The sequence below is a fragment of the Anas platyrhynchos genome, chromosome 1 (genome assembly GCF_047663525.1).
Source record: "Anas platyrhynchos isolate ZD024472 breed Pekin duck chromosome 1, IASCAAS_PekinDuck_T2T, whole genome shotgun sequence".
In the NCBI taxonomy this organism is placed as follows: Eukaryota; Metazoa; Chordata; class Aves; order Anseriformes; family Anatidae; genus Anas; species Anas platyrhynchos.
In genome coordinates this window covers 58,461,574-58,533,662 of record NC_092587.1, presented here as the reverse complement: position 1 = coordinate 58,533,662, position 72,089 = coordinate 58,461,574, and the positions used below count along the sequence as shown (strand labels likewise).

At 39.6% G+C, this 72,089-nt stretch overlaps 1 protein-coding gene and 1 long non-coding RNA gene across 2 annotated transcripts; one reads left to right on the top strand and one right to left on the bottom strand.

The window, feature by feature from the left end:
- The first annotated feature begins 21,601 nt into the window (after nt 1-21,601).
- On the top strand, nt 21,602-29,901 carry LOC106018037 (uncharacterized). The gene is made up of 4 exons (XR_003494768.3): nt 21,602-21,721; nt 22,979-23,006; nt 24,565-24,675; nt 28,384-29,901. It is a non-coding gene; the product is annotated as an uncharacterized lncRNA (long non-coding RNA).
- A 7,924-nt stretch (nt 29,902-37,825) lies between these two features.
- On the bottom strand, nt 37,826-71,832 carry LOC101794316 (tyrosine 3-monooxygenase). The gene is made up of 12 exons (XM_005022557.6): nt 71,635-71,832; nt 70,528-70,702; nt 68,655-68,743; nt 65,253-65,320; nt 64,003-64,053; nt 59,839-59,984; nt 53,349-53,484; nt 52,590-52,659; nt 50,833-50,889; nt 48,227-48,322; nt 42,533-42,666; nt 37,826-41,022 (listed from the first exon to the last, which is right to left on the bottom strand). The coding sequence occupies exons 1-12, from the start codon at nt 71,830-71,832 to the stop codon at nt 40,863-40,865; spliced, it is 1,380 nt and encodes a 459-aa protein (XP_005022614.2). The 3' UTR covers nt 37,826-40,862.
- Nucleotides 71,833-72,089: the final 257 nt, after the last annotated feature.

Below are 72,089 nucleotides of genomic sequence, written 5' to 3'. Positions count from 1 at the left end.
TTTAGAAAATTCAACCAGAAATCAAAATTGGGTGTACTTTTTAATATTCTTTAATAATAATAATAATTTAAAAAAAAAAAAAAAAACTGAACTCCTCCTACAGAAATGCTATTGTAAAAAATAGTTTTGCCAGATCCCCAATTTTATATCACAGAATTTCAGTAACAACGGAAAAGTAAAAATCAAACAGCCCAAAGAACAAGAAAGATCAAATGAAATCTATGAAGTGAATCTTTTAAAATGGAAGAGGGAGCTGAAATTCTATGAAGAAAAAAAAAATATTAAGCTGTGTGGCACACAATGGAATATTTGGTGAGTGTACCAAGACTTGTCTATGTCTTGTTGATTTGCTCTGAAACTGCTAAACAGCTAATGAAGCAAAAGTTCAACTCCAAAAGTTTAATCTAGAGCTGACTGAAAAAAACATTTGGAGCAAAACACTTCAATATAAAATGGCTTTTTTCCAAAACCAGAACTTTCAGGAAAAGTTTTATTATTTTTTTTATTGGAAGCAAATATTTTGGTCTTCTGTTCCCCTTTTTTCTTCCTGCTTTCTCCTGCCACTGAATATAATGTAAAGACTAATGCGTAGGATTACTCACTCCCAAAATTTTCATTTTTTACTCTTTTTCATTTGTGACCTTCCAAAACATTCTCAACTATGGAAATGTTAGAGAGTAACAACAACAACAAAAAGGCTTGTAACCATGTAACTTTTCCACAAGAGAAGGCTTTGCAGATTGTAGGATAGCAAATATGCTTCCTTCTGAATAACCTTAGTGATGTTCACTGAAAATAATAGGCTTAAAAATACAAGATGCATTTAAAATCTTATAAAACCATACTTCAAGCCATATATGTAATAGCAATATCAATATCTTTTGTAAAACTTTTTCCATTTTTCCCAGCATCATACATTTTGATGTTAGGCAGTATCACCATATTATCCGGTTTTCCTGTACATGCCATTGCATGTCACCAGTTAGTCCTGTTTGAGCTTATAACTGTGCCCCATTACTGTGGGACCTTCTGGGATTGCTAGTGAACCTCTGTTTTGTTCATAACCTCTATAAGGATGCTCTTGACCAGTTCCTGAAACTTTAATAGCAATAGAATTGAATAGCAAGGTCATGCTGACAGAAACATTTGATGCAGACCCCCCAGAGAAGGACAAACTAATTGCTGCTGGAGCTTCTTGAGTGACAGGTGTCAGAGCATGAATGTGCCAAGCCAGCCTCTCACCACATCACTACAAATCTCAAAGTTTGCCAGGCTTTCTAAACTGCTGATTGGCAAATAACTACTGCACAGCACCATTGTCGTGGTCCCACCAAAGTAAAATCTACTGACACTGATGGAAGAATTCTTTGGCTTCCCTTAGCTGTGAACAACTTGTGTGTTCACCACCATTTGAGGATGGCTAGTGTCAGGTCTGGGAGAAGAGTCAAGGGGCACAAACGCAACAGACAATGGCGCGGAGCTCTGGTTTTGAAACAGGAAAGACTTTTGCAGCATTCTAGATTTTATAGAATGAGTGCAGGAAAAGTATGTCAAGAGATGGCAACAAGTAGCTGTGAAACTAGGAAGAAGTCCAAGAGTGATTCTAGATTTTAAACAATATATGATCAATATTAAAGGCTAAAGGAAGAAGACAATCTCAAAGGAGTAAAAGAACAAGAGCTTTTTGTAGTTGTGAGGAAGGAGGGGGAAAATATGTAGGAGAAGAGCATTTAAAGTAGAGAAACATAACATAGGAAAGAAAAGTAATGATTTGAGAAATGTGTGTCAAAGTTGATTCAGAAATAATAGCTTTGAGTAGGTGTGAAGGGAAGAAAAAAGATCGCAAAGGAAGTGGCAGGGAATACAGAAAACACATGGGGATGAAAAAAGTATGAAGCTCAGAGAAATATAACAAGGAATTGTAAGGAGGAATGTTTTGGGGTAAAAGGCAGGCTGATGTAGGCATGTAAAAAAGCCATTATCTTTTTTTCCCCTTTTTTCTTTGTCTCTGCAATTGTTTACATTCCACTGAGGACAGTGGGATCTTTCTATCCCTGTCATTGCTGCTGATACTACCTCTGGCTTGGTTGGTTCGATAGCCATACATGGTGGTTTTACTGTGGACAGGAATCAAGCCTACACTGACTCTAGAAAATTCAGCAATGCCAGGGAATGTTCCTGAGAACTGAAGAACACTTTTCTCTATTAAATTGTTGGCATGGATGCTGACAATATTCTGACCCAGGTCAGATAGCACTGTCCTTGACCATTCCCAAGGATGGTTCGGGAATTAGTTCATGCCAAAGGTAGTTCCCAGTAGGCAGTTTGAGGCGGGTGAGGGATATGAATGGCATTGAGGCAGCTTGCTCTCTGCCAGATGTCCTTTGGGCCAGGGAACATTTCTTAGCACATTTAGTTTATAGCATGGACACAGCCAAAGAGTGCTTTTCTTTAAATGAGAGGATGCACTCACTTCTTACCTTAAAGCAAGGTTAGAGCAAGGTTGGCTTCCTTTAGATAGGAAAAGGTAAAAAAGTTTAAAGCTACTGGAAGAGCAGCCCCAAGTCTGAGTACAAGAGGCAAGATACACCAAGCAGCAGAAGCACCTCTAGGCAATGGAAGAATGGTGAGTTGTGGAATTAGATGTGCCAGTAGAAATCTTGAGGTGAGGGGCAGAGGTGACTGAGTAGAAGATGGAGCTGTATCTGGATGCATTGAAACAATTGACTTCCATACTCAAGAGTATTAGTGCTGCGTTTGAACAGATGATACAACACATGGAGTTATGTCCATGCTCACACTCATAGGCAATCAGGCATAATATTGTGAATGAAAGTGGGTGGTGTTTCTTGCTTAGTGTCTTCTCTAGTTGCTATGTTCATGAAAATGCATGTGGTGAATTCTGGTGCCATATGCAGGACACTCAGTTTAGAAATGACTTAGTTCTACTATGAAACATGCAAAAGCTTAACTTGCAAATTGGCAAAAGATTTCATGGAGACCTGGAGATTAGGTACAACTAAACCTGAAATTACACAGTTTTCAGGTTTCTTTTCACCTACTGTTAGCATTAGTCAATGCCCATGACATGTTGAAGATGGAAGATGCTTTATAAACTTAATGCATTTACAATTTATTTAATTTTATTGGCTCATATCATTGGTTCTTTTGTATCTAGAAGCAACTAGTCAGATGAAATAAAACGTTTAATTAAAAAAAAAAAAAAAGTTTGTTAATGCAAATAGCACATCAATGAAGACAGTATCTTATTGGGCCAGAAGTGTTGTTCTTTGTAAGCAAGCAGAACCTACAGGAAGATCCTGAACTTTTGTAGAATGTCAGAGTGTTTAACAATGGAGCAATGTACTGTGATTTTTGTCAAAATCCTCTGGACTTGTGTTCTCCATCTGTTTCCATTCAGGTCAAGTGCACATGCTTCTCATTTATTACTGTCTGTCGTCTGCATGACAGGAACACCTAGAGGCCCCACCTGAGATCAGCTCCTGCCAGTCCTAGATACTGTACAGAGACTGACTCAAACAGTTTACAGTCCAAATGGCTATGACAAAAAAAAAAAAAAAAAAAAAAAAAAGTAAAATGGATTCAGGTGGAAGATCAAGAGCTGCAATGCAAGCACATTATGATGAAATCCTGTCCTTGTGTCAGTAAAAGTTTCATTTCCATATAACCTGGATTTGTACCCCAGCTGACTTGTCCAAATTGTCCAAAACTACAGAGGAAGTCTGCATCAGAGACAGGAATTGAACTCTGAGTCCTTCTCCAGTGACACCATCCTTCCTGCCAAAGGCGTAAAATGATTTAGGCATGCTCCATGCATGGCTCTCTGAATGAAATTAATGGAAGCTATATTCATGGAAGGTCTACAGTCTTGGGCCATTTATTTCTGCTGCATGCTTTCCCTTCACATCTTCGTTCTGATCACGAGATGAATAAACTGAGCAGGTTCACAAAGAAGCCATATATGAATCTTTTACAGCTGGACTGTGAGTTTAGGGTTGGAATAAGTCCAAAGCCTCAAAAGGAAATTCAGTTGAAATGACCAAGTTTTGCCTGGTTTGGGGTCAAAACCTAGTGAAAACAACACTTCAGATGGTTTCTGTATAAAAACATGAAGCCACCCAGGTTTATAGAAAACCACCTCGAATTTTCTTGCTGTGAAGCCAGGTTCAGAAAGAAGGCATGGAAAATTGAGTAATACTGCCCAAGTTCCAGGTTAATGGCAAAGGTTCAAAATATTTTAAACCTGCTCCATTCTAGATTCATTTCACTTCTAAAACTTGGCATATATCCAACAGCTACCTGAAATGGTACCAAGACACTTCCCAATTATTCATAGTCTCTTCAACCAAAGTTTAGTATTTGCTAAACTTTTTGTTCTGTTTTGTGACGTCTACGTTACAGCTCCTTCCTCAGGGACTCACGTTGATACTGTCAGAAAGCTCCTGACTTCCAGTGTCCCTTGGTGTTTTAGTTTCAATAATTTAAATTCTAGATAGGTTCAAGCAAAGGAGATAAAATACTGAGGTTTAAATTAAATACAGTCTGAGTGTTCTCCTCAATGACATACCACCACCATGTGTCAGTGAAAATACACAGTTATAAAAATACAGCAAACCAGTTACTTTGGTAAAGCTATAGCTCATGAAGTCTTGTTCTTGCAACAGTTGATAGTGGTCAAATTTAGCTTGGGTATTCTACGAGACCTTTATGTTCTCAGTGCAATGTGAGATAGCAATCCTTCCTGTGGACTGAAACTTTATGGTATTAGATAGTGAATTAAAGATATGCAAACAATGATGTACTAGCCAATTTTGTATTGCAAGAGCCCTAGAAAATAACACTTACCTCTCAAGACAGAAGGGTCCTGGTTCAAATCACACTGAAAATACATGCACTTCGGTTCTTCATCAAATGTGAGCATGTGTACACTGCTTTAGTCTGGAGTAGACAGTCACTAGCTTTTAATCAAGTCAAATGAAAAAAATGCTATGTTTTCTATAAAGTCTTTCTCTGTAGGAAACTCTGAATGATGAAACAATAATGCAGCATTCAAAAAAGAAAGAATTGGAACTCACTAAATGTGTTTAAAAGCTCTTTGAAAAAAAGAGAAGTTGTGTTCACAGACATACTTGAAGAGCTCTGGTATCCCATGGTGCCTGATATCTGTGATAACCTAAGAAAAACTACTCATCATGCTATTCCTGCAATATTCTCCTTTAAATCTTTTCCACCACAAATGTAAATCCACCACAAATGTAAATGATAGTAATGTTATTCAAGGAATAAAACACAAAAAATAACTACTACTGCATAAGGCAACACACTAGTAATTGTGTGTGTGAATTTTTAGTAGTTGCCTAGTTGTCGTTAGCCTTTTCTGAACGGAGAAGAGTTTTCATTCAAAAATAAACACTGTTTCAGTTTTATTTAAAGCCTGCTAAAGTTAGCAGTGGTTATCACATTATATGAGTACCATTCCTCTTTTATAATACTGGGAAACAAAGATGCAAGAGAAAGTAAAAAGGAGGATATATAAGTTTCAAGTCAACTATCTGATACCTAACCTTGAAAGGAGAGGCTCATCTTAGAATCAGTTTACTTATATTTGTATTATGTTTGCTGTCAGATGTACAATAGCTGGTAGGACACAGGTGACCTAGGAAGTTGCCTGGAGTTAGATCCTACAAAAATTACAAAGGAGGAATCATGTCCAATCTATGAGAGATTGATAAATGTTTTGATAAGAAAACTTTGATTTCATTTCAGTGCTACCATCTGGTGGGCAAAATGCAGACAGCAAAAATCACTTTGTTATTACACTGGAACATTCTGATACAGTGAGTTTTTGTTTTACTTTGTGAAGGAAACATAAGATATTATTAAAACAACTTGAACATCTGGTTTGGGGATAAAGTCATTTTGCAGTGCTGCTGCCAAGCCTCAGGGCCAAGCACAAAGAGAACAACCTTCCCTTCCAGCCTCTCCATAATGCTTAACACCAAACTGTAAAATTTCGTGTCCAACACAAATGAAGAACAAACTATACTGAAGCTATGGCTGTGCATGTCTAGAGAAATTCACCTGATAGCTGGAATGTCAGAGAACTATAAGAGATTAAAACTACAGAATTACAAAAGCCAACAGCAGGGAAAGAGAATCTAGTTTATTTTACTATGGGTAAGTTAAAGACTAAGTTACATCAGGCATTCTGAGAAAAAGAAGAGGAAAGGAAAGTCACTAGGAAATCTTTGTAATTATGTATTGAAAGGCTCTGCTGAGATGCCTTAATGAAGAGCAGTGCTGTTTTCTTTGGTACACTTAGAACTTGCAATGAGAAGGTGGAAACATGGGGCAGATCTGACCTTCTCCAACTACTGCCTGAACTTTGAGGATCTGGAAGAGAAGTGACTAATCGTGTGTACTCTGTTCAGCCATCTGTACACACCCAATGTGGAACTGTTGTTTAAAATGTGATTGAAATGTGATTGAAATGATTGAAATGTGATTGAAGTTGTATCATGCCATCTAGGATCATGGTAACCTTTTATCTGGTATAAATTTATGAAAATATAATCCAGTTTAGCAAAATTTAATCAATAATGCTTTTGTTGATGGTGTGTTTGTTGTTGTTTTGTTTTGTTTTGCTTTGAGCAGGTGTGAATATGCCATTGCTGCTTTCAGAGTTTGATACATGAAATTCTTTGGTTTGACTCAGCAGACTTTATATAGTAATCTTCTGTGTTTAGCTGCTGATGGTGTTATTTTTTGAGTTTTAGGTAATGTAAATCTGCTACTCCAGAAGGTCAGCCAGTAGGTGACTTAATGTCTCTAAGAACTTCCACTAATGAGTACAACAGTAATTCATGATAACTTCAAGCTTGGTAAGAAAGTTCACAGAGATCTGGTCAAGCATTCAAAAACTTCAGCTTCATCAGGAAATTTGTACTGCAGTTGAATGGGAATAAATAACCATTTTCTTAGATTTGTCTCATATATTGCTCGTCCGAGTTCCTGCCAGCTTGTCTGCTAGAACAAATATCCATTCTTCCAGTATAGATTAAAGTGAATTCTATTTCTCCTACAGTCTTGGCTCTTGACTTACAAATGATAATGATCAAATGCAAGAAAGACTGAGATCAGTTACTATATTATATGTAAAGAAATGGAAACTTTTTTTTTTGACTCTTCATAAAATATGTTTCTGAGCTTTGAGCACCTCTACACATTTCATGTTGAAAAGGAAAAAAAAATAATTAGAAATTATAAGATTTTAATGCCAGAAGGGCAGAACAGAACAGCTGCTGTCCATTTAATCTGATTTCCTATAGCAGATATTTGAAGAGAATATGGAAGTTCAATGTGGCTTTGGGTTGTTTTGTTTTGCTTTGCTTGTTAGCTTTTTTTTTTTTTTTTTTTTCCCTTAATACAAGCTTATTATCTTTATTTGTGGAAAGTTCTCCTTTTGCAGTATCCCAGAAAAGAAACTGCTCCTACTGAGACCTCCTATACATAGGAAATGACACAATTCTGTTGCTCCAAGTGCACTGCAATTTTGGGGGGCCAATGCTTTTTGGAACAACTTTTGCAAAATGCTGAACTTGAAAGGACCTCGGAGGCAACCTGGGGGATTGCTACTGTGCACTTTCCCTGGGATTAACTGTCCACTAGGCATCTACTCTTCATACTTCATCATACTCTTCTCTGGGCTAGGCAAAACTTCCCTGAGCCTGTTCAGACATTTGTGGCACTGTACAGACCCAGTTAACCTAGGAGGCAATATTTTGCTTTCCCTTATAGCAAAGCCACCTCAAAACTGTTGAGCCCAGAAAAGGAGCTACTGCAATCTAGTATGACATGATCTTCCCACTGTGGGAAGCATGGCTGCATGTCTCCCAGGACTGTGACCTCAGGGAGATCTGGGAATCTGGAGCAGCTGCCATACACCAGAGGCAGCATCCTGATTCCAATACCAGCCCTCATCTCCAGCTGAATTCAAAGCTTAGTATATGCTTTAACTCCCATACAGATGGGGTCTTTGTCAGAGAGGCAACTGATTTTGCCTCTCTTTAAACTGAATTATACTGGATTCCTATCTTTCCCCCTTTATTTCAAGTCTTTCTTGTATAACACAAGCCATAAAGTATTCCCTAGGAATTCCTTTAACATATTTCTTCCTTTTGATTGCCATGGTATCTTTTAGAAGGAGATCCAGTTCTAATTTGAAGACCTGATCTCATAAGTTTTTCTTCCCCTCCTCAACATTCAGTGACCCTGATACATATGTGTGTAAGTATTTATTTATTTCTTGGCTTAGAGATAGAATAGTGTATTGCCAGGGAAAAGACATAAATAGCATGCCCAAAAGAAAAGAATGAAAAGAAAATTGTAAGGATTCCTTACTCATATTTTAGTGCCTCTTCAAGAAAAAATGTTTTTGACACTTCTCACAGCTTTTGGCTTACTCTTGTGGCAGTTTACAATAACCATTTTGAGGTAACTGTTCTTTACAGAAAAGGACTGGATAAAGCAACTCTATCAGGATAGGATACTTGTAGTACTGTAGGATCAACATTCCTTTGAGATGACTCAGGAAAACTGCTAGGTTTTCCCTTTCAGTGTGCAATTTTTTCTGATGACCCACACAGATATGAGTACATGAAGGTTGTCCTGGGCTCTGCTCTTCCATCTGTGATCTGTTTGCCACCACTGGAATGACCTGCTCCTTCACAAAGCTATTCTGACCTTCATATTTTCTTTATCACAGACCACAGTGGTATCAGTCTTGCTTTCAGTATCAGTGTTAAGAATGCTCAGAGATATTCCCAAAAGAGGCATATGGGGCTGCTTACTTCCTCCACAGGAGATCCAAGTTAATTTTTAAACTGAAATGAGAGCAACAAAGATGGAGTCCAGTAAAGACATGTCGATATGTCTAGCAATACTGGATTTGGGAGAAGCAATTTCCTGTATTTAATGTTTTAGCATGCTGAGTGGTGAATGACTATTTTCAATAACAGCACTTTTTTTTTTCTTTCTTTTTTTTTTTTTTTTTCCTAGTGGAAGATCATTCCCTTTTCATACAGCAGCTGTTTCCTACATGATGACTTTAAGGCTGCACACATTACAGAGAGGTATTTAAAGTGACAATGGCTGGATGTGCTTCAAATATGTCAGAAAAGAACCCTACTGGCCCTCAAAGTGCCTCGAGTGGGTAGCATGGCATCAGAAGGTGTAGAATTGTATTCCTTTCAGTTAGAAACCATGAGTCCATGTAACCTGGCCTTTTTTTTATTAATCTGTGCATTAGCAATAATTTCACATGCATTCTGACAGTTCCCTAGGCTTGCCTGGTTGAAGGGTTCCTTCTGCCAGATTTTTCAGCATGTTTTCTAGAGCCCCTCTCTGAGGGATCAGTCCCACCTCTGTTATGTCAGGCACTTACCTCAGTAAGTTATCAGAGCTTATACAATATTTCCCAGCAGGCTTCACTCTGAGCAGGCTGTCTCTGGAAAACACTAAGGATTCATGTTATAGTCCTTTTAGAAGCTATGGCAATATAAGGTTTAGAGTGATAGTGGGTATTGAGAATTTGATTTCTCCAGTGTTATTGATGTATATATATCAACATATATATATATTAGTTTATTCCTCATTCATCTTTTTGTTTGTTAGTGATAGTATCCATTCATGTTATGAACTCTGAATGCTCTTATGATCCTTTTGTAGCCAGCAATGATGTTTGGCACTAGAATATTTGATTATGGACAGCAGAAGAGAAAGTGAAAATGTAACCTTCCTATAGAAATAGTAGAAATTTCATAGGAGAAGACATTGAGTATACAGATTACAGGAGAACTCTCCCATGTAACTGGCTGGCTTTCTAGACCTTTGCAATTTACAATTAATGGCACTAGGTCACCATTTACCTTCTTTTGCTGATTTTTTTTTTGAGTAGTACCACAGCATCATGAGTGAAATCCTTGAATTCCTGCACTCACTTTTCCAAGACCCAGTAGACTCTAGTGAAATCATCAACCTAGTAGAATCATAGACAGGTTTGGTTTGGAAGAAACTTAAGGATCATCTAGTTCCAAACTTTCTGCCATGGGCAGTGGACACCTTCCTCTAGACCAGGTTGCCCAAGGCCCTATCCAACCTGGCTTTAAACACTTCCAGGGATGAGCATCTACAGTGCTTCTGGGCAACCTGTTCCAGTGCCTCATCATCCTCTGAGTAAATAATTTCTTCCTTATATCTAATCTAAATCTACCTTTTTTTCTTTCTTTCTTTTTTTTTTTTTTTTTTTTTTTAAGTCTAAAGACATTACTCTTTGTCCTATCACTAGACTCCCTAACAAAGAGTTCCTCTCATGCTTTCTTGTAGGCCCCCTCTAGGTACTGGATGGCTGCAATGAGCAGCCCATTCTCCCCAGAGCCTTCCCTTCTCCAGGCTGAACAACCCCAATTCCCTCAGCCTGGCATTTCACCATACCTGTGGAACATGTTCTAAAGATTTTCATGAGTTTACCATTACAATTCATCTCTACAGATGGAAAAAAGAAAAGGCATTTTTGAAAGTTCTGTGGCCACTAATCCCTGCTTTGGGGCAGAACTGGTTATGACTTGACATTTTCAAATGTGAGGTTCCCCAGTGTCTGAAAGCTGCTCCCTGCACTGCTGTGATGGGACAAGGCAAAGCTTAGAGTTTCACTTTCTTTTCATTAGAACACCATTCCCATGAGTCCAAACTGTCAGTGGTATAATACAGGCAGAGTATATTCCTATTGAAGTAGACTATTATGTTTGCATGTTGTCAGTAAGAACTAAACCATGGCATTTTATACCCTTCTATTGAGAAGCTGGGTCCCTTTTTACAGTAACAGAAAAACCTCGTGTTTGTTGATTCATGGGAAATATAATGAATGGGTAGGGCCAAATCTTAAATGAGAGGTAATTCTGTTTTTGGAAAGACGGTTAAAAGATGATCTTCACTGGTCAAGTCTTCTGTGCTTAAGGGGTGTTATGCTACCTGATTAACCCTCTACCACATCATGATTCTCATCCAGCTGGGAGAAACCAACCTTTTCTTACTTATTTAGAAGATGCAGACAATCCCAGTAAAATCAGAGCATCTGTCTTTGCATTCTTAACCATGTTTACTGGAACTGGGCCTTGTGCATTAAAATCCTGTTGAAACACAGAAGGTTACATTAAAGGACTAAAGAAAAACAAAGGATATGTAAAAAAAAAAAAAAAAAAAAAAAAAAAAAAAAAAACGGACCTCTCACAACAGGTTTCATTAGTGTTTAAGTCAACTCTTGGCACTCAAAACTCCTGAGGTGAACATTTGCATATGTTATGTATATATGAGCTTCTATTAAGACTAAAACACACAAGCCTTCTGACACTGTACTTGCAATTCTACATGGCTTTCCCTGTGCCTTTTTGCGTTGAAATCAGTTAAAACCTGAATCCAGGACAGAAACGTTGCCTTTCTTTAAATATTAAAAGTAAGCTTGATTATTTATTTCTTACTACTAATTAATTCAAAACACTGAAGAACTCTTTTTTTTTTCTTTGGAAGTTCGTAATCCAGAGTAAAAAGAAAGAATTATGGTGCGTTGCATACAATCTGGTATATTTGGCAGAATTTTTCCTTGGTTTCAGCATCATTCTTTGCTCCCTAGGTAGCGTGTGGTCTAAATGAAGCCTTCAAAATAGAGCCTGTACACAAGCTGAACTTCTGATCTACACTTCATGCTTCAGGCTAGTTTCTTTTGGAAGGTTTAATTCAAAAGGTTTAATTCAAAAAAAGTGAATAAAAACTACTACAGACTTCACTGAACTTGGTACCAGGATAATGAGTATATAATAATTCCAGTATATATACCCACATTTGTAGATAGAGGGTTTTTGTTTGTAATACAGGAAAACTTAGCAAGTCCCAGACATCTGTAATGCAGACAGTAGACAAAACTGCAAGTAAGCAACTAAACTTAATAAATAAATAAATAAATAAATAAATAAATAAAAATTATAGACAATACATTTCCATAAAGGCAAGATAAAGTTCAAAGAGAAAGCTAGACTCAGACATTCAGTTATGAGTGATTTATGACTGTACTGGAGAAATATTTAAATATGACAGTTCCCATGCAGATAAATAAAATGCATTTCAATATCCTTATGTTAGTCTCTGTTTATGTGAGTTTATGCCAGAAGTCAGTCGAATGATAAGGATTTGCTACTGCAAATAACTAAAAATTAATCCAGATGTTGGTGTTGGTTCTTAAGGGAGTAGAAAGTAGATACATTGAAGGCAATGAAGCTGCTGTTGATGGTTTCTTATCTTTAGTATTACATTTTATAATGTGTGGTAGGGATGAAAGCAGTGTACAGAATGGATGAATGATATTTAAATACTTGGTACGGGGCAGTAAGAAGGAAACAGATTTTGTATTGGATGGTGGATAATCTTAAAGCATCCCGGCAACCTTCAGTTCTTATGCCAAATTTGGGTCCAGTCCTGTTTAACGTCTTCGTTGATGATCTGGATGAAGGGGTAGAGTGCACTCCCTCAGTAAATTCACGGATGACACAAAACTGGGGGAGTGACTGATTCACCAGCAGGCTGTGCAGCCATCCAGTGGGACCTTGGCAAGCTGGAGAGGTGGGCTAACCAGAATCTCATGAAGTTTAACAAGGAAATGCACAGAGTCCTGTGCCTGGAGAGGAACAACCCTTAGCACCAGAAGGAACAACCCTAGGCACCAGCACATGCTGAAGGTCACCCAGCTGGAGAAAAGGACCTAGGAGTCCCGGTATACACCAAGTTGAGTCAGAAATATGCCCTTGCTACTAAGAAGGCTAACACCATTCTTAGTTGAATTGCCAGCAAGTCAAGAGATGTAATCCTTCTGCTCTTCTCAGGATTGGTGAGGCCACACTTAGAATACTGTGCCCAGTTCTGTTCCTGCACACACACGCACCCCCAGTACAAAAGAGACCCAGACACACTGAAGAGACAGTCCAACAGAGGGCCACCAAGATGGTCAAAAGACTGGAGCACCTCTTCTCTGAGGAGAGGCTGAGAGAGTTGGGACTGTTCAGCCTGGAGAAGAGGAGGCTCAGGGGCAACCTTACCAATGTCTATAAACACTTGAAGGGTGGGTGCAAAGAATACAGAGCTAGGCTCTTTTTCAGTGGTGCTCAGTGCCAGCACAAGTGGCAATGGGCACAAACAAGTGGCTCCATCTGAATATCAGGAAGCTCTCCTTTACTGTGCAGGAGATGGAGCACTGGCTCTGGCTGCTGGGAGAAGTTGCGGAGTCTCCCTCATTGGAGATCTTCAAAAGCCATCTGGACATAGTCCTGGACAACCAGTTGTAGGTGGCCCTGCTTGAGCAAGGGGGTTGGACCAGAGGACTTCCAGAGGTCCCTTCCATTTTAGATCATTCTGTAATCTTTGATTATTCTGTAAGTTCACATCTTTATTTAAAAATATGATTCTGTTTAAGCCTTTTTAAGGGAAAACTGAAGTGGTTCTGCTGTTAGGGGTTGCTTTTTGGCCATATCTGGAAAAAAAAAAAAAAAAAAAAAAAAGTATTGCTTTTCTTTGTCAGCCTAAATACCATGTTGCAATATGGGATGAGATGTGATCCACTTGACTCTACTATAGATTATGGGATAGTGCAGGGCCAAAACAACTTCTCCTTCCTAGTGCACAAGAGGAAGGCTACTACTGATGGAGCATAACTTCCTGGGAACAATGCAAGCTGGGGGTACCATTCAGTCAGATAAAAGCACCAGTTAGTGCTTTTGAATCAGATTTGCTGAAGTAGAAATAGCAATATCAGCTAAAAGAGGCCACAAGGGGCAGAGAGTAGAGAACACAGGGAGATGAACACCAAAACTCCATTCATTCTTCCAAAAGTTTGAAACTTAATTCCAGCCTAAATTTAGTCCTAGCCAATCAAAAATCATTGACACAGTTACTGTGTTTAGGTTTTTGAATTTCTTCTCTGTATCTAGTTCTGCAGCTTCTCTTACGTCCGATGAACTTAGAAAATCATTGGATCATCTGAGAGCCTTTGTTTTGCTAGGTTGAACATGCTGCTGTTTCAGGTCCTCTCCTGTGAGGCAGGCTCTGATTTGGGAGACTGTTCTCTGTACCTGCTTCATTTTGAATATGTCTTTGTTGCAGATGGGTGGTCAGAATTGTATTGTGTTCATAACGGAGCTTTGCCAAAGCCTTTCACAATGGCATTAATACTTCCCTTTCTTTAGTAAGACATGCTAGATTCATAGCTGTCATCTTCTTTGTGGCAGCATCTTGTTAATGACTTGTCGTCAAACCTTTCCCTCTTCTCCTATCCTCATTAAAGTTGTAGCTGTAAACTGTAAGAAAGATTTCGTTGCAAGGTTATGCTTGAATATTGCTGTAAAAATTTCCAATGAGAAGTTCCTTCTGTTTGTATTTTTCATGTAAACTCTGACCTCAGTAGCCGAAAGATTTTAATAGGTGCGATATTTATGGGTAAACAGTCAAACAAGTAAAGTTGGTGTGTTGTTGTTGTTGTTGTTGGTTGGTTGGTTGGTTTGTTTTGTTTCCTTCCTGTTTTTCATCCTGTGAGTATCACAAAAGATGCAGGCAGTAAGAAGAGCAGAGTCAAACTATGATAGATGGTCCCACTACCTCCATTTTGGAAGCTGAAAAGGAGTCACCAGATAAGTAGCAGGACCATGTTATTTAGGTGACCCACATCTTCCTTACAACCATTTAACTCAGTGACTGGGATGACACCAGTAAACTACAGAATGCTCTGATGGAAAGTCCTTACATAGTGACAACTATGGATGAGATTGCAAGTGGTGCCTGCTCAACCCTGTGTGCCTTCCCTCTTCCAGCTACCTGTAGGAGCTAACTGGGTCAGCAGAGTTATTTCTGAACAGGTTCAGTGCCTATTCGTAAGGAATACACAAAAACTCACAGGCATGTGTAGTGGGTTTACGTGGCAAAGTTTTGGTAGCAGGGGGCCATAGGGGTGGTTTCTGTGAGAAAGATCTAGAAGCTGCCCCATGTTTGGGAAGGGCCCCATTGTTTTCCAGAGCTGAGCCAATAAACAATGTTGTTTTGCACCTCTGTGAGAGCATATTTAAGACAGGGAAAAAACGCTGCGCCACACAGCAGCTGGGAGAGTGAAGGGAGTGAGGAACGGCCTTGCAGGTGCCAAGGTCAGTGTAGAAGGAGGGGGAGAGGTGCTCCAGGCGCCGGAGCAGAAGTCCCCTGCGGCCTGTGGTGAGGACCATGGTGAAGCAGGATGTCCCCCTGCAGCCCATGGAGTACCATGGTGGAGCAGGGTTCCACACTGCAGCCCGTGGAGGAGACCACGCAGGAGCAGGTGACCTGGCAGGAGCTGCTGCCCTTGGGGGAGCCAGGTTGGAGCAGTTTTCTCCTGAGGGATGGACCCCGTGGTACGGACCCATATCTGGAGCAGCTCTGGAAGAGCTGCTGCCGGTGGGAAGCCCACGCCGGATCAGTTCATCAAGGACTGTATCCCGTGGGTGGGACCTCACAGCACAGGGGACGAGAGTGACCGAGAAGGAGCAGCAGAGAAGAAGCGCTGTAGACTGACCATAATCCCCATTCCCCCGTTCCCCTGCGCCGCTCGAGGGGAGGAGGTAGAAGAGGGTGGATGGGGGGGAAGGTGCTTTTGTTTTTTTTTTTCCTTTGTTTCTCACATCTCTCGCTTGTTAGTAATAGGCAATAAATCTTACTATCTCCTTATGCCGAGTCTGTTTTGCCCGTTACAATAATTACTGAGTGATTTTCTCATCCTTGTCTCAACCTTTGAGCCCTTTTCACATATTTTCTCCCCATTCCTCTTTGAGGAGGGGGAGTGAGAGAGCGGCTGTGGTGGAGCTCAGCTGCCCACTCAAGCGGAACCACGACAGCATGACAGTACAGAAAAGCCAAACTGCAGTGGGGGTTTCCCCATTCTCTCACTAGCATAAACCTTGATGTTCCCTGCTATCCCAAACCACCATTTCCTCCCTAATGGGCCCCAAACCCCACCTCTCAAATTTGTGATTCCAGGATGCCTATACAACTACAGAGTTGTGGGCCATATGACAATTAGTCTTATGTCTAAGAAAAATGTTTAAATTAGGTTGTGTCATTGCCTGTCCAGGGGGGTGGAACTAGGTGATCTTTACAGATCCCTTCCAACACAATCTGTTCTGTTTCTAGGCTTTTATGGAACTGGTCTGTGTTGTTCTGCACATCACAGACTTGATAATTGCCATAACCCTGAGTTTGGGACATTTGGGTAATTACTACCAACACTAGCTGATATTTCCATCAGAATGCTGCCAGGAATACCTGGTTCCTGCTTGATGTAAGGCCTGAGATGGTTTACCTGTATTTGTAGAGGATAAATGTCCATATTGCTAGCAAGGAATATAGAGACAGTTTTCCACTAACAGGAAAGGTGAGTCCCTGAAGAGACAGGCTGGAATTTTTCTTAGTCTCTAAAGACACTTTCCTCTCTCCCTTAACCACAGAATGACAGGCATTTCCCAGACTACTTCTGTGTATCCCTCTCCAATGAAAGTACAGGAAACCAAAAGGAAACAGCTACTAGGTCAGCCCTGAGGATGGCACAGGACTGGCAGCACCTACTCCCCTCTACATTTGCCTAACTCTTCACTGGTTAAGCCCACACAATCCTCTGCACATAAATTCCAGTGTTCAAGACTTAAAATCTAGATGCAATAAGCCCTAATTAAGATCCTAGGAACAGATTAGGTGGAACCATTAGTATTCACAAGAAATCCATTAGAAATTCATTAGGAATAGAGTTTATCTCCTCAAAGCCTATTGGTATATTAATGCAGTTCTTACTACTACTATAGCCACCAGTAATAACAAACATCACAGCTTATACAGTATCTGAAGGACACCTACGGCTAATATAAAATATCACATATATTTTGGATAATTTTTCAATCGGTAATTAACCTCCTGTCTGTCTGCCTCCTTTGGGCATTTGTTGTTGATGCTGGTTATCTTGCCACTGTAGCCAAAGTTGTTCTTCGAGGCATGATTCTTTGCCTTCCTCTCACGATTCATGTGGTTTGGTTTCCATTTGTTTTTTCCTGTGGGTGGAAAATTCAGCCATCAGCAACAACTTACACTTTTTTATTTAAGACACACAGCTCTGTTTTGTGGTAAGACCACTGTGTGTGTGCAAAAGTAGCTTTACTGTTATGCGCATGCTCCCATGATCCTAGAATATTTATTCAAGTCCCTCAGTAGTTTCTTTGCCACCTCAGGGTCCCTGCTTACCCTGTTTAAAGCTCCCAGAGGACTGTTTCTATGGCTGAGGAGCAGTAAGAGTATAAAGGTCTGTCCAGTTACAGTATAGTTATCTCGCTACCCTACCCAAGGCAGGCAGATGATCACAATGCTACTATATCCCCATTTGCCATCCTCTATATTACAGGAATCTTTCCAAAGGCTGTGAAGCCAGGTGTGAGATGTGTTTATGTCACTGGCCTGCAGTACAGTAGTCTTGCTGGAGCTGGCAGCCTGGCCTGGATTATGAGTGTATTCTGAGAGGCAGGCAATTCAGAAACTCAGGAGCCACTTCTCTGTGTGCTGGCCACAATTCCTGCTTCCCCTGCCAATATGCTTATGGTTTGGCATTTGTAGACACACCACAGCTGTCCAGTTGATAAACTGACACACTCTGGGTGGCCCTCATCTCCTGAGATTTTACAACTGCTGTTTGCTCCACCAGACATGAATTGAAGTCTTCCAAACTCTCCCACAGAGACTTTCCTGGTACTCTGGTGTCAAGTTCAGAACAAGAATCTGGAGCAGACATTTCATTCCTAATAGCACTTGTTTTCCTACACTGCTGCTCTCCTTGAGCTAACCGGTGCCTGTGATGACCCCACACTTTTATTCACTGATTTGGCTTGTTCAGCAGTAGTGAGGAGTATACAGTGTTCCTCCCACCCAGGAGCCCTCTACCCCTAAAGGAAAAAGGACTGTGTATGTTCTACAGTCAAATCCAGGATTACAGATCAAATGTGTTCCTGCACGTGCATATTTGTAAAATTATTGTATCAGTTTCTTGTGTTTCCTGAATGCTTGTCCAGGTGAAAGAAATAGATACCATCTACCTGTGTACAGTAAAACGCCATTGAAAAACTCAATGTGCCTAGCAGAGATCTGGAGAAATACAACTCCTGGGTTGTCTGCATTTAAGGTAAATTCTTCAGTAGTTTATCGTTATCTGTCTTGATCTTTCACGCAGTACTTGCTTTATTCACACATTATTCCTGGAATATATAACTGTTTCATCTAGTAGAAAAGGAGAATTTTTGTTTTAACAGCTTCTATACAAGTTGATGTTTCAAGCACAAGGAGCTGAAATAGTTTCATACTTTAGAGGCCACCATCAGAATCTTGTCAGCATTGTTCTTTTCTATCTCTCACATAATGAGATTCAGGTAACAGTGAAAATAGATTTATGGATAAATCTAATTGCGTGCCAAGTTGACACCACAGTAGAGCAACTGTTGGATTGCCGACAGAAGGAGAGGTATTCATTTCCGTTTGCTTCTGCAGTAGATTCATTGAAATGTGTTAGCTCAGCTGTGTGCATATATGCTGATGTAATCAAGCCAGGTGCATGCACAGGATTTTCTAATAGGAGGTGGAGATGAGTCTGGATCATGTATAGAGGAGATGGAGAGCTGTGCAGGATGTTTAAAGGTCACGAGGATGCTTAATATTTTGTACCAGACACATGAGGAGGGAAAATAGCATACGAGGGCACAGAGTCATCAATGCATTGAATGGCAAGAGGGGTATGGGTTAGACATTTAAAGGCATGGAGTTCCAGATCATGTTTGGTGCAAGGGATAGGAGAGGGAACACTCAGCCCCCTTGTGAGTTTAGGTAGGAAAGGCTAGAGGGACTCATTCTACTTAAAGATAGGGAATAGAGTAAGGATTAGCTAGGGAACATTTTACTGTGCTACTTGGACCTGACCAGACTTTTTAGTAGGCAAATGTGTTTACTGGGTCATGTTGCTTCCAGCAGAACAGACCCAGAAAGAGCTCTTGTAAAATGTATAATTTTTAATTTATTTTTTTGTCATACAAATACTGTATTCAGTCTGCTGTTTTTCAAGGGAATGTGGTTTCCCTTTGCCTTCAAAGCAAAGAGAGACAGACAGAACAAGGGTGTACAAGAGGACATGCAGATAAACAAGGCTGAGTTTGTAGAGAAATCTTTCCAGCTTGATTCTTGCCACCGGAGACTTGTATACAGTTAAACTTCCTCGATATCCTCTTAGATTGTATAAATGAAAAAGGCATTACGTAAAGTGCCAGCATTTTTCTCTTTTTCACTTTAAGAACCACCCTTGTGTGACTGTTGTAAAGAATTTAGTAGGGTTGGCTCTAATAAGTTTCTGCAGATAGTACTCTTAAAATACAGACAAGGAGGAAATGATGATCTTTTGTCTGTTTTTGTTTTTAAACAATTATCGAATTCTACAAAAGGGATAAAACTCTTTTTAAAAGCTTTAAGGGGTACTGTGGAAAATCTTTCAGTTTTCATTACATTCTATTAAGCTTTCAGTATAGAGGAGATGCTGTCAGATATTTTCAGTGGAAGCGGGTATGTGTTTTTAGGTCTTGCCAAAATCTAGTTGGATTATGTGCTTAATCCCCAACCTTCCTATGATCTGATAACTACAGACTGCTTCACTTTTGCATTCTTAATAACAGACCACTACTTTGACAGAGACTGTGACTCCATCCCTCAAAGAAATATAATTTTGCCGTGTGGCCCTGGGAAGCCTGTTTGTCTGAGTACATGCCCATTGACAGAAGAGTTGAATGAGTCATGTGCCTTCAGGCTGGTCATAAAATACACCACTTTTCCTCTGCCATCACAAATGTCCTTCGACCACCTCAAGCAATAATTCCATACATTCACTTTTACTTCTAGATCACAACTTCAGTCTCTTGATATTGTCAGGTCCTGAACGGCTTCAGTTAGGGATCCCAATGGAAGTGGTATGTAGGAAAGAAGAAATATAATTTTTCTGAGTTTAGTAAGTTTTGTGACCCATGAATATTTGCAAGAAATACAAATCTAGTCAATTAACTTCCATCTGAGATGGAGGTCAAAGATCATGTTCTCCCAAAGAAGCAAATTTTGACATACCGTGTAATGGACATGTATTTATTTATTTATTTATTTATTTATTTATTTTAATCTAGAGGCCACCACTCTAGTACTCGTCACTGATCTCCATGGAAGATGTGCATGGCCTCCTACAGTGGACCTCTGTTAGCAAGTCACATATGCAAGCCCTGTCTCTTACCTGCTCTACATCAGCTCTCTCTTGTTCTCCCATGGGATTACTCAAAATCAACTGAATTATGCAACAAAAACTGACCAACGTTTCTATTGGAAAATCCAATTATTATGCAGGCCTTTGCATAATAATTCCAGGACTAGCTTTTCCCTCCATCTTCCAAGAAATTCAATAGCTAAAGATTATTACACTTCTACACTCCGTAGACACTGACTTTTCCAGATCAGTGACCATTCCCTTGAAAGTTTTCATCTGCTACTGAATGTTTACAGTGACTTTGGAAACAGTTTATTCTATTGCTTTTTACCTATACCAATCTGGTATTACCAACGTTGCTCTCAAGATCAAATTTATAGCAGCATTTATCTTCATGAGTATCACCGATAACCTCTTAAGCAAATGTCTTCATAAATGACAATCTTTGTCACAGTTACTTGGAGGAGAGCAGTACCATAGACACATGCATACACACTCTGCAGCTGGGAAAAAAAAAAAAAAAAAAAAAAAAAGAAGCTCTTCTCAGCACTCTTCTTCATGTATTTTTTTGTAGCCAAAAACTAGAGTGGGAAAGGAAAAGATAACATCTGAGTTGGGATGACCAAAGTACATAGAGAGAACAATTTAGTCTCTTAAAACAATACAAGAAGTTAGATTCCAGTAGTAATTCAAGTGAAGGCAGGGGGTTGAGCCACATCCAAATATCTATGCAGTCCCAGTGACCCAAGCTATCACATGTGATATACCTCACTTCTTTATTTTCTTGTTTATTCTGAATGACTACAAGGGCACTTGATGTGATAAAACACGGACAATGTCCTGAGTTCAGCTGGAGAGAGTCAGGATATTATCTTTCTGGAGCTTCTCCCTGCAGTAATGATGATACCCGTTTTGGGGTTAATTTTCTGTTGAATAAGCACGTCAGGTTTTAAGGCACTGGTCCAGACTGTAAACAAGTCAGTCTCTTTGGAGCCTGCTTTGGCAGCTCTGCTGAGGTTACTATTTGTATTAAAATATTTGCTAACCTATTCTTCATAAAGCCAGGTATGTTTCTGTGAAATGGAGAGGCAATGTTGACATTTGTCCTCCTGCCAGCAGCAGCAATCAGGTTGCCTTGTTATCTCAGCTAACCCTCCCCCATGCTGATGTACTAAATAAGGGACTGTCGAAGCTCTGTCCCAAGGCATTTCAGCTCCATGGTCACAGCTCTGAGTATCTGTGCAAAAGGCAGGAGCAGCTTGGTCCCATCCCTCCAGTGGGACCTTAGTGCAGAGAGAAATCGGTGACAGAAAGCTCTCGAATGTAAGTTTTACATAAGGTAGAGGTTTTCATCTGTGGCTGACAAGCTATTTAAAGCACTAAGGAGGCCTCAAGACGGAGATAAGTGGTGCACATGGATACATGGACACTAGAATAATTTGGATGCATTTAAAATTTGGGATAGACAAGGAATTTGTCTCATCCCCAAGCTTTTTGGATCTGTGGCTACATTTTGGTTCTCTGCTTGTACAGAGATTTCTATAGCAAGACTGTAACCCAACTATAATAAATCATTGTAATAGCTCTGTTCATATTACAAAGTTGGGGAGTAGAAAGCAAACAATCTAAACAATGTAGGACCACCACAATTACTTCAATTGTTTTTATAGGTTACCCATAAAACTGTGGGCACTTTTCAGGCATAGAAAAAACATAGACTTGATTTAGATCTTATAGCCCAAGGCTCCAGCCCCTCGCACTTTCAAAATTCCCAATGATTGCAGTAATAGATCTAGGATAAAATGCAGGAAATCCAGAATTATTTATGCTCTTGGATTAAATGAGGTGTTTATAAGAAGAAAAAGGATTAGCTTCTGGGGGACAGAAGGTTGCTGTCTCTTCTGTATAGATGTGTAGTCTGAAGACATGGGAGGTTCTCCCATTTGCCATTGGGTAATTAGTGATATCTTTATTCTGCTTAGCTTTCCTGTTCTCCATGTCATTTCATTTGAAATACAGTCTGAGTTATGATGAAGAAATATTAAAAATAAGCAAGGTTTATTCTTAATAATAATTAAAAAATAAATAAATCAGACATGGACCCTATTGTCTGATTTTTAAATTATGGGAGAATTACACCCACAAGGCAGGTTACTTTTATGTTGAAATAGTTAAGATTTTCAGAGCACCTGGGGCTGGCCTCATCATGCTTCCACCAAAGTGAAAGGTTAAAGCTTCTACTCACTTCAGTAGGAACAAAAGCAGATAAATGATGAGTATGTTTGGGAGCAATCCCTGTCAAGCAATTACGATTCAGCATTCTGCTGGCCAGATTCTCAAGTGATTTATCAACTAATGAAAGCTGATATGAATTCATTTTACTCAGTGTAGCTGGATCAATTTATATCTGACCTTCTCTTCCGGGAATTCCTAATTACAATATTGATGTAACAATGATGGGCTTAGTATACAGGCAAAACTAGCTCTGTGGGAAGAGGTGATATGTTTGTTGTTCCATCTTCTATTGCTGGCCAAATAGACAATCTTCAGAGTATTTAAAAAACCCTTTTTCCATTTCAGACCTGAAGTTTGACCCATATTTCTGAAGGTATGCTTGTTTTTATCTAATGGTATTAGTTCGACTGATGGAAGATATCATCCTCCTCCAGAAACCTAGATATGGAAATTTCTGCAAGACATGACTGTCTGTTGCAGAACTTTCTCAAGTATCTGTCTAACACAGGATAGCCTCCTTTTTTTTTTTCTTTTTTCTTTTTTCTTTTTTCTTTTTTCTTTTTTCTTTTTTCTTTTTTCTTTTTTCTTTTTTCTTTTCTTTTCTTTTCTTTTCTTTTCTTTTCTTTTCTTTTCTTTTCTTTTCTTTTCTTTTCTTTTCTTTTCTTTTTCACTCACTATACACTGCTGTTAATTTCTGCCCCTCTTCTCATCTTCACACAACTTCTGCTCATCCCCATCCATTATGGTTCCCTTCCTCTAATCATCATGCTGAACTCTTATTTAACTTTTTCCCTTATTTGGTGGTATGGATGGGCTTGCTCTACAAAAGACAAAGTACTCCACAATATTATTGTGTTTTGACATTTTTTGATTCTCATGTAATTATAGGCTGAGTTACTTTGATATGGACCTGATCCAACATCTTAGTATTTTATTGGTTTGTATACTGCCAGTGTTAAAAGTGGCTTTTTTCTTTTAAAGTGACAAACTTCCCTTGTTTTTCCCATCTTGTTTTCATTAGCTTTTCTTGACAGTAGGTCAGGTTAGGTGCTTTGCCATCTCTGCTGCTTCTGTCATCTCCTAATGTCGAAACTGACTTTTACAGAGGCAGTTGTTCTTATCTTTCAGCTTTCAGAGCAATGTTTGTATGTGGGGTAGATTTTTTTTTTTCTCTCACTGTCTTTTTTCTGTCTCTGCTTCTTGTCTTTTTGGTTTGTCTTTGGCTTTTGTCTTTCTGTTTTTTTGGCTCAGCCGTTCAGTAGCAGAGGCAAAGTTATTGTTAGTTCTGGCTGAGAGAAAATACAAGATGGAGAGATGTTTCTTTCCTCCACAGTTTAGTTTACTGCAAGATCTTCCTGATTTTGAATCCTACCCTGACTTTTTCAGCTGAAATTAATCCACCTGAAATTGCACAGGCAAACTTCCATGTCGGACTACATTTTTTTTTTTTTCTTTCATGAAAACTTGCCTGATACTAGGCAAAACATTTGGGAGATACAGAGACATTTTTAAAAGTGGGGTGATCTCACTTTTTGGATAATTTCCTAATGTTTAGTTTAAATAAATGTCATGACTCAAAACTGTCTTGACCAAGAAACTCCAAATTTGGTTTACTTTGTTGTCCCTGGCAAGAATAGGTATTTTGGACTCTTTTGGGAAGATGGGGGTGTGGGGCAGTTATAATTTAAATATTAGTTGCAACAATGTCTACATACATTAGAAACACAGCATTTTTCTTAATACCACATTCTAACTTGTGTGTTGTCTATAAACCACATACCAAAAGCCTTTGTGCTCTTTAAGCAGTATGCAGTATACACTCTTTAGGAAGCATATAGCCAAAGGCTACCAGATGCCTGAACAGTTGCTTTTCTATCAATCATGCGGGATTTAAGAAATACTCAGTTTGAAGCTTCTTCTGATCTCCACAGGAGCTTCTACAGAGTCTGTCAACTCCGTGGCCATCTTCAGGATTCTTCTGGCTGTGAAGACTGATCCGTGCCTCTCTGGGTATATCCCCGTTCCTAGCCTACCATTTGCATGTGAGTATGCAGTATGCATTAACCATGGCTATTTAAGAAGCACTTTGACATTTCTCTTAAACCCCACAGTGCTGAAATATGAAATTTCCCTACTCTAGAAGCAATGCCAATGAAAGACCAATTGTTAAAAAGACAGGTGGGGAGGTAGATGTGCTCATAGAAAAAAGGGTAGTCTTGAAAGAATGTCATATTTTGAACTCCTCAGTTAATGGCAAATTAGCATACACTAGGTACGAAATAAGGGTAAACAGGCCTTAAACATTTTTATAAAGGCAATTATTTCATTATGCCTGAATCTCAGTATACTCAAAGGCAAATGAGCCTGCCGTGTAAGCTCTGCACAGCCTCTACATATTCTGATCCATAACTCCTGGAGTCCCAAGTCTGACTGGGTGTTCTGGGGTGTTCTGCTCTTAACCAGAACTGATGTGGGTCAGGCAAGTATTTCATTAACTGGTATTACTATGGCATACACTGGAAGAGCTGAAGGGCAAGCTTTGATTCCACTGACTTCAAGGCAGCAGACTTGGCCTCAAGTTGCGAACAAGTGCCAGAAGGGAGAAAGAGTCTGGTCACGGCAGCAGGAAAGGCAACAGAAGCTGCAAAACCCACCCAAGACAGGCAAATTCTCTCTTTACTAAGCTCCTTGCTGTCACAGAGAGACAGCTACTGGTGCTCAAGTGAGGTTAGGTAAGGTAAGTCTGCATTACAAAACCATTCTGTCCACCATGTAGAGAAATGCTGAAGCATTTAAAAATTTCTCTAATAGCAGTACCTTTATTCACAATGAGGCTGGAAGGCCATACCACTTAGTAAAGCCAGACTCCAGACCAGTAAACCAGTAAAACCGTAATCCACACTGATTCAGAGTTTAAATAGTCACAGCAATGAGATCAAAATAAAAATAAAAATAAAATCCACTCCCCAAAAAAGGAGACTAACAAACCTCCAAGACATCACATTGAAAGCTTTTATTTTGAACATCACAATTGCCATAGAGAAAGTAGTGAAAATGATTCAGCACTTGGGATGGGGCAATTCTGGATGTATGTACAAAGAAGGGACAAGAAACTGGAGAGCAGCTCCATGGAAAGTTATCTGGGGGTTCTGGTCAATGACAAATTGAGTATGAGTCAACTGTGTGTCCTGGCCAAAAGGGCCAAATGTTTCTTGGGCTGCATCAAACACAGCATTTTTGGGGGCTGCATCAAACACAGCACTCCTTGCTGAGGGAAGTAACTGTCCCACTCTACTCTGTACTGGTGTGACCCCACCTTAAGTAGTGTGTGCAGTTTTGGGCACCACAATATAAAAATAACATGAAACTGTTAGAGAGTGTCCCAAAGGAGGGCAACAAAGGTGGTGAAGAATCTAGAGGGCAAGAAGTATGAGGTGCAGCTGAAGTCCCTTGGTTTGTTCAGCCCCGAGCAGAGCAGGCTGAGCGGAGGCCTCATGGCGGCCTGCAGCTCCCTCACGAGGGGAGCGGAGGGGCAGGCGCTGAGCTCTGCTCTTTGGGGACAGCGACAGGACCCAAGGGACCGGCATGGAGATGGGACAGGGGAGGGTCAGGCTGGGGGTTAGGGAAAGGTTCTGCACCCAGAGGGTGGTCGGGCACTGGGACAGGCTTCCCAAGGCAGTGGTCAAGGCACCGAGTTACTGGAGTTCATGAAGCATTTAGGCAAAGCATTAGACATTCTCAGACTTAGGGTTTAATTTTTAGATTGTCCTTCATGGAGCCAGGAGTTGGACTTGATAATCGTTATGGGTCCCTTCCAACTCAGGATATTCTGTTACTCTATGGATATGAAATGCTGTTTCTGAAATCCCTTGCAGAGCAGTGAATTGCTGAGGAAGATAAGGCTTCTTGTGAAATGAATGTACTTCTATATTTCAGGACCAATATCAGTGTTCCACTCTGAAGGAATGAGAAACATTTAATTAACTAATGAAGTGGGTAATGGGTAGAGACTCATTAGTCAGCAGTAGAGACTTTCTGCACTCCAGTGATTAGTTTTGTGATAATTTTTTCCAGGTGAAAGCTAATCAAAGCTAATAAATCTAAGTTCATCTTCTGAGAAATATTTCACCTTTGGGAAGGAGATTTTTTTAATGTGTTAGGATTTTCTAAAACACAGACTATATCACTCTTCAAAAAACAGTGTTTGCTGTTTCTTTCAAACACCATCAGAAAGCAACATCTCTTTGGGGAGAAAGGATCATTGTCTAGAGAAAAGAATACTTTGGTAAGACAAGAGGTCTCTAGCCAAATATGACAATAGTCAACATGCTTCCTTGTGTACTTCACAGTTAAGAAATCTCATTGAAAGTTCGAAAGATTGGATTAAATTCCTCTTGGATTTCCTGTGATAATCTCAGTTGGATCATCTGCTCTTACGTGTTAGAGATCAACAATGTCTGACTCTGTTAAGGAAAATTGACATTTATTAGACACAACTTTCCTTTACAGACCTTCCTCATCTGGCTGGGAAAACACATGCTATTAAAAGGGCTGCCTTACAGCTAAGAAGAATTTTGTATAGAGAACCAAAAAATAATATCAGACAGGAAAGAGCAAACTGCATTAGCCTTTTACCTCAAGGAAAACAAAAAACAACAACAACAAAAAAAAGTGATTTATTTTTTTTTGAGTTGGCTTCTCTGTTCATACATTAGGGTCCATTTAGCCTATACTGAAATTTCAGTTCTTATTAGCAAAGGTTAAATTCATCGTGCCTTGCATTACTGCAGGATGTGGTTTGAAACATTCTTATGTTATCCAAATTCTTTACCAAGACTGTCAGAAGTGTTTGTATAGAATTGTCTTTTTCAGCAGGTGTGTGCCAGTCTGAAGGTCCACATGGAGGTTCATGACAAATAATTTGGTGAACTTAAGGGCCAGACTCCTTGGATATAGGCTTTTACTTCAGGAGTTGTCTTGTCTTTTGGTATTGAGGGATAGAACATCAGTCAAATGGACTAGTACTTCTTTTGGACACAAAAGTTATTCTTTGCATTTGTTATTTGTATTTTTATTGAGTTTTCCCATCAGCTGTTTTTAAGATCATCTATAGTTTGAGAAGGGAGCTTATATGTTTCCTGTGTTAGAAGCTAAGTAGACAAGTACTAAATCGTCAGCTAATAGAGGTCATCCTACCTTTACTGATATTCAGTTCACTCATCTAAGGATCTGTTCTGGTCTATGTGAAGTCAGTGGAAATTCTGCTGTTGACTTTAGAGGACCAGATTTCACTCTCTATTTTAAATATTTAAACAACTATATTTAGAAATTGTGACCTTGGTGAGAGCTTTGAAAACACCTGATAAAGGAAATGAGTTTGTGATGTGTTGTTCCATGTAGTGAAAATGCATACATTGTCCTTTTGTTTGGTTTAGTCTGTTTTTATAAAGTATTTGGAGATCTTGAAGATAAATACATAAATTTGAGTAGTTTAGTCTGCTACCTAAGCAAGTGTAGTGATCTCTTTTGGGATAGAGCTTTTTGTTTTCTGTATCTCTAATCCAGAAGCTCTCTTGTGAAGATTTACCTTTATGACAGAGGCAAAGCTTGCTAATTCTGTCTGTTAGCAGATGTGGATTTTGCTTGGGCTAGGTTAAGTGACTGATAGTGATCTGTCATGACTCAAACACAAGTATGGAAGAAAGTTTGTGCTGGCTCCCCTGAAAGAATGCCTTTGCTGATTTTTATAGGTTTCATCCAAAACCCAATAAGAGAACTCTTCAGTGCCATTAGAGAAAGACAAGCATTTCCAAGAAAAAGGAAAAAATGAATATCTGCATTTTCAGCAGTGACCAGTGTTGGTTATTCCTCAGTTTTGAAGTTCACAAACAGAGAATTCAAAGGAAACTTTGGAAGGAAGTCCAAATGAAAAGGGGCCCCAATTTCAGGTTGATGGTATTTTCTGCTATTTAAACTCCTCTTTTGATGTATCTCCAGTCAGGCATCTGAATCACTAGTCATTTTAGAACTCTCCGGCTCATTCTTTTCTTTATTCCTCATCTTTTTCTCTTTTCCTCTTCTCTTTTGTATTAAGGTCAAATCCTGCTTCTCCTGATGCCAATAATAAAACTCCCATTGATTTCAACATGAGCAGGAAATATGCAGTTTGCTATTTACCACAACCACCACAATGAATCTCTGGGAAGAATTCATTTACATTCATTCCAACGATACCATGAAAAATGGGCTCTTGCTATTTTATCACATCCAAACTGTTGCTCTAACTCTAACATCCTAGCTGTTGCTAACAAGTCAGTGATGATTTGTAAACCAACAATTTATGGTAACCACATTCCATCCCCATTATGATGTGTGGTTTGGAAATGGAAAAGTAATCAAGACCTCCTGTTAAGAGACTTTATTTCAGTTGAATGTTTCTGTAAATAAAAGCATTTTGAAAGGATCATTGCTATATATTTCTAACTCCAAATTGTTCATTTGATCTAGGCCCCATCTACACTCCAAATTCCTGCCAGGCTCTGTCTGTCAGGAGTGTGAGATCCCCAACAGTGGCATGAGCATGCTGGCAAAATTGTTTCCATCAGTATAAGTATTTTCACTCAATTGGATAGTTTCACTAGACTGGAACAGCAGTTCCATTTCTTGGAGACAGCTATGTCCATTCCTTGGAATACTTTATAATATTTTATCAGCAGACTATAAGGGTACACTGACATAAATAAATGCCTCCTACTACTGTTACAGTAATAGATGAAAAATTACAGTCAGACCCATGGTATGTAGTAATGCCCTTGGGAACTGAGAGCCTGCGTAGTTTTGTGCAACACTTTGTCTTGGTCATAAGGATTGTGGGCAATCACTGTGACACTAAGTAGGACTTTCCAGCACTTTGATGGGAGACCACCTAGAATTACTGGTAAATAGGCTCAAATAAGGGAATTTTGTTCAAGTACAAGGTTCTGGTACCAAATACATTGAAAACATTCTTTTGATCTCTTTGACACTAACATACACTATCTTTCAACCCTGCGTAAGAAGCCTGCAACCTGGATTTGAGGTGAGAGTCAATATTTGTGGTAACCTGCTAAAGGAGTTATCAAATTAAGGAGTCTACAGACTGCCCTAGTTAATCAGCAGTAACTATGATGCAATATGAAGATAGAGACCATGGTAATTAGGAGTTAAAGCTCTCATCCTACCTCTTCTTTGGCAAAAAATCTCTACTCAGCTTACACATTCCCCTGGGGGAAATCTGTCACTTCAGAGGGTTTATATGAATGCTCTGATTTTTTGTTGAATAAAAACCTGTCTACTAAAAATTATTCGCGAAATTACTTGTATTTTGTGACCTAAGAAGAGTTTTTGAACAGGTATGAATCGTCACGAGGTATCTTTTTAGCTTGTCCATATTGTAATAATGGTATAAAGAATTAGGAAATACTTTGTTATTAAATAACTTTCTACATAGTAATTATCATAACATCAGTATGAAATACATATTTTAAAGATTTTAAAGGACGTTTTACCCTGTGTTGTATGACAGACTAAATAATAAGACACAAATCCTGGCAAGAGAGCTCACTCACCATGGGGAACTACAGCCACAGATCCATGATACAAAGTGTTCATGGGCTAAACTCCAGTTTAATGTGTTCTTTCCCATTCCTGACCCTCTGCTGCAAGCACAATGCCTTCTCGTTTGTGGCAGCACAACAGTTCATGAGTCTGTGTTGTGAACCAGACCTCTGAAATTTGGCTGAAAAAAGCAGTATGTGTGAGAGAAAGAAGAATAATATTGAAGTATTTTTTTGATCTTTCACAGTTGTGCTGCAAGATGTGGTGGGCAACAATGAGCAGTGGAAAATGCAGAGAAGTTGTAGATGAGACTGAAGCCAACAGTGTCATTGCCAAACCAAAACTATAACATAATGTAGCTTTAGAAAAGAGCCTAAATATTTCCTTAAACAGATTACCAAGAGATGGTCCTACAAGCTGCTAGATATGAATTCTGCTGTATCTTGAAAAGACAAGTTCTGCAATACATTGCTCCGCAGCCAGAGAGACACTCAAGTGTGATGTTAGGGCCAACTGCAGCCCAACTGGTTTCTTCCCCCTTGAGTGTGATTTGATAATATCTGAACTCATCAGTTCTGGAAACAAGGCAAAATCTCAAAGCTGAGTTGCATGATTTTATCCCTACAACTCATTCTTTCCACTTAGCCCTATTAGGCATGGAGTAGATTTTTGTAAAACTTCTTTATTTGTATAAATATTTGCTATCTCCATGTATATGTCTTTGACCTAATATATCATGCTGTTCTTCAGTTAGAAAGTTAACAAAATGAAGAACATTTTCAACATTTGTCCAGTAGTAGGAGACTGTCAGATAACTGGTCGAAAATTTAGTCATCCACCATCTTTATATTAATGTTAATGCTACGCTACCACCTTGTGGACAAAAGGTAAATAGCACAGAGCTGCTCTACGCTCGGGTACACCGTCCCTATGAAATATGGCACGCGTTGGGAAGGTGGCTGTAAGGCAGCCTAGGTGGCAAGGGCAGTACAGACTGAGCTAGTTTAGGATCTGAGAAATCAATAGAAGCCAAACTGATTGTGCAAATCTGCTGGAGCTCTGAAGTGTGGTAGCAGGTGAATGGTACCCCTCAATGGGATATGACAGTCTGATTCTCCCCTAAGGTATCGAGAGAAACACGTAGGTATGAAATCATGTTCCTGAGATACTAGTGTACCAATATCTTTATATAGCAACTCCTCTGACTGCTCTCAAATGCAACCCTCAGAGCTGCCTGCAGCTTCCTTGACTGTCTTCTATATGCTAGCTCAGATGACAAGTCATTTGGCAGTGTATCACCTTACAGTCTCAGATCCTCCATAGTTTTCTCTCCACGTGCAGGGATTGCAACAGCTCTCTTGAATTTCAGTGCTGTGCTTCAGTGAAGAGCAGGAATCATAATACCAATTCAAAATCCATTTACTGAGCATGTTATTAATAATATTATTAATGTAATTAATAATATTATTAATGTAATTAATGTAATTAATAATATTATTAATAATTAATTATTATTGGTAGCCTCTTCATCCCATCAGGATATACCTATGGTACTTAACAGATTCCAAGAGAAGTATGTTCAAAACTGTCACATTCACTTTTCCCTAAAACTGAAGGAATCTCCTTGTATGTCTGAACCTGCACAACCAGGAGATGTGCCATCTGATGTCCTTCCTCATACATAAACTACAGATAGATCTGAAAAACAAACATCACTCAGACACTTCAAATACATGCCAGAGATGATTGGCATGGGTCTTAATGTGGCTGAAGGCAAAGCCTCTTGGGGAGCGGAGGGGGTCTGCGTCACTTGATAGTCAATATGATAGAGATTCAGATTTACACTAATGCCAAGTTCTCTCTGCAGTCTAATGTGGTACATGAATGCAGACTGAGGCTTTTTACATTTGGCATACATGTCCAAAAAGAAAAAAAAAATATTTGACACTACAGAGCAAGCCTTCCTCAATTGTTTTGCATGAAAAATTAGTTGTCCATTGGATTAAGCACATGAACATGTGTCTTGAACATGGCAAGAAATTGCTTTAACAGAAAGCATAATTCTTTGTGATTTCCTTCTTTCTCATTTTCCCCATCCTCTAAACCTTCATAAGACAGTTTGAGCGTTTTTTTAAGGCTCACCTTTTTCAAGATCAAGAATTGCACATCTTGACATGTAGGAATGATCGCATGAGGTACCCTGCATGGATGAAACAAGGAGTTTCAGACAAAACTAAAACATAAAAAAGGAACATGTGAAAGGTGGAATTAGTATCAGGAAACCACATCTGGAGTGTTGCGTCCAGTTCTGGGATCCCCAGTAAGAGGACAAGGACATACTGAAGCAAGTCTGTGGAAGTGATTCAGGGAGTATCTTATATACAGGAAAACATTGAGGGAGCTGGGACTGTTCAGCCTGGGAAAAAGAAGGTTCAGTGGCATCTTATCAGTGTGTGCAAATATCTGATGTGGAGAGTAAAGAAGACAGAGACAGGCTTTTTTGTTGGTGTCCTGTCAAAGGGCAAGAGGCAAATGGGCACAGACTGAAGTACAGGAAACTCCATTTAAACATAAAAGGCTTTTTTACTGTGAGAGTGTTTGAATACTAGAACAAGCTGCCCAGAAAGGTTGTGGAGTTTCTGCTCTTGGAGATAGTCAAAACCTGGCTGGACACATTACTGAGCATCCTGTTCTAGTTGACCCTGCTCTCACTAGGGGGTTGGACTGTGCAAACTCAGAGGTGCCTTCCAAACTCAGTGTGAGTCTGTTCAGCAATATCTTCTTATAACAGACACTATTCTCACATGAGCAATGCTGCTGTGTTCATCTTCTTGTTCCCATTTTGGCAGAGATGGAAAAAAAAAAAAAAAAGAAAAAAAAAAAGAAAAAAAAAACTTTTTCATTCTGCTTTCAGAATAACATCCAGCCCACAGGTACTGTGGCACACGAATGAGTCCTTATGCTCTCTTCAGCTGTTTTCCTTGTCCTACATCTCATTTTCCCAAAGAAGCTTATTGAAGCATCACAGCTCCCTTTCGGCCCCAGCTTCCATCTTATGGGGAGATGGGAAAGAGAATCATTCTTTCAGTATGGCAGAAGCACAGAGTAAGCTTAGCTGTCTTTTGCAACAGCTCTATGAGTATTGTCTGTTATTTCAGAATTAGATCCCGTTCCTCTTGTTCTGCCTCAAGCACAGCAAAATTGTTGCACAAATATACTATGAGTATAGGACTCTCTCCTGGTTAGGCCTCTCCTGTTTTTCCTTTTCTCCTCTCTTCCACCGAGAATGTCAGCTAGCTTAAAGTGCAGCAGGACAGACCAATAATGTGAAATGACACAGGTGTCATGGAGAAATGGGTAATGTACCAAAGACCTTGCTCTTAAATATGTATTAATTTTATCTACTGAGATCTTGCTGGAGATAGATTTTCATGTTGTGCTGAAAATAACTCTTTTACAGAGGGTGGAAGTCTGGTAATGTGATAAATGCTGAACCTGCTTTTCTCTGGAGACAAAATCATAGCAGAACACTCTGTGATGATGTTGGAAGAAGAATTCAGATTTCTTGTTGGTCTTTGTTGGTGTCCCTATCCATGGAACTATATTTTTGCTCACTTCTATAAGTTGGATTCCTATTTTAAAGAATAGTCTCCTTGCTTCAATTTTCTTAAATGATATAATTTATTTTCCCATCTTGCACACAAATATAAACAGGATTCCATAATTTCAAAATAGATATATTAGATAGCACAAAACCTGAGCTTTCTTTCATGAGTTATACTCAGCATACTGGACCATGATACTCCATGTAGTATAGCCTAAGATAGCTCTACTGAAACTAGTGGAGCGGTCCCATTTTATTTTATCTTATGATAGGGAACTAAACCATCAGGGGGAATCATACTGAGCCAAGTCCTCTGTAATAACTAATTTTCTTCAGCTGTTAGTCAACACCTAAAGGCTTTAGTAAACTAGTGGAATGTAAAGAACTATTTGCAGAAATTAAACAAGAAGGTTTTCTTGTAGCCTATCATTGTCATGTAAGCACTAAACAGTGAGGTGCTCTGTAATTTTCTGTGTAATTATATAATTGCTTCTTTGCTTCATGTTTTCATTCTGGTTCATGGGCAAATGGAGATGTCAAGGCAATAGGAAAGTCAATTTTCTTCACACATTTTTTTTACTTTTTATTTTTTATTCTTTCTTAAACACCATTAAGCCAAGCAAGATAGCATTGCAAAAAATAATGATATATCATAAATTACTGAGAAAATGTGCTTGGATGGTTTGCCCACAACCCAAGGAAGCTATACCATAAATCCTTTACCATGTCAGTGATGGGGTGAAATTGTTTCCAAATTGTGTATGCACTTGATAGCCATATTAGATGATAGCTTTCTAAAACAAAGCCCGTTCTAGTAACTTTTGGCTTGCTTCTTGCTCACAGATGAAGACTGGTAATTGGAAAAAAGCTACAACAAACAATATTGACTAGCGAGTTTCTTTTAGGAAACTTCCTCCTCACACTCCCTGCAGCTAATACAGTGTTGCATAGAGCTAAAATTCAGAATCAGTTACAAAGCTTGCCTTTGTAGGACACCAGAGACACAAGAGTTGAGTGATATTGTTTTGTTTACTGAGATTTAAACTGAGAAATATGAACTAATGCAAGAGTCAGAACAAAATTGAAATATCTGAAGTGCAAGACTTAAACACTGTACAAAATTCATATCATCATCCAACACACATTCCATTTCTAACCCATCAGTTTTGGGATTCATTCAGGAAATACTTAAAAACAGGCTTTTTTTTTTTTTTTTATGGGTTCTGTTGAGAATGTTTCTAGCACTTGTACAAAACCTAATGATGATCATCTGTGTCATCTTGTGAGGCATTCTTGAAACACAGCATTTGTTAATTAACAAATAATAGGTATTTTCCTTCTGTGAGTTCATTTTAATTGGCTATTTATGGCAGAGTATTTAAGTGTTCCTGTCTACCACTTCAAGGAATATTTCTATAGCGTTGATTTTTTTTTCTCCCCTCTGTCAGTAAATATAAGTGTATGAAATGCAACACAGAAATACGACTGTAAATTGATCCTTTATTTTTACTTCCACATTAAGTACTACTTTATTCAATAGGAATTTTGCTGTTTATTCAGAATTTATAACTGTCTTCACCAAAGTGAAAAGCATATCCTATTTTATGGCATGCCAGCTTCAAACTCCATGACAGCAGAAGTAGACCCAGTAGCTGAAAATGGTACCCAAAAATGCTACAACACAGATAATTCAGATATTGAAGTTCCAGACTGAAGGATTTTTCCAGTTAAGTTTACCTGACAGGTATTATGTGCCATGTTTTATCATTAGCAGTTTATGTTTGAAACTGTCATGAGTAACTTTGTGAAAGATGTACTTTGAAGACAAACACTGTTAGTTGTAGGTGGAAGTAGAGATTTGTTTTGGATACGTTGGGTGACAGCTGCCACTCTTTTACCCAAATGTAAACATTTCGCCAGGTTAATTGCCTTCAGCAAGGGCCAAGTTGAAACTCAGGAGGGCCCATTTTTTCCTCAAGTTCTAACCAAAACCCAGGGAAAATAATAATAAACTTTCCTGTGTTCGGTGACGTAATTTTCCCTGTTGGCAAGCACAAGTAAAAGAGATTAGCAAACAGCATTTTAAATAAAGGGAGAAAAGAAAACTCATGAGAAAATAGTTAAGTGGAGTGGAAGATAGTACTGTATAGCTCTAGCAATACCAAATTTGCAGTCTTCTGCTGGGGAGGCACTGCTTTGCCAGTTGCTTTTTTTCCCCTTCTAAGGTAGTCTTCACTCAAAGTTTAGGATTATTGAGTCTTGCAGGGCAGCAAGGCCGGGGCAACTTCAGCTTTCCCATGCACCATGGAGAAATACTCTTTTCCAAGACCTCTTTTCTACTTGCTAACCTTTGTACCCCATACTGAAAGCAAATGCCTTAGATAAGGCTAACACTCCTCAGTCACAGTTAAAAAGGCGTAACTGACTTTGATTTCTCTACAGTCTTGAAGTTACAAACTTTTCTCCTTTATGCTAAACTTCCCTTTTTTTTTTTTTTTCCTCAAACATTGAAACAACATATGCAAAACAAACATGTTTTGGGACTGTCTACCAGTCCTTTCCATTTATTGCTCCTTTGCTCTCCCAGTTGTCAGCCAGACTCCTCTTCTAGTTTGGCTTTCTTTCCCCTGAGGAATTCTTGTGGTGGGAGAGAGTGCCAGAGATTTGCTTTCACATTGGGCCTCAGCCACCAGTGTTACCCAAAGTTAATGTATATTTAATACGAGACAGACAGTAACCCTTTCTGCCAGCCTCTGACCATGCACCAGATGGAGAATGCTGCGAAGTAATGTCCTCTAACTAAATCTAAAAGCCTATGTATCAACTCCTGATTAGTGGTAGGGTGAGATTACTAGGGATGTATGTCTATACCCCTCTGTTTCTTTGCCAGTTGGAATTTATCCATGCTGTTGGATATCTACAGAAGCAGACTCCAGAGAACCTTCTGTTTTTGCAGCAAGGCAAAGCTACTAGAGGTTTTTTTCTAGTAGCTTTATTTCCTGCTTCAAACAGTCATGTAACACTTCTGTCTGTGACTGATGGTCACGATTTACTGGATACGAAGTTGTAACTTCTCCACAGTGGCTGTAAGATGATCTTCAGGTGTGTAGCTGTACATTGAATGAATTTAAGTTGCTTTAGCAATACGCTATCATTTTCATGGAAGTTTGATTTTTTATATTTGTTTATTTGTTTCTTCCTTCATGGGTCAGCAGAGACCCAATGTAATATAGTACTTTCTTTCTGGGAAGGTCTTTTGGTTTTTTGTTTAATTGATTTTGGGATTTCTTTAATCAGTTAAATACGGTTTTAAGTTCATCAGGTAGTAAAAAGGTTGAAATACTAAAGGAGCCAGAGAGAAGTGATTGAGAAGGTCTTTTTGAGGATGACAGTTCTGCCTTGTAATACAATACTGTTTCTCATGGGAGTGGGTGGGAGGCCTGCCTAAATTTCCTCTTCCTGTTCTGCCAAATTCCCCAAATTGCATAACTATGTATTCTCCCTACGCAGTGGTACCCTTGGCATCCCTAGTAAATCTGCAGGGAAGCAGGGAAGCAGCTGGAGGCTTGAGGGTGGACCAAAATTGGTAGAGGACAGACTTGGTTAGCCAAAAAACAAAACAAACCCAAACCCACGAACCAAATTTACTAACTCTCCCATGTATAACAGAACAACACAATACAGATTTAATAACATACACTATTTTGCTCTAAATGCACTCCATCTAGGAAAAATAAGTTTATCGGGATAAGCAAAAGACCCATGGGGAGTTCATCAGTTCAGTTTCAAGTCACAGGATGTGTTTTACTTGGCTTTGGAGCCTTCTTGTGCAAGATTAATGTGAAACTGCTGAAATGCAAACTGACAAAAAGACATATTTTTACTGGTTGGTGCTTTTTCCTTTGTGCCTTTATTTTCATTGGGAGGCCCGATCAATGCCTTCCCCATCACCCCTGTCTTAGACCAACAAGAGTATGAGGTACTTCTTGGCTTCTGTGAAGAAATGAAAGAATGGTTGTTGGAAGAGCAGCCTGACCAGTGTACCTCATAAGGATGTAACCCTGAAGTCTTTTGCGTTGTAATATCACTGAATAAGAGGAGAAGAATTTGGACCTCATTAAAGAGGAGTGTCAATCATAACTATCCAGGGGTAAGGTTTGCTTGAGTACGAAAGGAAAGATTTGCCTCCTTTGGAAAAATATTTCTGGCTCTTAACAATTCAAGTAGTTCAATTCATTACTTTTGAAGCTTTGCTAAGCTGTACTGGAGCCTACCCTAGCCATGTATGCAGACCGAATATCATTAAGACAATAAAAAAGCAAGTACACCAACAGAGGTTTTGATAATCCTGCTCTGACTTTCTGTACACAGCACCTTAATAGGCTCAGTACTGTCACTGGGATTATTCAAGAGATCAGGTACTACTCAGCATGTGTAATGGTTGGAGAATCTGGCTCCAAATGGTTTCTTTTTCTCTCATTGCTACAGGAACTGGAAAAGACAAGGGTGCGTGGGCGGGCCTGGAGTCCCTCCAAGGAAAGTGTGAGGCCTTGGGCAAAACAAATCCATCAGGTCTCTCATTTCTTCCAAATATAGGTCTGTTCTGAGCGATAGCCAAACTCAAGTATAAACTCCACATTCAACCATTTCAGAGGGAATACATGAAAAAGACCCTATGGCCTACAGAATCCATCTATAGAAAATATTTTGATAGTTCTTCCGCTCTGGCATTATCTTCCACTTAAAAAGAAAGAAAAAGAAAACACACAAAACTGGAGCACATGGTTCAATTTTCAGTGTAAAATAACTGGTTGATGAAAATAATATTTCTGAAAACAATCTGTTGTGAGCTATCAAGCGTTTTTGCCTATGTACCATTTGGCAGGAAGTACACAGATAAATTATTACAATATGTAACAAAACAAATTGCTCTGAAGAGAAACAGTATTTGTGTGTGTGTATAAGTGGGATAAGTAGAATTAAATCCATAAAAGTATGTTGAGCGTTCATCATTCATCACAGCAGAAATACCCTGGAAGCAAAAGAACTCACTTCAGCTCTGTCCCTGTCTGAATCTCTAGCAAAAGAGGTTTTACAATATGCAAATTTTTTCCTGAAGTAAAACAGAAAAATCCTATATTTCAATTAAAAAGAAAGAGCTCAGGATGTTCCTGCTGCTGAGAGAAAGGGGTCTCACAGATATTTTGCCAAGATAGTTCCAAATTTGTCAGGCATCACCACATTTTAATAAAATGGAGCCATTGCAGCAGCTCCCTAGGTCTTGAATACTCTATTAGTGCCCATGGGAGAATTTTCTGAAGTGCTTATGGACATGAAGATTTAAGAGACAAAATCCCATTAACTTCCAATAAGACAGTTTCTTTAGAGCCTGGCACATGTACAAATTACAGTGAGATAAGCTCTGTATGAAATAACAGCATGCAAATTGCTCTGTTGTGACTTTCTGTGTACATGCTGTTATCCCACAGTGACCAGTTAAGGCAGAGTTGATGACTCCTTTTCCATCAAGAGCCAAACCACCTCACATTTACATCAGAGTTCAGGCCATGTATGCTGGCAGTTAGTGGATAGCAGTGGACAAGCTGCAAGCTTGCTCTCTGCCTTATCCTAAATACACTTTTGAAAATACAAGTAGGGTTTCTTAGCTGCACGGGATAAATCAACATTGACATCTGTGGCTTACTGTCACCCAACTTCAGCCATGAGATCCACATTGCCCCTACTTATGTCATACCCACAGCCTGCCTCAATGTTGTCTGTTTGTGCTGCTGCTAAGCAGAGAGGGAATCCTTCCAGGCATGAGCCTCCTTTTCTTTTCCCAGACTAGTCTCTATTTGTAGATAGTGGAGGAAGGAAGGATTCTAAAAGTGCATGAAAGTCTGGAAAAGGCAATTAAAGGATTGTTTCTGTAAAACATGACCTACAGAGTGGAGATAAATTTCAGGCACATCTGAGAAAGGAACTAGAGCAGGAAGCAAGATGAGTTGGATTACGTGACTGGTATTGTATCCATAGCAAGGCTATATGGCTACTTTTGTTTGATCTTAGGATTTGCTCCATCAATAATAAATATACTTCAATTTTTGGTTATTACTAAAAGTCATTATAATGCCAATGAAAAATAAAAATCTTTAAGTGTGTTTAGGACTATCTGCATCACATGATCTACACCTACATCAATGGGACTCGCTCTATTTCTTATAGGCTTCTTTGAAAATATTTTCATACATTCATCTTTCCCCTCTCCAGAATCCAAAATTCTTTTTCAAATCAAGCAGGTATGCCACAGAGCCACAGAATCACAGAAATCAGATTTTCTGCCCTTTTTGCTTTTTTTTTTTTTTTTTTTTTTTTAATCCAAGAATACATATTCTGTGTTCTCAAATATGACAGGAAATTATTTTGCCACATTTGAAAGCTACTGAAAAATAAGACTGTCTAAAAAATGAATAGCAAGCAGAAGTAAAAGGTCCCTCTTACAAACTCTTGCATTTCTACATTGTAAAGGAATCATTCATAGTTTGTGAACACAATAGCGGATAGTAATTGCTAGCAGAAATGAGCTAGCTGCAAGGACTGTAGGCAGCTGGCCAGCCTTAAAGATTGTGATCTTGTCATTTAAGCAAGAAGTAAAAGACTTTGTGACAGAAGAGTTACTGAGTTATTTTGTGACCAATAACTTCAAAAGGCAGCAGGTGAACAAAAAACCTGTAAAGGTCCAATAATAACAGATAAGTACACACCAAACAGCTGCAGCTTATATCACCTACCAAAAACTGGAGTAATTTGAGCTTTTTTGTCATTTAAATATACTCAGTAGGAATGCATTAATGTGGCTAAGTCAGCAGCCTAAATTACAGTGAAAAGATTAGCTTGAGAGAGCTGTTTGTGGGTTAAAGATGCATGCAGCTGCATGTTTGCATGCATCTACAACTTCATCACTAAATCTTCAAGTGCTGCAACTGCCTACATATATATCAGTTCCAGGTGAGATGTACTGCTGCAGTTTTAAGAGAGATTTTCAAGGGCCAGGCAGAGATTTTTCAGGTCCTCTTTCATTTGACTGAGTGCCCTCTTGACCTTCTGTGGTGTGTTCAGAATCTCTACGCTGCTGGTGAATGGATCATAGTGCAAAGAAAAGGGCTTCTTGATCTTCATTGAGTAGTTTCTGTGGGGGAAGGAGACAGATCTGCTAGTTCAGAACCCACTTCTCCACATATAAAACCTGCAGGACCTAATTTATCCATATGTAGGCATGGATTTATCAGGGTAGCCCTGGCTACTGTGACACCCTCATCACTGTCACTCCATAAGGTTTTCTGGTGCATTATATCCTCCCCACAGCTGAACTACTTGCAGCCCAAAAGATCTGCAGTGCCTGCCTCTCAGCATGGCTGGCTCAGATCCGTCTGTGCTCTTACAGCTCTACGTTAACACAGTTCAGAGTTATTACAACCACAAGCTAGAGGAATGCAGAAACACAGCATGTCTGCTGCCTTCACTTCCAAGAAATAACCTGGAGTAGCTCTTTCTGCATAAAATCCTAAAAACCTATCCATACTAGGTATACTGGACTATTTTGCCATCTCTCTTGAAAGGAAAAAAAAATATTAAAAAAATTGCTTGCCATTTTTGACAATGTTTCCATTAAGTACATGCTGGTAGGAACCCCCTGTACTGATGTTGCCTTATGTTTTCCATTCTGACAGATTCTTGTGCCTTCAGTTATTTTGAGCAGCTTTGGCTGAGCAACCATCCTGAAAAAATGTATGAAAAACTTTAAGTTTGAGAATGGTGTTTTCCTTGTCCTTTTAAGTTCTTTTCAGGTCTGCCTGAGTCAAAAGCTCTTGAAAATCTCTCTTCTGCCAGTGAGTTCTCAGCTGCATTTTAGCACAGTGCCAAGATAATAGCTAAATCTGAACCCGCAGATTTAAGATGAGGAGCCTAATTTGCTATTGTTATAACCTCAGCAGACAGTGTTTTGGGGCAGGAGGTGGGGGAGGTTGGGAAGAAATCTGGCCCAAGTTCTCCTCTTCTAATAAATTTCTCATTTCAGCTCCTGCATGCTCCCCAGTAGCGCCAGCTAGAATTGCTCTTGTTATTCTAACTGTTGGAGATTGAGGCCCAGAATGTTAAACCCTTTTTAAAAACAACAACTTATTACATAACAGTCACAGAAATGCATTTAGAAACACCTCAAGCTAATTTGAAATAATATTATTTAGATTGCAGTCAGCTACTTGGTAGAAATCAGTCTGCCTGTGAACGCTGATTCTGCATTCTTGCACAGATATAATCAGAGGAGAAAGGCAATCTTGTTTTTAAGACCCCTGCTAATCCATGTTAATTCCCAAGTCTGCTATAAAATTTCTGTGTGACCTTGGGTAAGTCAGTTCTTCACGACCTCCCATTTGTCTGGAATAGCGCATAGGCACCCTATTTGTGGGATTGCACTCTACTCTCACTGTTCAGTTGCAGAATTTACCTCAGAAGTTGATAAGATGAAGTATTGCTGAGACAAAGCATTGGACAGGATATAACAATACTTAGCTATGGCTTTTTATGAAGTTTTTCTCAGATAAACACCTTCACATCTAAAAAAGCCACTGTGCAGCAGAAATGTGTGTTCAAGCTGGTGTGTGCAACACCCCCTCCCCCCCACCAGTGAAGTTACTTACTGGAGCTTGGCCTTGGCATCTTCAAAACTTTCTGCTATGAAATAGACAGGCTGGAAGGCTTGATCCTGATACGGGTGAACTGCAGTCACTTCTGGATCAAAAGGCTTGTATTCTGGCTTGTTTGATAAAGCGTACTTTGTAACAGGAACAATGAAGGTTAGAATAGGTAAATGAACATAGCAAGAATCAGTCTCTACTGGGCTGTGAAATACTCATGGAATAGCTAAAGGCAGTATCAATTCATTTTCTTTCACAGGTGAAAGCTGTTTTTCATAAATAGTAGTTAAAATTAATAAGTTTTAAAAAGAAGAAGAAGAAGAAGAAGAAGAAGAAGAAGAAGAAGAAGAAGAAGAAGAAGAAGAAGAAGAAGAAGAAGAAGAAGAAGAAGAAGAAGAAGAAGAAGAAGAAATTTTCTTTATTACACTGATGTATTATTGGATACCATATACACATTCACAAACAGGAAGGGTGAAGTCTACGCTATAATATAAAATATAAATATCTACCAAAATATAAATATCTATCAGAAAAAATAATCTCAGCATCATGCTGTTTTCTCAGCCAATAGCACAGAAGAGTCTGCACGCTATTTTGAAGTCCCCAGACCATGTTACGAAGCTCACATTTCCTGCTGCAATGAAAAACAGAATGATCTTGGTATTTTCTGCACAGCTCCCATGACATTTAAGCAGCACTAAAGTGTCCCTGAAAGCCAAGCTATAATTGTACACTATACTCTGCATGTGTATGTTTGTGATTTGGGCCCATGGAGTTTCTTCTATAAGTTCTGCTTGGGTTCTTCTACATTTTACCCTCGGGCAGATGGTAGGATCATAGAAGCTAATTCTGTCCACACTGCAGTCTGTAGGCACCTTTACAATTTGTATAGACATACTGGAAAACCCTTTAAACCAGCCAGCAGCAGAGATGGTGGCAGTGTGATTTCATAGGTATTAGTATTGGTGGTTTAGTACCTGTGCAGGGTCCTAGGAAGGCAGCACAGCTAAGGTTCAGAAAAAGTCCCTGCACAGTTTGTCTGCCTCTGCAACCCGAGTCAGATAGGTTAATGCTAGCTCAGTTACAGTGCCATTTGAACTGTGCTGTAGATGTGCCTCAAAGCTGGTCTGGCCTCCAGTTAACCATGATGGTGAGTCCCATGGCCACTTCAGTGAAATGCCCTGTATATAAACAAAAAGGAAAAAGGCAACTCCTCTCAGGCAAAACCAAGACCTTTTTTTCCATCCTCAGCCTGTACAGTGGGCCCCCATATACCTACAGACATCTTATAGTACCAGCCCATTTTTGCTGTCTGCCTGTTTGTCTTTCTCTCTTTTTCCCCAGTCTTCAGAAGGCTCCTTTCACTATTTCACAATGCAATCGCCAACTCCCATGATACTTGTAAAGGGCTGGTAAACTGGGTGATGCTTTTCAAGACTTTGTTCAGACAGTACCCTTAAGCACATTTTTAGATGTTTTACTGAACTGAGCCTGAACTCTCCATCATTGGAGGCCTGCCTTAACCAGTAGGTCAATTTGCTGCAGAACTGGTGCAGAAATTCATATACACTTAAAAAAAAAAAATATATATATATATATATGTATATATATAAAATGCTAAAAGATGGTGTTTTTCCTGTTCTTCATTTGCAGTGTGTAATTGAAGAATAAACCTTGGAGAGCACTCATACAGTCTAAGATGGATGGTATACACAAACATAAGGCTGCTCTTATAATCTTAGAAGCTCAGGGGACTAATGGGAAAAGATTTTAGAAACTCAAAACCTGACAGGGGTCCCGCTATGCTGTCAGTGCTGAAGCAGAGCTGAAATCCCATTGATTTTAGTGGAAGTTCTGCTTGAAACCGGATGGCCTGAAAGGCCTCTACAAGTTAAGTACTTGTTGTGCTGCAAGAAAAGCATATGTAGCACTGACTGCTGCCAGAAGTGTGGTATGAGCCATAAGATTTTACAGTATGTAGGACAGAGTCCAGCTGAGTGTTAACAGGAGAAGCATTTTGGATAATGCAGAACAGCTGACAGAATATAGTGAAATAAACAGTGCAATACCAAGAGCTATTGGGGAGGAATTCTTACAGTTCAGAAGAGGCAAGGTTGGCCAGCAGTCAGACCCATTGCAACTGTTCAGTTTAGACTTGGGTATGGTTATCCTGTCCTTTCCAATACCTAGCTGCTGTCTTTAAATGATTTTTTAGACAACATGGATTTAAGTGCAAGTACCTTGCAGAGGGTGTTTCATCTCTACCTCTTGTTATCTGCCTTTCCCTATGTTGTTCCCCAGGTTTGGGCAAGATAAGCTCATACATAGAAAATAACTACCCAAAGTTGACTTCAAACTGGTCAGAGGGGGTGCTGTGGAGAAAAGGAAAACATTTTGAAGACTTTGTAGTCAGGATGTGGTTCCTTGGGTTACAGTCATACACTCACAGACAGCCAGTCCAGGCTGCAGTTCAGGGATGTTCCTAGACTCCTTGCTGATGCTTAATTCTCAATAATATTAGCTTTATGTTACACCACTCACCCTTTCCAGCTGGTTAGATGTTATCTTCTTGCAGCCAACCATCTGGCCTTAATAACTCATGCCTTTATTGGCTCCTTAGTGCCCAAATCACCCTGCTATAACTGATCTGGAAGCCTCCAGTGATGAGGAAGCCCCTCCTTTGCCCAGCTTACTGCATGTGTCTCCATGATTACACAACCTGCAGTAAGCCTGGCTGTGCCACTTTTGCTGAGCCTCTAGATGATATGAAATTGAGTTTGGGGACTCCACACATAAGCCCACATCTGGACTGACACTGAGAAGGCTGGCAGATAATTATCAGGAAGGACAATGTCTTTCTCCAAAGCAAGAGTGAAGCTTATCCAGACCTTTCTTAAGATCTAATCTAAGACTGCAAAATGAGCTCTTTAAGGAACTAAAGGCTATCGTTAGTGTCACTATCTTCCAGTCCAAGTTCAAGGAACATTTTTTATTTCATCTCTAACAAAACTGCCTAACCACTGCTGTATTTCTAAAACAAACAAACAAAAAACAAACAACAACAACAAAAAAAAATAAACAAACAAAACCCACACCCTTCTACTGAAATAGACACTGCATTACACATATTTCCTCTCTTCAGGTGCGAAAGAAACAGTTTGTATATTTTTTCAAGTTTCAAGTATCGCACCTCAGCACTTCAGTGACACTGTCATGGATTCTATACTGAAGTTAGAATTAAACGCTTATAAACACTACAACGACTAAATGGAACCATTCGGGTTTTCAGTTTTGTTCCAAATAAAAATTCATGAGGTGAATCAGCCAGCCCTCTAAGGAAACTTCAGCACTTAAGGCCATAGATATAAATAATTTTTGTACATGAAGTTTCATGTGCTCAAGGTGAATTGCACAGAAACTACTAATCTGCTGTCCAAAAAGCTACACAGATAAACTTCCAGAGCTTACATAAGGATTGTACATGGCGCATAGCATTATTTCTGATCAGCTGCTTGCCCATCTTAGGTGTTACATGAAAAGCGGACACACTTTTGGAAGGGGTTAGGAGGGAATCCTTCTTCATTACCTTTTGAGTATAAATGCCATCACATCTGTATATAATTTCAGAAATAAGATGGATGAAGACCCAGGTGAACCCAGCTGTATCAAAAACTTATCTTGCAGCATTACCCTTCAACTACTGATAATAAAAGTAAAGACAAGAATCAGACATTTATCAACTCAAGGACAATTATCACTCCTATAGTCAACCTTACAGGCAGAGAATCCGAGATGCACTTCTACTTTTGTGCTATATGGCACAGTTTTGTGAACAAGCAATGCTTGACTACTACTTTAATCCAAAGCTTATTGGTGTCTGGTGAAGAAAAGGGCAGAAAGAGAGGAGGGAGAGCACAAGTCTGGTACATGCAATTCCAGACACTAAAGCTGAGTGTTTCTGACATGACTTTTACTTTCAAGTGTGTCAAAAGAAAACAGAAAAGAAGGTAACTTGATTCAGATAGATTCTGTGGGAATATTACTATGAAAGCTGTGTAAATATACGAGACATGATTACAGGTGCCATTTAGTAAATGCATACGATTTAAAGCTACGATGTAAAGTATTCAGGCAGACAGACTAGAATAAATGCTGCCTTTACCTGTGCTTTCATATTGGACCTTCTTGGTTTTACCAGCAAATCTAAGTATCCTGATTACTAGCTCTAAATACCGAGGGAGTCTCAGAAAAATAGTAGCTTCAGCCTTACCCTAGAATAGACAGATACTCAAACTAAATGCTTCACTCTGGAGACTAATTTGTAGGTGATCTGGTTGATCAGTTTGAAGATAATATACATTTCACTGTTTTAAAGATGAGTGCTCATGAGCAGTCAGGCACAAGATCAGGTTGCTGTGCAAAAAGAAGGCATTCTCATTTATCTATAGGGGTAGTGAGCATGCAGATCTCAGTTTTCGAATCCAGAAAGCTCTGCAAATCTTATACAACTGAATTTGCTAACAAAACTCTCCAAATTTCAAGTGTCGGAAGAAAAATGATGCTAAACTCACTGGTGGTAAAATGACGCATGATGTCTGTGAGGGTTTCCCTTTCTATAGGTAACTCTCAGCTGCACCTCTGTTGTGACTCCTACTATAAATGCATTGAGATACACTAGTGGGTGGTTTCATCCTTCCTCCACTTGACTGGGAGCAGGACTGACCTGTATAGCTTTAGGAGAGTTTTATACTGTTTTTAGTGTTACAACAATCTGTCTCTAGCCATGGAAGTCAAAGGCATGCTAATCCAAAGCCATGGTTCCATATGAATGTATCATGTAGCTAGGTGGTAGGTTGATGCATCAATATAGACACATCTGTAGTTTGTGTGTATATATCTCCCATGAAAATTTTGATACTTAGTTTATAAATAAGCTTGAAAAGAGCACCCTCCACATCCCCACCTTTGGTCCTTACTACTACCAAAAATCATCCAGTATTTGCATAACTTGAAGCAATTGAGACCTAATGATACCAGTTCAGGGCTTTTGCACCTATAAACTGATCATGTGCTTCAGTGTTCTGAAGCTGAGGAGAAAAAAAATGTCCCTCCTACCAACTGTTTGTATGAAGGAGGTGAAACCCATGACCTTTCTGTAAAAGTATACACTCTTTCCACAGTTTATCTCTCCAGTACAGTATTCAGCCTGCATACAGATTTTCATCTATATAAAATTCAAGCTACAATTAGTTTTGAAATGTATATATGAATGTAAAATCCAGTCAGTCACTGCTTTTTTGACGTATATGTGCATAAAGGTCAATGCTGTGGATGAAGTTAGCAGTTCATAATAGGCATAATATTGCCCTCTAGTGAGTAATACAGAAAAGTACAGAAAACTTCTATGTTGAAGTTAATTCTGCATCACTACTGGATAGGAGCAGTAAGAAACAAACCTAATACTTTATAGGTTGAGTGTTTCATTGAATTTCATCTCTCTAGGTTGAAAACAGGTAGTCCTACAGCATTTTGTCCCCTATGCGGTAGCCTCCTGAGAGGAAGAACAAATTTCTTTGCAGAAGAAAAAAGCAGTATTTTAAATCATATTGCTGTATGTGAGGAAATATTTTGCTTTTACCAGATAATTTAGAGAACTGGATTATAGAAGTATTTTCACACCAAATGCATGACACATACCATAAGCTCCCCATAAGATGAAAGCAGTCCTGCCCCATAAGCTCTGATGGATCCATTTTGCTTGCAGAGACCAAACTCCACAGTAAACCAATAAAGCTGATAACAAGAACAATTTGTGAAAATCACAGTCTCAAGAGGCAATTCAATTTTAAGCTTTTCATTTTTCCTTCCTTCTAATGTATTTTATCCCTAGTCCTTAATGTTTTTGTATCTTCAAATTTTACAGCTATATATTTTAAGTAAATTACTTTTTCTCTTCAACATATAACACACACAAAAATCACAATACATATTTTTTCAAAACTTGCCATCCTTTCCATTCTCACTCTCTCCAAAAATAAAAAGAAAAAACTGCTAATGATACTATCTGTTTTTAAATAAATTAGCTTTGAGCTGCCTTATAGTTGAAAACTGACAGTTTTCAATACATACTCCCAAAAGCACAGGTAGACACCCACAGAGGGTTCAAGACCTTAGAAAGGTCCTTGAAAAGGCAATTCCCTTCCTCCTTTCTCTAGCATTCATCAGAACTGAGGAATGACTTATTCCTTAGCAGCAATGTACCCTTTAAGATTATACGAATTCCATCATCATCTTGCTGCAATAGAAAATAAAGATGCATCTTTTTTTTTTTTTTTTTCTTGCAATAAAGCACGACTGGGACCATACTTCCTTTACCTGCTGGACAGTGATGGGATAAAAGCAATTGTTGGCTCTGGTAACCTGTTAGCCCTTCCTTTATTATACTATCTAAGGAAATGAACAGTGGAAGAACAATTCTGCACAGCTTGACCCCTAAGCTGATGGATAGTTGTTGTGCAAAACACGGAAAACAAAATACAACTCAAGAATATGGTTTTGTGCTGCAACTCTTCAGGGTCACTTTAGGGACACAAGAGACACATAGCTCTTTGCTGCTTCATTTGCAGGGTTCAGGTTAGCATTCTCAGCATCCTTCTCAAAGAATTGCAAGCACTTCACAAAATAATGTGAAACTATATTCTGTCTATGTTGTCACTCTCTTTCTCTTTCTTTCCCCAACCTTCTTTGATATGCATCTTCTGATTTTGATGATTTTGGGGTTTAGCCTACAAATTTACAACTAAAGAAGCACCATGCCAAGATGTTTCTTTTTGCAAAACTCAGAGCTGCTTTTACTAAAATTCCAGTGATAATTCTCCATTATTCTTGTGTTAATAATCTTGATTCTTACTATTTCCAGTGAAAAGCCTTTCAAGTATCTCATGATTTTGCAGAAAGTGACAGTGAGACATGGGACAATGCTCTCGGAGAAGGATTTTTTAATTTATTTATTGTTTTTAAGTCGTTCCTTAGATATCATTTATTTGGCTCTTAGTGAGGTTCTTTTGGTTCTTAGTGTCTTAACAGGGTACAAGACACAGTATTTGTGGCCCACTGTGGAGAACGTGACTACTCTTAACTTTCCATCTCTTGTGTATGGATCTACCTGCTTAGAAAACTCATGGAACTGAAGGAACTAATGTCATTTCAACATTTGTTGTACATATGTTATAGACCATGAAAAAAGTCATGATTCTTTTAAGAAACTCTTAGGTAGCTTAGATATTGCCATATTACCTAAGATAGATAACTCTTTGTAATGAATGGAGAATGATAGGGATTTCTAGAGAGAAACAAGAATTTATGGTAGACATCTATGTCTCGGTAGAGAAAGCATTAAAAGTTCTCTATTTTCACTTTCTGATGAAGAAACATTAAAAAGGAGCCTAGATTAGATGTCTGAACTTTTTATAAAAAAAAAATGAAGATTGAGTGGTTAATCCAGAATATGTTTACTGTTCTGAATACATGAATGGTACTTAGTAAATGCTATTCTCACGAATTCTGAACTGCACGTAACTCTTTAAAAAAGGTTCCTTTGTTCTACCTCCCTAAACCCCAGATGACACTGAAAATTTCAGATCTAGCACCCATTGTTCTGCTAACTTTACCCTTTAAGACTCTTTTCTTCCCCTGAAAAAAATAATCATGACAGTGAAATAGCTGCTATTATCGGAAAAAAAAATAAAATAAAATAAAAAATCTGGCCTCCAGCATATTTTCAGACTAAGATGGGAGCTACAGGTTGCATGAGTCATTCTCACAGATTGTATACAGCCTAGGGATTCAGAACCAAGTGAGAGTACCTGCTGCCAAAGAGCTCACCTATTTCGTGAGATTAGCAAATAAAGGGCACCCTGAATTCTGATTGCCCCCTGCACCATCGAGTATACATATAATCACATCGAGTATACAGTCAATTAGATGAATCTATAAAGTGAGTCAGAACCCTCCCATTGCTGAAACTGTAGAGGCTCAGCTTCAGAAACATACTCTTATGGCAGCAAAAAGTGTAAGTATTTCCTCAAAGTGGAATCATGTGCTTCTGGGCTCCCTTGGAGGGACTCCAGCTCCTGCTCCAGCACCTCCCTAACCTGTGGATGAGGAGAAGACAATTCTGCTGCTGCTCCTATTTTTGTGTAGCTAAGCCGAGACACTAAAGAAGAGCCTTCCCTGAACAGTGAGGAATACGAAGTGAGTCCTTTGGTTTTTGCCTCTGATACTAAACTGCTGTCTGTACTTACTGTGGCTAGTTTCTCAATCTCTGTTTCAGATGATCCAAGAGAAGCCAGTCCAATATCCTAAAGCAAGTAAGCAAGCAGTCAGTGTTACACCAGTGTGATTATTCAGCCCAAGGGAGAGAAAGAGGGGAAGGGGGAGGACCACATCATTTCTAGCATGAATAGCATGAACTATTCATTGTTTTTGTCACCCAAAATGACCTTCCATGGCTTCCAGGATGCCTACCTCTCCCTGGCCCCCAGCTACATACCACTGGGAGCCACATTAGATGAGTGTTTAATCCTCAGAGTTCTCTGTGTAAAGTTAACCATCTCTTGGCTTAATGCTGGACTATCTCAGGCACAGATTTGAAGGGAGGAATGAGAAGTAAGGACTGGAAGGTGGGTTTTATTTTTTCCATACCTTTTAGTCTCTCATTCTCTCTCTGACAGCCCTTATCGGTATGTCAGATACATGCAGGGAGGATGCTGTGTACTCACAACTATGTTCTCTGTTAATTACTGTTCCCACAATAATTTACTGTAGGTGTCTCCTCTTAACTATCCTGGGAGCTGTATTGTGCAGCAGACAAACAAAGCTATTCCCTATTCCTCATTCATCTTTTCATGTTGAATGGAATAAAAATGAATGTTTATGGGGTGAATTTCAGCTGTGAAAATACTTTTTGAAAACGTGAAATGCAAATTGTGAAAATTAATGTTATTCCATGTTGTATAGTCTGTGTTACAGGCAGAGAAAGAGTAAAGCTGAAAGGTTTGAGATTGCTATAATGTCTTTTCTAAGGTGTCTTCAGTTCTGGTGTTGAACTGAACTGAGGAGAGTTCTTCCAAAGACAATTACAGACCTTGAGGATACTTTAACAACTACTATATTGAATCTGATAATAGCCAATATATATGACCAGAATGGAAACTGGCATGTATCCAAGTTGATGCAATTGGAAACCACATATTGTGAGGTGAAGTGGCTTTATTTTCAGATATTCTATCAGGGATCAACATCATATAACCCCTCTGCACTTATTGTCAGTTTCCACACTGGCCACTGATTGATAACCCTAGAATACGAGTTATCTTTATCCCTCTGCTATGGTTTTGAGGCACACGTATAGTTCTGAAGTCTTTAGTTGCACAAGGTCATTGAGTTCACTTGGGTCTGACACTGACAGCTCATACCAAATGGTCTCTTTTGTACAAAGAAGCTCTGTTTTCTTTTTGGAGCCTCCTCGCCAGTGTGAGCAATGCTGTGAGAATCTGGTGAGTTGTAAAAGGAAAAACATCTCAAATGAATGACATGGTGATGGACACAATTAAAGTATCATGTGAGATAAAAAATGTACATCCAGAGGCAGAGCCAGCTTAGGGGCGTGATGGCTGTTGGTGGTTGGGTTGGTTGGTGTGGCATCAGACAGGAAGCTTGGGGAATAAGATAGTCTATACAGCTCAAACAAGCAGCACTGCAGAGGCTCCACTGGCATCCTGCTGCAGGCTGACTTGGCTCTCCCACAGAGATGTCCCACCAACACTGCTTGCCCTTCCTTTTACAAAATGTCCACAGGGAGCAGTGCTCCACTGTGCGCCACTCCCTTGGAGTATTTATCTCCTCAGGCACTGCTAGCCCACTACTGCTGGAGGTTGTGACTCAGACACACCCAAGTCTTAAAATAACATTTCAAGCACGGTGAGCTGCCTGCCTTTGAGGCTTGTCTGGCCTGCTACCCAGAGCAATTGGTTAACAGCTAGCAGAACAAGCTTCTTACCTGGGAGAATTGGGCAAACTCCTTATTGGCTAGCATGGGAACATGACCCAGCAACTCGTGGCAGCAGTCTCTGGAAAACAAGTGACCTTCACATTTAATTAAAGTGGTTTGTATGTTTGTTTGTTTGTTTGTTCTCCCTGCTCTACGTGAACATCCTATGAAAGGCTTTAGCCAACAGACCTCCCAAGGGAGCTAGTGTGAGGATTGCAACTGTTTTAGTTACTCTGCAGTAGGTGCCTCTGTACCTGGCCGAGCTTTGCAGAGAGTTTGACAAAGCATTCCCTTCTGCCATGGGGATCCAGCTGCCCCCCACTACACTGGCTATTGTCTCACTTGGGATGGCATGGGCAATAGTCTCCTATGTCACAACATCTTTGAAAAGACCCTGTTTTGTCCCAGCATACAACAAAAACGTCTGTGTGAACTTGTAATTTCTCATGAAATGTAATTGCTGCTGTCTGGCCAGCACTTACTGGGAGAGTTTCACAGCAGGGAATCAAACCCCAGCAGATGGTAAATGAAGGCAGGATGAAAAGATTAAACCAGATATTCTCCAGTCTTTTCCTTCTCCAGACAACTTTGTAAGAGACACAGAGACCCACACCCTCTCATGCATGACTTCCCCCTCTAAAACTCCAGCTACCAGTTTCTCAGATTGTTTCATTCTGTGGAATACTGGATAGAGACCCAGAGTTTCTCCCAAGAGAATTATTTCCAACACATTCAAAGGACAGGATTGTGCCATGGTATCAAACTTACGGTTCTGGGGAATGCATAGGAGATGAGAAATGTCTTATATACTGGGTGCACTGGAAGACACGGAATGCCAGGCTGGCAAGGAAGTCACGAGCAGACAGCAGCCCTGCTACTGGTCTCAGCTGGAAACCTGTTCTTTCTGCAGAAAAGGAAAGTGAGACAGAATTTAGGACTTGCTATGGTTACTTGCTTTACACACCCACTGCAGGTAAACAGTTGTAGTGGGCCTTCAGGTCCCATTGCAGTAGCTCCTTCCACTGAAGGATAGTAGGAACATCCTGGCTTATCATTATCAACATGTACCTTTTGTCATTATGGGTCCAGTTAGGGTAACATAAAAACACCCAACTGCTCATCCTTCTATGGAGATATTTAAGGCCTGTCTGGATGACTACCTGGGCAGCCTGCTCTAAGGAATCTGCTTTGGTAGGGGGGTTGGACACGATGATCTTGGAAGGGACCTCGAGGTCCCTTCCAATCCCTTCAATTCTGTGATTCTGTGATTCTGTGTTTAGTCACACAGCAGTGATGTGAGGTATAGAAGTCCTACTAACCTCAGTTTACATTTCTAGCATGTTAACACACATTTGTCATGTCAATGATGTGTCTGAGGTCACACATGATCCCTGTGGTCAAGCAGGGAACAGAACCTGCATTTTCAGTCCTTGGTTAGTTTACTAATCCTAGGGTTCTCTCTCATTTCCTCCACAGCATGTGGAAAAGATGATAAACAGGAGTTTGGTAAGGGAACACTCCCCAACTCTACCCTTGTCTGAGAGCACCTGGCTCTTCTGTGATGCTTGTTCACTATTTAAGCTGGACCTGTGGAATTTCTTATTCCCTAGTATGAAATCTCTGGTACCTCACACACTTGAAGATAAGGGTAGATAAACAATGAGTCTGACCCAGTCTAGGCAATTCCTCTATTCTTCTATGCACCTGGTTCAAAATGCCCCAGCAGTAGAATTGGAGCATACTATTCAACTTCTAAATTTGTCAGTGCATGCTGATACAAACTGCATAAACTATCTCAACCCTGGCAAGCCTCCCTGTCAATTTTAGCTTTCGGTCTGAACTTCATTAGAACAGGAACACTCAGGAGAAAGAGCAAAAAGGTCCTTGTTAGAGATGATGCTGGAATTTGGCCTTTAGCCATTTAATGTCAGATTTTTTATTAGCTATTTTTAGCTACTTTTATTTTTAGCTATATTAGCTACTTTTCCCCTCTGATTTTTTCACCATTATATTTGCCTAGAACGGACTACGTACCCTTCCAGTGATGTGATAATACACATTTTGCTCCACAGGTGTCCATAGAAGAGGTCAGAAACAACACTTTTGCACTTGGATTTTACCTTGTGCTATCAATATTATCCCTGAGCATCCTGTATTACTGTGAAAGGTCTTTGAGAGATGACTGGCAAAATAAACTGTCCTATGGTCAACTGAATGCGTAATCTTCTTTTCCATGGGAAACATGTTGGTGGTCTGCAAAGCTAAGAAAATTGAAAATCACTGCTTTTAAAGAGAGCCAATGGTAATCTTTTTGAAGTCCTATATTCAAAATCTGTGTTGCATTCTCAGCTCCCATAAATGACATTTCATCCGCTTTAAAGCATAAAACTGCATTTTAAAAAATTCAGAAATGGCTTTTTTCTCCCTTTGCTATCCATATCCTATTGTGTCATGAAGCCTGGAACCTAATTTATTTTATGTAAACAAACAAAAAAATCCCACCCAGAAACCAAGCCATTTACAAGATTTGTTTTGTTTTGGTTTTTAATGTTTCTTCCAGCATTTCTTGTCTTGCTCTGTCTGGCTATTAGCACTTTTCTCAGAAAGAAACAGAGAGAGAGAGAGAGAGAATGAAAGAGAATGAAAGAGAAGGAGAGAGAGAAAGAGGAAGAAGGGAAGGGAAGGGAAGGGAAGGGAAGGGAAGGGAAGGGAAGGGAAGGGAAGGGAAGGGAAGGGAAGGGAAGGGAAGGGAAGGGAAGGGAAGGGAAGGGAAGGGAAGGGAAGGGAAGGGAAGGGAAGGGAAGGGAAGGGAAGGGAAGGGAAGGGAAGGGAAGGGAAGGGAAGGGAAGGGAAGGGAAGGGAAGGGAAGGGAAGGGGAGGGGAGGGGAGGGGAGGGGAGGGGAGGGGAGGGGAGGGGAGGGGAGGGGAGGGGAGGGGAGGGGAGGGGAGGGGAGGGGAGGGGAGGGGAGGGGAGGGGAGGGGAGGGGAGGGGAGGGGAGGGGAGGGGAGGGGAGGGGAGGGGAGGGGAGGGGAGGGGAGGGGAGGGGAGGGGAGGGGAGGGGAGGGGAGGGGAGGGAAGGGAAGGGAAGGGAAGGGAAGGGAAGGGAAGGGAAGGGAAGGGAAGGGAAGGGAAGGGAAGGGAAGGGAAGGGAAGGGAAGGGAAGGGAAGGGAAGGGAAGGGAAGGGAAGGGAAGGGAAGGGAAGGGAAGGGAAGGGAAGGGAAGGGAAGGGAAGGGAAGGGAAGGGAAGGGAAGGGAAGGGAAGGGAAGGGAAGGGAAGGGAAGGGAAGGGAAGGGAAGGGAAGGGAAGGGAAGGGAAGGGAAGGGAAGGGAAGGGAAGGGAAGGGAAGGGAAGGGAAGGGAAGGGAAGGGAAGGGAAGGGAAGGGAAGGGAAGGGAAGGGAAGGGAAGGGAAGGGAAGGGAAGGGAAGGGAAGGGAAGGGAAGGGAAGGGAAGGGAAGGGAAGGGAAGGGAAGGGAAGGGAGATAAAAAGGCCTTATTTGAAGAGATAGAAATGACAAAACATCTCAAACTGTCCATGACAAAAAAAAATGAGTGGACAGTAAGGAATTTTTCTACCTGACAGTGTGAGGGACTAGGTGGCTAGTGTTTACCATGCTTATCTTCTATTGCTTGACCATATTAAAAAGATAATTGGTACAAAACTGACAAAAAAGATGAACAGCAAATAAATCTATGGAGATTATGTCTTTTTCTATATGCTGACCAAAAGCATCAGAGTTAACCAGGGAACTGAAAGTGTTTGCAAAGCTGCTTCCTGTTCTCCTCCCTCCCCAGTTAGGAAAGCAAGGTGCTATGGGGAATAGAAGACCATCAAATAGGTCTCTATGTGGACTGTCCAGGAGCTAGAATAAAAAGGGTATTCCCTTTCTGCTGACAACATACTAAGCCAATCAGAAAGAACATGAAAAGCTCAGAGTCTGATAATCTTTGGACTACATTCTGAGTCTGAGTGAAATGGTAACTGCACCATCTGAAAAATATATCAGACCATTACCAAGCCTTGGAGTAACTCAGTTTTGGAAGGGCTATGAGAAAGTCTAGGCAAATTTATATTGTTCTAGCATCCATGTTGAAGGAGCAGAAAAGAAATGAAAATTACAGCATATGTTCCCTGAGATGCCCTTTTAAATACAGGCCAATGAATCAGACAGTCTGCTGATGGAACAGGATTGGCAAGTTGCCTTCAGAAGCCATAGAAAAAAAAAAAGTTTTCTGCTGAAGGTATTATCTGCAAAATCTGAACTTTTATTTCATTAGTGTACAATAAAACCAGAAATCAGCAGAGAACTGGGGGTGTGGCTGCTTGGACCTGCTGCCCAAAGGTCTCTGAAATCAGAAAGAGTTGAAAAGAAGGTCTCAAACAGTTGACCTAATGTGATCTGTAAGGCTTAATTCTTGGCCTAGAAAAACTTGTGCATACAGGCCTGCGTGTTGTAGTGTGAGCTTGCCTGAGTTCACTGGCTGTAATTTCTTCCAGCTGTGGAGGACAATGAATGTCTAAATCCAAACTTCATTCCTAGAAAGAAAGAAGTGCTTAGGTTCCTCTAGTTAACCCTTTAAGAAAAATTCTTGCCCTGTTAAACTGTCACATGCTTAACCTTTTAAATTCCCTTTAGGTAATGATGGAATACTTATGATGTAGGGTTCATTCCTGTTTAAACCAACCTCACTACCAGCCTAGTTAACACTTGACAGATCTTGTAGTTCAACTTACATTAAAGTGAGAGGGGATCACTTGGCAGAGTTCACAGACATTGCTGTGTAAAAAAAAAAAAAAAAAAGGAAGTTCATTTGGCTGTCTGGGCTGTCTATAGCATGATAGTTTTCCCTGCAGTATATTCCTCTCTCTCTCTGCATTTCCATTTATTATATAGTTTATTATACAAGGGCTTATCATCTCATATACTAAAGAATAGTCCAGTCCTTAGAGGCAGTGTTCAGTAAAGATGCATGCTGGGATTTACATCCTAACTGGGAGTGGGACAGTTCAGGGCTCATCCAGAGCTAACCAGTGGAAGGACAAATTGCACAATGGAACTCCACTCATGGAGTGGAATTCATCCACTGTATGCCATGGTAGTAGGTGAAATTCATCCACTAATTGCCAAGAAACTTTGGGAGACCTCACAGCCTAAAGGTTGCTTGAAGTTTAGTTGGGTGAACACTGCACACCCATAGCACAGGAAGAAGCCTGAGTACAGTGTTGATTCATGAGCTGTAGGAATAAATATTCTGGCCTTGCTGAAGATTGTGGTAAAAGCCACCCAGATTAATAATAAATGATCTTATTAGAGGGAATCATTGAAGATAAGGAGGATATCAATTCCAAGCACTATAAAATGGGTCTAAAATAGCTTACCAACTCTTAAATATGTCTATCTTTAACATAGTTCTTTTGAACCAACTTTGTTCTGTCTATGCTTCATAAAGCCTCCATGCTGAGCTACATATCATCTTGGTTTTATCTAAAGTTTAAGGAGGGTAGGACTGGCACTTTAGGGAGTCATTCTATCCAAAGGATAGAATGTCATTCTATTCCTTGGACACTCATGCCAGGGTGGAATAAAGTGTCTCTGACATGCCTGATTCTCATTCTCAGTCAGAGAAGTAATTTGGACAATTAGCTTACAGTAGCCATGCCGTGTTTGAAACAGTCGAGTTGAAACTCACTGTGAAAATTTTCCCAGCCATTGGTAGTAGAATTTTCAGAATGACTATTTTTAGTGCTCTTTTTTTTTTTTTCCCCTCAGGAAAATTTGTATAGCATAGAAAAAATTTAGAACTAGAGCCTACAAAAGAAGTAAGTAGACCCAAACTCGAGATAATCAAATACTGTCAACCAATATGAGCAATAGAAATAATACAATGAGAGGATATTCTTACATTGTCCTAAACTTTCCCACTTTGAAATCATCTGATTCAGTCCAAGGGTATGAATATTTGTGGTAATCAGACCAGTATCATGTGATTTCTGAAGCTCCCTGCTGTCAGCTACTGTGTAAATGAGATGAGATAAGCTACTTAATGAGAAAAATATTTATAAGCCCAATTACTACAGGAGGGATGGCTAAATGGATAGGAAAATATGTGAAAAAAAAAATACAGGAAAAAATCCATAATACACATAGAAATTCCTACAACTGGTTGGTGCTGGCATCTTCGTGAGAGTTGTATTTCATATTCCATCCCTCCATTCCCTCACACTAAAATATTTGTCATCAAACAGTTTAATTTTCCCTAAAATTGGCAGTGTTTTGGAAACCTATTCAGCAACAGAAATCTCAATCAAGCTAACTAGCGTCACCTACTGATATGTGGAGCAGGTCATTTGATTTCCTGAGTACTCTATTTAAACTGAATTTATTTAAAGTTAAGCCATAGTTTTTATTTATTTATTTTGGCGTAGTGAGCAGTTATTCTCCACTCTCTGGAATATATCATTTTCACTCAAGAAGAGCAAGGAGGTTTCAAAGACAGGCTTTCTTTAGTTGTTTCTTTAGTGTTCAGCCTGTGGCTTCATAATAATAATGCAGGCTCTCTTTCTCTCCAGCCCTATATTAGCCTGCCCACAACTAACAATGGGTAGGTCAGCCCTGCAATCATATAGGTTTTTCTGCCTGAGGCCAAATCTTCATGCAGTTATAGCCTAGCACCATGACTTTTCTGCTCTCCTGCACACTAGGTGCCAAACAGTTTAGACTGGTATGTGGGGTCATAGGGACAGAAAGAAGCAGTGGTGTTGCAAGGAAGCTGCTTTTGTATCGACTAGCAGGACCTCCTGGAAATTGTGTTCCTCTAGCACATGTTGCCATCCTGTCTCAAGCAACAGAAAGAAAAAAAAAAAAAAAGAAAAAAAAAAAGTGGATCTGAGAGGTATTTACCTGTAGTTATGTTTGGGTCTTACTTACAGCTTAGTTGTAGAAGTGATACAGCAAAACCCACAGAAAAACTGTATGCTGAAGTCATGCTAAGAAGTGAGCTACTATGGTATTGGAATTGGCTGTTTAGTGCTACACCAACTGTAGTCACTGACAGAACAAACAAACTCAGTCACACCTCGGTCCCTAGATATGCCTTGTATCAATGTCTTACTAACAGTCACCTTGCATGAGGGAAGTCCAACAGCTAACCAGCCCTGGTTACCATCTTGTGTCCTCTAACACAGCTTGAGTGTACATGTGGTGTACATAAATATCCAGGAAACTGTAGAATAATCCATAGTTCAAAATGACTGGCCTTTTAAAAATCCGGAGACATCCTGAAGTTGAGGTATGTTGTCCTCTTGGTAACCACAGTATTTCTTCAACTGCTGGAAAGCATCTAGGTATTGTGTGCAAGCATGAGTAGGGTAGAGGCTGCTCAGCTTTCTGTAGACTTCTCTCCTGAAAAGCAAGAGCCATATAGCATGACCCACCTCAGTAAAGTATTTTTCTGCTCTACCTACAGATCCAGAGAGACATAGACCTCCAGCATAAGTATGAGTCTAAAAATGTGGGCCTGGGACACCTGGTGCTTGGAAGATGAAGTATGGACAGATATAACTATGCTTGGGGCATTTTGTTTCACTTTTCCTTCATAAGGTGGGTTCTGTTCCACAAATTTGCTTTATCCCTTAATATACCCTAATTCTAATTAGGTTTCTAATACTGGTTTGGAAACATCGACTAGAAATAAAGGTATCAGAGGCACCACAGGAGCCACAGAGAGAAAAGTGAAGCTGTGGCCTTCTGCATTATACTATTTATGGGTGGAATAAGTCAGGTATTTGCTCTCTAAATGAAATTTCAGCTTGAAATGCTAGTCCCTCTACCTCCATGTCCAGCCTGACTGCTAGCCCTAAAAAATCACATTTTCTGATACTGAAGAGTACATCTGTACAGGCAAAGAGGTTTATACTGTTGTAGTTCAAAAAGTCTACCATGAGCTATGTATTTGAAACACATGACAACTTCTTGAAGCATTTAGCTCATCATAAGAAAGGAGACAGGCTGAAAAAAAAATGATGTAACCAGCTTTTGTCACAGGTTTCAAGCCTCTTTCAGACTTGATGGTGCTTGGTCCTAGAGCTGTGTTTTGGAATACATTTAGCTGTTACAAAATAAACAAGTAGTAATAGGATGGCCAGAAACTTATAGAAATGGCTATTTTTGTTCAGACATAGCCCTAGGGTGTTAAAAATTTTATAAACATTGTTTTATGAAAATTGAGATCATTTTTGGAAGTGCTGGCTATGGAAAATGACCTTTTGTTGTTTTTGTTTTTATTTTTATTTTATTATTTTTATTTTTGTGTGTGTGTGATGCTATTGTTGCTATGGAGGTGATAGCCAGTCTCTAATGGCTCTCTCCATTTGTACAAATGACTTACACAGTGTGGGAGTAATGAACCAGAATGAAAGGAAACAACATAAAACAAAACAAAGCAAAAGTTAGGAGGAATAAAAATAAAAGAACAGAGGGAAACAGTGGCTGCTGTCACTATTGCAAAAGCCGCAGGAGACTGGGCCATTTCCATGGAAGAATTAGGAAAAAATTAGGATGACTAGAGTTCAAATGTTGCCCTGCCTTATTCCCCATAGAATACTACTGACTTCAGTGGGATTGCATAGGATCTGAACCAGTACACAGTTCATCCCAGACTGGAGTCTAAAGAGGGCAGGCTTGTTTACACTTCTGCACATATGGTCTCTTTTATCAAAGTATCACTCTACTGTTTGTCCAAACATTGTCTACCACAGAAACATAGACAGTCTGAGAGAGTAGTGATGAATTATCCAAAGTCAAGCATCTGTCCTTTCTAAGTAGCTCTAAGGCAATCATCTAAGTTTACTCCAAAGTCAGTAGAGAGTAGCAGATATTTCCAAAGGACAGTTTAGCTTGCGCTAATATAGTGTCGATGTCTTACCATGTGGAAGCGCTAATCTGTCTGTAAAGGATCTTAGCTCATTGGCCACCTTTCAGAAAACTGAAGTAGAATGAAAATATGACTACAGTAGGTCTCTCCTATTTATAAAAACAACAGCAACAACAAACAAACAATAGTAGAGCCCAGGAATACGTCTTCAGTGGGTGTTTGGGGCAAACCACTACCAACAACAACAAAAGGAAAAACAAACAAACAACTAACAACAACAACAATCTTCACATGCTTAAGTGGTAGTGACTCTGACCCTCTATGGGGATTTGGTTCTCTATCATCACATTGTTTTCAACATCCATTGTCTCCACAATCAGAAGACAATTAAGCTGCTATTTGAGGGTCATCCATTCCAGAGAAGGAAAGAGAAAGTTTTGAAAGTGTGGGCTATGCAACACTCCAGAAAGAAGCTTTCTATTGAAGGATGGAGCCAGTCACATGAAAGACTTTAAAGTCAAGGCTTGTAGTTTGCATAAATACCCTTATTCTTTTAGATAAAAAGTGGTACTACTCTGCTTTTTTTATGAAGACGTGACAGGTGCATCCCCATAATTTTGGTTAAGATTCTCACTTTTTCTTGTGATAGCTTTTACCCACAAGACATCTTCTATGACTACTTAGTTTCACAACCTTCCAAGAGTGCTGCTTAAAAACACAAACTCAGCTCATCTCTACCCTCTGTTTTCTGAAAGTCATATTTCTGCACTTGATTAGTTTTCATTTTTATAACCATGTTGCTACAAACTGAAGGCATCCAACAACTCTTCAGAGTGAACACCAAGGGAATTTTGGTCTGTGCTACAAATTTCCCTTTCAATTGCACTGAGCTCAATTAAGTTGTGCTGTAATGCAGCTGACCTCAGGGCACAGCCGCAGGGAGCTGTGATAACCATTGAGAGGTCTAATTTTGGAAACGGCTTCACATAACAAGACAACCTGGGTTGCTGGGACTGGTTGTTTGGGGAAATAGGCAGATACTGCTTTAAAGGTCTGTTCTGTTACCACAGTGGGACTAATTCTAGGTGGAGAAGGGCAGGAATGACGGAGGTTGGCAACAAAAGGGAAAAACAGGAAAGAACACAAAATTAAATTTTCTTAAATATGACTTTTCCACACACCATCCCATGCCAAGATTGCTGGCTGGTGGTAGCAATCATGAGCATGACACTGACTATCAATCTTTGACAATTGAAAGATGCTATAAAAACTTATTTGAGCTTAATAAAAATGTGATTGCCTGGGTGAGTTGGATGCAAGGTTTCTGTGATTGTGGACAACACCCCTCAAGCTTTCTATGGCACAATAAATTTTATTTAAAGTAAAATAATCATTGAAAAAGATGGGATGCCCCTGTGGTTGAGGTCCTGGCATGAGAGATTTAGAATATGGATTTAATTTCCAGCATTGACATTAACTTCCTGTATAATTTGGGGCAAATCAGTTAAGCTCTCACTTTTTCAATTCCACAGTTAAAAATATTGCTATCACTGTCCCCTTCTCCCACCTTTAGGCTAACTTTCTATTTATGTTGTAAACGTATCTGAACAAAGACTCTATTATGTGCACATATGGTACCTTCCACAATCCTGGGGCCCTCCTCTTAATTTGGGGCATTTGGATATATTTCTGTTTGTATTATCATACAAATGTATAATTATTGGCACTTACTGAGAGTTATTAAACAGTGGGAGAAAGTGGAACCTGAGGTATATGAGATAAGAACTCCCCTTTCTTTCAGATCTACCACTAATTTCATGTAAAGTCTGCAAACATACTGTGAATTGAATGAATGTTTGGCATTTTTTTAAGTGGCAAATCTTCAGGAGAAGCAAAGACCTAATAAAGACATGCTGCACCCACGTAAAAGTAACTTGCCCATCATTTCATATGACCTCAAAGACAATGCAAATAATGTATTCTGGAAGGACACTCCAAAGTTTCCTTCACCATCAGTTCAAGAGAATGACGCTTATTCATGTTAACAGCAAAGAATATTTGCAGAAGAACAGTGAAGGCTGGTCTGTCCTATTAATATTGGATTAGCCACATCCTGTGAGTGAGCTGCTATTCCATGAGTGGGCACTTTATCTTGGTAACAGATTTGGAGAGGCAATAGTTCTGTCACCACCAGAGGCATGATTAATTAGAAGTCAATTAAAAGAAATCCAGGGAGGAATCAAGGTTGCTCTTGAAGGTTAAGATATTCTACTAGAAGCTCCAGGTGTTTTGTAACTTCTGATATCTTAATGTGATTGGCAGGCAGGGAGATGGTCAAGAAAACATGTTTTGCTCTATAAAGCAAATAGTTAGGGCCAGCCTAGAGAATGAGTTTCTGCAAAACAAACGAGCAAAAGGGAACACTTTATCATGGAGTAAAATTTGAGGTTTCTAAATGTGTCTTCAAAATAATTGTCTCATATTGCCTGTCCTTCCTGACACTGCAATGGAATGGCCCAGGATTCAGAGTTTAAGTAACAAACTCACCAAGTTGCAGTCTCCTGTGCTGTGTACTCAATGCGAGGCAAAGGGTCCCCTCTGTAATTAAGAGGAAATAATGCATGTTTCTAAAGCAGTTTTCAAATTCAGTCACACAAAGATCACTTCTTTGTGTAGACTCTTTTGGTAGACTCTAATGTGTGTATTTTCTCCCCTGTTCAGTGTGGGGAGGAAACAGAAGAATATGGTAAGAAAGGAAGCCATGTTCTGCTTCATAGAAGAAAAAAAACAGGCCTTCAGGCTTAACCTTATCTCCGTTGAAGGCGATCAAGCAACCACCTTACATTGCATGTCTGGATGATCCATCCATGAGGACGTGATCAGCACAGTACTATCATCAAACTCATCGGCAAAGATCTGTCCAGGCATACACTGCATGCTTATCATTTAGTCCGCTGATGAAAGGTCTTATCTCCAGTTCTTCACTATTACTTCTCCAATAGTTCGGTCAGTTCAGTCTGTGCTCTTGTGCTGTTTTCTGCTAGGCTAGCTGTGATATATAGTGGCAATGAGAAAACTATAGTCAAATAGAATTCTATTCAGATCTCCTGACTTGGAAGATTTTACCATTTCTTGGACACCATGAGGCTGATAATCCACAACCAGTTCTAACAATTTATTTAACTCTGCCAGACAGCAGTGAGATTCTGAAGTTTTACCCAGAAAGATGGGAACACTTTCAATCATGCACATGGGAGATTAGAGGTTTTTAGGCTTTTTCCTCTTTCAATTAGAAAAGACAATTGCCCTGTAGCTCTGATAGCATTTCTTCAGTTAGGGAGATTTTGGTTGGGAATGGTAATCTACATGGACTTGGCCATTTTGTCAAACAAATATAGTAGTAAATTTATTTTCTTTGTCAAAAATATGTACTAAAAATTTGCCAAGGAATGTCCTAAAAATTGTTCCTCATAGTTCCTTGAAAAAGATTAGCCTCATCTTAGGAGCTTGTCCTAGAAGGAACTTCAAGGTTGAAATGAAAGACCTATATGGAGAAATTACCCCTGCTAAGACACTGAATGAGATGTGAATACAACCCTATGACTTTTAAGATGTGTTTATTGTGTTGTGAGAAAAGTCTGCATTGTATGGAGGTAAAGTTTCTATGTCTAAATTCTCTTTTCTAATAGATAGCCCGACTGATACATCACTAAAAGATTAAGGTTTCCCTTGCACATGAGAATGTCTGAACACACACAGTGATAGTTTAAGTGCCTCTTCAGCAGTCTTGTACTTACGCTCTGTAATTATAGGCAAGGTCAGCAAAGAATGCCCTCCGTTTCCTGTACTCCAGGTCAGTGTATCCCTGAGTTAAAACATAATTCAAAAAAAGTTTCACATTAAGGGAGATTTCTGGGCATGAATAAATATGCTGGCAGAAGCATTCAAAATAACTAGGCCTCAGTTAGGTTGTTTTCTCTGAGGCAATGAATCTTGATCCTTATGAACAGGCAAGCCAAAGTCTGCAGTCAGTTACATCCATGACATTTTGCTGAAAATTTTGGGCCTGTGACCAGAAAGGAAAGTAACATGGCTTGGTAGGAAGGTTTTGGAGTTTTTCATAAACACTGCATCACTTACCACTAAACTTAAAGTCAAATTTTAATGAAAATCACATTAAAAAAAAAAAAAAGTAATTGAATTGGAGGTGTCTCTTGTGCTGGGAGGGAATTGAGTCTCCAAGTCATTGCTCTCTTGTGCTAAGCACAAAGGTTTCGGTACTGGAATGTGATGCGCATAATGGTACCAAGCCCAGTATAACCTCACCAGAGAAAGTACACTGCACCTGCATGATGCTCTGCACTCTGGAAAAAGAAGGGGTATTCATTGGCTAGAAATCACTGGAGTCACCAGTGAATCTACGGGAAGTATATGTATTCATCTGAATCTCCTTTTGCCCATTTATTGCCATGTTATAATAAAGGCAGATTCAGTGGTGTCTGTTCAAAAGGGCAGTTTACTTATTAAAAGCAATAATTCCCTCTCCTCCCTCCCTGTCCCACCTCCCCTGCAATGTTTACTAGAAATGGAGTTTCAAGCAGGGGTCTCCAGCTATTAAATACGAATAGACATGTGGAATCAAATTCCTTTGAATTTTACATCATTCATAATAGGAATAAAATCTGAAATCTGGCACTGTATTACAAATATAACTCATAAAGCAGCGTTGATCAGCATCACTGTACAAATATTTATTATTCTAAAATATTCAGAACTTACTGGAACCACTTTACATTCTACAAGCCAACTTTCTCCCTTAGGTTTATTCACATAATTTTCAGTGTAGCAATAATACCAGTAATACTGCAGTTAATGAGTATTGTGTGCGTGAATCTGAGCAAAGAACTGGATCCCAAGAGCAAGTTTATTTTTTGTCATGTGTTATGGAAAACATGGTCATTCAAATGCCACCCTTGCTTGTCAGTAGCTATAATGTGTCCATGCAAAACACATGAAAAAGCCATTTGGCCAGAGTCTTGGTGCTATGACCTCTCAGCTTTGTCCCTGCAAGAGGAGCCTCCCCAAGGAAGCACCATACAGGTGTCAGGGTGCCCCAGCAACTGGTGTCATGGCTCTTCCAGACATTAAAGAGGCAGTAAAGAACAAAGCAGAACGGTTGAGATGGATAGCCCAAACTGCCTATTCAGCAGTTAAATGTATATGCAAAATCTCTGCTGAGCCAGCTGTGGACATTAACGTTTGGTACTTTCCTTTAACCTGTCCACATTGAGCCATGGTCAGCAGCACAGTAACTGAGGCTGACTTGTGCCCCTGCCTGACACAGATGAATGATTTCCAGTGCCTGAGCTAACTTGTTTCAAGTTTAGGTATTTCTATATTGCATCGCATTCTGCAGTGGTGACTGATCCCCACTCAGCACTTCAGTAACTCTACACCACTCATGCTTTCTCTCACCCTCTTCAGTACTCACACCTTCTCTTTGGCAAATTAAAAGTAGAATGTAGATAGATTCAAGTAATTCCCAATGTGTATTCATTAATCTCATGGGAAACAACCTCAGAGATAGCTCAGGAAAAAACATAGGCAAATACTTGGAATATTTCTAACAGAAAGATGCAAAGAAGAAAGAAAGATAGAATCACAGAATCATAGAATATCCTGAGTTGGAAGGCACCCACATGGATCACTGAGTCTAACTCCTGGCTGATGTCCTGGTTAAGCATGATATGAAGCTCTCCTAGAGATTTCTAGATTAATAAGTCAAAAATAGGAGATAGACCAGATTTTTTTATTTATTTTTTAAGCTACCATACAGAGCTGTACATAGGTAACTATCTAAAGATAGTGCAGGTTACTAAAAGGGTCTAAATAGAATTCAGATATTTGAAGAAGGGAAGGATGAAATCACATAGATTCCATTAGCACCCATCTAAATCTTCTTTGCACATTTCAGCGCAAAGCCTGTGTTTTTTCCTTTTCATGCTTCACTTCTACGTGATGTTTTGCAGAACACTTCACAGCAGTTCCAAGACCTACCTTGGCAATCAGCAAAAGGTCCTACAGTTCGCCTCATTTGTCTGTACCTAACTCTTATATCTTGTCTATGCTAAAGCTGCAAATCATTGCTAGTTGTTCTCAGTACTTTGTCTTAGAATTATCTTCACTGGAGCAATACTCTCCAGTGCATTTTTTATCTTCCTTTTCTATATTTTTTGCATATGGCAGGGCTAAGATTACATACATGTAACTGTTATGAGTAAAGCCCTTTCTGTGGCCCATTCTTAACCAAAACCTACTGCCTGAATCCAAGGGAAAGCCTATCACAAACATTCTAACAATATTTTGCAAACAGAGCAGTATCCATAAATACTGCCCAAATCCTGGTTTCACAAACCTTGGGAAAAGTCAGATATAAATAAGGGTTTTACTCTTTGAAACTTGTTTCCAATTTAAACTTCAGGTGCTTATCTCAGTAGGAATCACTAGACATTTTGAGCTTCTTCAGTCACATTTAAATCTCAGTTCCAGTATTCTGTCCACGAATCAGTGCTGCCATGTATTTATCTTACTTTCTGTCTAGACAACGTTTGCAAGTTTAAACATCTTACTTCTCTCTGTGGGATCTGAGGATCTGGTATTTATTAGTGACTAGCTCTTTGCTGCTTGTCCTCATTACCATCCACTGTACATCTGCACTTGAATGAGATTCCTGGCATTAGCAAAATTGAAAAGGCAAATATAAAGTGTTTGAAAGGTTGAGGCATAGAAAACACAAAACATGGAAGGGTGGGGAACTTGACTGTTAAGTGGACCAGCTAATACAAAGTGGGCATAATTCAAATATAACGGGTGAAATAATAAACAAGAGATTTTTTTTTTTTAACTAAACAATGAAAGGTAAACACATGCTAAAGACTATATTGCATAGAAATGACTGTATCATGTGCCTATTGTTAATGCTATTTGCCTTGGAGAATCAGAGCCAATAAGTTTTTCTCATTAGATTATTCATTCTGAAATCCTAGACTCCACTGAAAATCAACCTTTATCTAGCCCTTTTTTGCTGTCCTTTCCTGGGTATTTCTTTACTTCTAAAATTCTAAAAAAAAAAAAAAAAAAAAATGCATAGTTTCTTTCTGAAAAACAAACCAACAGTAACCCAGTAACCTCAAACTTACAGGGTGACTATGGTCCAAACTAGGATCGTATGTGGTGATCAGATGGTGACACTTGTCCAGATCTTGGATTTTTCTGGGGAACCAGGGCACTTAAAAGAAAGTAGAAAGAATTAAATGAGATAGGATCAAATAATTTAGAAGAGACACAGAAAATAGAAGTTATGATGAAGATTGCAAACTTTAATTTCATCAATGAATATCTAAATACTCATATGTATATCAGTTATTGAGTTCCATTTTGCTGACCAAGCTGGCAGACTGGATGAAAAATGATTCAAAACTAACTAGTTATGATAAGACATCAGTTTTAATTAACAGAAACAATATCTAAAGACAAAAATATTTCATCTTAGACCTAATGAGATGTTCTGTTTGACACAGCACAAGAAGTTTCTTTCTGTGTTTTTGGTTTCAAAAAATATTTTTATCTTGCCTAAAAAGTATCCTTTAATTTTCATATTTCTAAAAGTGAAAACAGCATTTTAAAAGGAAAATGTGAACTTTCTAGAAACAAAACAAGCCAAGAAGTATCTTGACTTCATTTTTTCCCCTCTCTCTCTTTTTTTTTTTTTCCAAGCAAAAATTAATCAAGCATTATCTGAATTTCCAAATAGTTTACTTCTCCTGAAGAGGGGACCTTTTCTGGTGACTAAAAGCATATTTGTACAGTACCCATTTTAATTTCAAGCACTTATAACCAATTAATTAAAAATCAACAACAGGGGAGAGGCAAAGTTAATGCTGCTTTCTGAGATCAGACTAATGTTGAGATCAGACTTTTGTTACAGCTGAGAAAAAGTCCTTTGGGGATTGCCTGAACCTGATACTTGACAAGAGGACACCAGCTATCTCTGTACTGAATGGAATATTTAACTTTAGTCCTATTAAATTACATCCAAGCACTGCAAGTGCACAAACGTACAAGGCTACAAAAGTACACAGATGCTGGGAAATACCAGTTCTATCATGCTGTTATAGTCAATGCTGCAATGAGAAGAAAGAAATACAAGTCAGACAGGTTTCTTACATCACCCTTTATTTATTTTTATTTTTTGTCTTTGGCTTTGGCTCTGCTAGTGGTTCTACATGCAAGTCCCTTGTCATTCCATTTGTGACCGTGTCTCCTCAAAACCTATACCTGATCATGAGTCATCCAGTGTATATCCCCATATGCATCTTGCCTATCCTCTGCTAAGTCCTGGGAGAGGGCAGACAGGCTAAATGAGAGGGGAGAAAGGACTGTAGCAGAATCCTTGACCTTGTTACAGAAGTACACGCAGCCAGTAAAACAGGGATGGTTCTGACAGATACCAGTTTGACTGTCTCTGTCTTTGCTTCAAAGAAGCAGAGGTAACCGCTGCTTTTCTCCACTTCTTTTGGTTGGTACCAAGTTCTTTTGAGTTAAAGCCATCAAAGCAGGGCATTGTCCCATCGCTTTCCTTAAGCAAACTCCTTGGGAGTACATGCAAATGAAAAGTTCAGGCTATCTACCATATTATTGCATTCCCATCAAGTGTCTGTGGTCACTCCTAAGAGCCTCATAGCTCTCAGTTCTCTGTCCAGGTCTCAGCCCACAGTCCTCCTGTCACTGGGGAGTTTCCAGTTTCACCTGAGCTTCATGTTTTGCTGCTCTATCCTTCTCAGCTCCCTACTTGATGGAACACTTTTCTCACCTTAGTTTCACTAGCCATGCCAAAATGCCCCCCTTTCCACACCATTGGGAATGGTCCCAAGGTAAACAGTCACATGCTGAAGAAAAGTGAATGTATGTTCACTTGTTTACCTGACTGATTGAATTAATACTGTTAAGAGAAAGCTAAAAAACCTACTCTAAACAGAAACAAAACAGCACTAACATGCATATGTTTCTTACCTTTGTCTTCTCTGCCAGTTTTCACATCCTCTGCTGCTCTCTTTAAGGACGTGATAAGGATATTAACATCAGCACTATGAACTTCACATTCAACAAAAATGTCAAGATCATCAGCAGAGTTCTTGGGCTTTTTGGCTTTCCTGGTTTCAAAGTGATGGATCTGAGTTTCAAACATCTGCAAGAGCCAGATGTTGATATGAGGCTTGTCAAAAGACTGAAAAGCCAAATAAATCTAGAAGCACTTATACAATATCTTTAAAAGATGACTAAAAGAGGTATTAACAAGAAGTACATGTTAAGCAATGAAGCCTAGAAATGCCCAGTTTAGAAGGAGCTAAAATACATGCAGGGCTAAACTGTAAACACAGTAGAATTACGTAGAGAGAGATGGAGATGAAAGATGGGATACTGTTGATTGTGGCATTTCATCTGTGTAGAAATAGCAAATGAGTGACTGGGTAACTCTTGAGAGCCTGGCAAAATGAAAGCAGATCTACTGATGTATAATAACACCATAATCATTAAATAATTGCAAACAATTAAAAATAAGTAACAAATACAATGCTTTTCTTTTGAGATATTCGTTTTCACAGATGAGAGTGAGCACCTGGTAGGGGTACTTCATGTGCCCAGAATATATAATGCGTATATGGTTTACAGCTCTTGTGTTCTCTATGTCTCCTGTCAAATATGCAGGAAAAATCACTGGCTTCTAACAACACCACAGTCAGTACTTGAAATGCTGGCCTGTTTTTTAGTCATGGCTGGCCACCACAATTGCTAGAAACAGACAATAGACTGGTATCTGCTATGAACCGTTCTTGCATAAAATGACAATTCTTCTAAATGATTGTGTCTAGCTGCTTCCTCCCTGCAGAGCGCTATCCTCCATCTAGAGAGGCCAGTCAAGCTCTCTAAGCCTCTGAAGCACAATAGGGACAAGAAGGAAGGGAGAAAGCAGACGGAGGCATAACTCGGGGGCACAGGCAAGCAGAAGAACAGCAGTAAGAGAGGGGGAGATGCAGAGTAGGAGAGGTGAAGGCAATAGGGACAGAAGAGGTGGGTCAGTGGAGAAAGGGGATGGAAGGTGAGTGGCAGGGTCTGTACCTCAAAGACTTTGGCTGCCCTGGAGAGCTCAGTCTTCCTCACATTGCAGAGGGTGAGGGTCAGGATGAGAGTGGCTCCACCATCCTTCTTGCTGGAGTCAAGGCTGCCTTGCCTGTTCAAGGGTTGTATGCTGCGCATCACCTTCTCCTTGCTGGCCTCTTCCCTCTGGCCTGAGATCACCCCAAAGTCAGTCTTCATTGGGAGCCAGAGCAGAAGACTGCAACTGCAAGATGTTCAGTGAAAACTTCCTGAGGTTGTGTGTAGTTCTACCAGAGTAATGGCTGGGGATTGTGATGGGACTGGAGATGCAGTGGGACTACGTGGGTGGTGAGACCAGAGCTGCCAGATGGCAGTGATGCAAGCTGGTTCCTACTGTGTTGGATGTAGAACCATTTATGTCAGCCATGCCAGACACATCAAGGGAAACTGCCTGCGTAGGATCTGCGTAAGAGCCC

Coding starts and splice junctions, on each gene's coding strand:
- LOC101794316 (XM_005022557.6), bottom strand. CDS start 71,832: ATGAAGACTGACTTTGGGGTGATCTCAGGCCAGAGGGAAGAGGCCAGC. Junction 52,660..53,348: donor CCTATGCATTCCCCAGAACC/GTAAGTTTGATA, acceptor CTTGTTTTCCAG/AGACTGCTGCCACGAGTTGC. Junction 42,667..48,226: donor CATCTTATGGGGAGCTTATG/GTATGTGTCATG, acceptor CCTGTTACAAAG/TACGCTTTATCAAACAAGCC.